Source organism: Lactuca saligna, chromosome 5, assembly GCF_052625555.1.
Source record: "Lactuca saligna cultivar CGN05327 chromosome 5, ASM5262555v1, whole genome shotgun sequence".
NCBI classification, from domain to species: Eukaryota; Viridiplantae; Streptophyta; class Magnoliopsida; order Asterales; family Asteraceae; genus Lactuca; species Lactuca saligna.
The window spans coordinates 314,186,747-314,258,835 of NC_136421.1; the positions used below are offsets into that span (position 1 = coordinate 314,186,747).

A 72,089-nucleotide genomic window follows, 5' to 3' on the forward strand; every position below is an offset into this window, starting at 1 on the left:
TGAAACCATGTCACAATTGATCCTCTGAGGACACCTTAGTTCATTTTGTTTGACTAAGGAGAGGAATCGTGAATTGTTGAAATGGTTAGATGAAAAGATAAATTATACTTCGTTCCAAAATTAAATCTTAGAGTCATACTCCAAGATTAAGCCTTGAGTGACATAATCTTAAGAAAGGTTTATAACACTTGTTAAATGTAGAGTAAAATGTGTTCTTACTCTTGTACATTTGAAATTGGTAAGTTGTGATGTTTTGGATAAAACAAAGACCAACTAAGACCAATTGTGAGAAGTGTTTAACTTGATAAGAATCTGCACTAACTATTGAATATTCGTTTTTTGTCAAGGAATGGTTCTTGACAAAGAGAATCTTATATGTCAACAGGTTAGTAGGAGCCTTAAAAGGATCTTAAGATAGATTCAAGAACTAATCAAGAGTTTTGTTAATCACTAGACCACGACTTGAGGTTTGTAACTTATCATGTTGACATATTCTGTGCCCATTCCAGTTAAAGTTGGTTTTGCATTGGAGTTCTAAGAGTTCTCAACTGGTTGCATAACAACTTGGAAGCAATGGCAGGCCCTTGAGCTGCCACGTGGCAAGAAATTAGATTGAGTTTAGTCCATATGAGTTTGGATTTGTCATTATCCTTGTCTTGTGACTATGGTTTTGACAATTCACATGGATAAGAACACATACACCATTAAATCTAAGTGTCATAAGGTTTCTCTCCGATTCATGAAAATGATAGTGAGGAAACTCTTTCACTAAGTAGATTTAAGTGGATAGCAAGTGTGAAGTTTACATTCTCATGTCGTTAGTGGAGTGTGCGTGGTTAACCGGCACACTAACTAATGAGAATGGTAAAGGTTTAGACTCACATGGTAAAGGTTCTGACTGATTTCTAGGTACATGTCAAAGCTAGTGGGAGCATAAAAGTGTTATGCTAGTTAGATAATAATCATTATGCTAGTGGGAGCATGATGATTATGTTGAAAGTTAGCAATGTTAATTATAGAAAACAAAAAGTTTCAACTCGCTTTGAAAAAGTTGTTTTACTATAATTAAGGGAGAGAAATTTATACTTCATTTCAATTCTACAAGCTTAGATTGAGATTTTAATCAACTTTAGTCAAGAATATATATGAATGTTATGTTAAAATGGTTCAACATAAGGAATTTCTATATATGTTGCTTTTTCAAAATTTGATTATGATTACGGCATCCCTCTTCATAGTTTGAATTATGAGAACATGGAAAATAAAAATACTATAGCATGAATCGTATCCCATATGCTTTGGATATAGGATCGATTGCATGTGTTATAATATTCATCCATTCTAAATTTACCTAATGCTTAGGGCGTTAAGAAGGGAAAAAGGATTAGAACTGGATATGACTAAGATGATTAAGCAATTGTCGAGAACAATTTGGGGTTTTCCAAAGTTTGGTTACTCATGGACAATTGGAAGTATAGAGTAAGGATCTTATTGACATATTTTGGAAAGAGGCAACTCTTGTTCAAAAGTGATGGTCAAGAAGGGAATATGGAATTGTTTCCATAGGTGGAAGTTATTCTTTGAATCTATGCAAAGAAGGATGTTCAAAGGAATGTACTTTGAATTTGAGACTTCATCTCCATGGAATTGCTTTCCATTGGAATACTTTGTAATGTTTGTTGCCAAGTCTTTGTGACTTGTGTGAATATCATTACAAGAGGATCATTGCATACATTACGGTAAATGACAAGAACCTGGTATTCTTACATTTACAATAAGGATTGGGATTGTGAAATCAGAATCATAGAAGTCATGTTCAATTGATATACATTTCACAAAGAGATGACCATATGTAAACATAGTGTGCATACTTGGAGTATGGCATAGCTATTGTTTAGAGAAACATAGTATGCATGCTTGGAGCATGGCATCAGTACTGTTTCAATTCAAGTATTAAGTTGATTAATCAAAACATGAATAATGAGTGATCAATATGGTGCTTGGATAAAAGGTGTTTTATTTACGCTCAAAGTGTTAAGGCCATATAGGACTAGTATTATTTTGTGTTTCACTTTGCATGTTTTGACTTCCAGAATAACTAGGTCATTCTCCCGAATGACCAAGTTATTCAAACCATCCACAGTCGGTCATATGTTGGAAGTAGATATGAATAGAGACTGTCGTGAATTTGGCTTGTATGATTTGTCTAAAGTGCTTTAGACAATGCAATAGTTGCTACAACATTCATGAGTACTCATAAGGGCTGAGTATTGGATTCAACCCACGCTCATTTGGATTCACTTCATGGATTTTATCACGAGTGAATCATGAGACGATAATATCTTATATTCTTCAAACCTAGAGATATGAGTTGTTGACTATGAGTTGGTTATACATTGATTGCACGTAAACGCATTGGTAACTCGATGTTATAAAACATGCCTTTGTGTATGATTCAACAAATAGTTAGTACAAGCATATGAGTCGAAGTTTATCCATTCCTTTTACCTTCGGGATAAAAGCGATATCTGTGGGCCCCTCGATGATTTGATGATGACAAATGGAAGTGCTCGGCTGGGCCAGGACTGATTTGATTTGTTCAATTAGTCAGTCGTCATAAATCAGAAATCGGGAAACAACAAATGGACAGAGAGAATGATTATAATCCATGTCTCAGTCCATATGATATCTAGAATGGAGGAATATATGATCCCTTATCTAATGGACAAGTCATTGACAAAGGTCAGAGTTCATCTGCAAGGTCAGAGTTCGACAGAAGCTTTTGAGAGCTACGATTGCTAGTCGGGTTTTGAAGTCATACTTGCAATAATACTTTTAGACTTATCCAAGTGGGAGACTGTTGGATTAATGTCTAAGTCCATAACTATAATTGGTAAAACTTGACCCGACCCGGCATGGTCCATTTGGGTTGCATGGCATCATGCACTTGGATAGACTAAAATGAGAGAAATAAAACTTAAGGTTTATTAATATATTATAAGTTCTAATATATTAATAAGGTTCTTTAATTAGAATTGATCAAGAATTAATTTGGAATTAATTAAGTGATCAAAAGGAGACTAATTAAATATATGGGTTCATTGTGTAAATCATTCATTCTTATATATGTGGGCTTGTGATCCAAGATTCCTTATGTTGGACTAAGTCCATGGGGTGACCCATGGATGCTCCATGGAGGTTAAAATCCATGGAGCATAAGGAATGGGTAAAGTCATGAGTTACATGGTGTAACCCTAATAGCCACCATATAAAAGAAACCCATGGCTCAAGAAATCGACTATGTGTGTGTGTGAGGGCTAAACGATTTCATGGAGTGTTCAAGTTTCTCTCAAGTTATTCCAATTGTACTTGATGTTGTGTGAACCATTTGAGGTGTCACACTTGGGGCATTAGGCACTCAAGCTTCATGAAGACAAGCAGCAATAAAAGGTATGTTATGCTAACTTGTGTTATTCAAAGTTTTGTTTGCTAGAATAGAACAATACCTTGGAAAGTTGATATTTGCATGTATAATAGAGAAAACATAGATCCAAGGTATTTAGGGTTGTATGTACACTTAGGAGTGTTAGATTGCTCAAAACCCAACAATTACTACAGATGGTAATATGTTTATTAGTGATAGTACACTTGAAATTTTGGATGAGCCTTCTAACTACATGGAAGCTATGGCGAGACCTGAGTCTGCCAAGTGGAAAGAGGAAATGGACAACGAGATAAAGTCCATGTATGACAAGCAAATTTGGAATTTGTTTGACAATGTACCAAGTCGTAAGACAGTTAGGTGCAAATGGATCTTCAAGAAGAAGACTGATGTGGATGGAAAGTTACTTACTTTCAAGGCTCAACTGGTTGCTAAGGGCTTTATTCAAACCCCAAGGGGTTGACTATGATGAGACCTTCTCACCAGTGGCTAAGATTAAATCAATTAGGGTTGTGCCAGCCATAGCTGTGTTTCATGATTATGAAATCTGGTAGATGGATGTCAAAAACCTCTTTCCTTAATGGAAAGTTGGCTGAGGATGTTTACATGAGTCAGTAAGAGGTTTTTGTAGATGCTAAGTACCCCAATAGAGTGTGTAAGCTTGAGAAATCAATTTATGGATTGCAACATGCTTTTTGCAGATGGAATCTTTTCTTTGAAGAGAAAGTCAAAGAGTTTGGCTACTCTATAAGTGAAGATGAATCTTACGTATATGTCATAATTAGTGGGAGTATAGTGACACTCCTGGTATTGTATGTTGATGACATACTACTCATAGGAAACGATGTTTCGACCTTGCAAGAGGTTAAATCTTGGCTTGGGAAGTGTTTCGCTATGAAGGATCTGGGAGAGTCTGTCTGTATTCTAGGGATAAGGATTTTGAGAAACAGGAGTAGAAGACTAATTAGACTGAGTTAAAGTATGCATTTGGATAAGGTGCTAAAACATCTTACCATGGAGAATTTCAAGAAAGGACGGTTGGCTATCTAGAGTAATACCAAACTGAGTAAGACTCAGAGTGTGAGTACCGATGCATAGATAGCAGAAATGAGTCGAGTTCCATATGCTTCCTCTGTTCGATCAATCATGTATGATATGACATGTACTCACCCTGACGTGGCTTTTGCTTGGAGGATGGTTAGTCTATATCAGGGAAATCCGGGTATAGCTCATTGGATATCGGTCAAAAATATTCTTAAGTATCTGCAAAGAACAAAGGACTGGGTCCTTATGCATGGTTGCAGTAATGACTTAAGAGTAATTGGGTATGGTGACGCCAACTTTCAGACAGATAGAGATAACTTCCTCTCTCAGTCTGGCTGGGTGTTTACCCTTAATGGTGGAGTAGTAACCTAGAAAAGTTCCAAACAGGAGATAGTCATTGATTCTACTTGCGAATCCAAATACATAGCTACAAGTGAAGCATCGAAGAAGGCTATATGGTTGAAGAACTTCATCAAAGACCTTGGAGTTGTGCCAGCCATAAAGGAGTCGATGGAGATTTTCTGTGATAATGGAGGAGTGGTTGCCTTGACAAAGGAACCGAGAGATCATGGCAGATCAATGCATATTGATAGAAAATAACATTTTATCAAACATAGAGTAGAAGAAGGACACCTCATCATGAATATGGTATCATCAGAAGAGAATCCTGCAGATCCCCTCACAAAAGATCTGAGTAGGATTAACTACATTCAGCATGCAAGGAGCATTCGTCTGAAAGATGAGATTTGTTTTAGTAGTTACAAAGATATTTAGAAACTTGTAACGAAGTAAATGAAATTGACATTTGATGATTAAGTAATGTAGAATTATTTTTGAGTATTGTTTACAATCTTTTGTCAATTGTTTATTATTGTGTTTCATTTTGCATTTTTTTTACTTCCTGAATAATTGGATTATTCAAATATCCATATTCGGTCATACTTTTGGGAGTAAGTAGTGAATTAAGACTGTCATGAATCAAACTATACATTGTCTACGGGTTTAGGCATAACAATTGTTTGTTGCAGTATTCATGAGTACTTTTGAAATGGACAATTTAAGTATTGGACTAACCCACACTTAGAGAATAACCTTTAAATGGAGATATATGAGTTATTGTTTATGACTTGGTTGTGCATTGATGATACTAAACACATCAGTAACTTGATGTTATAAAACGTATTGTTGTGCATGATTTGATGAGTAAATAGTGCAAGAATATAAGTCAAAGTTTATCTGTTCCTTTTTCCCTAATGGGAAAAGCAATATCTTGGGCCCATCGATGATTTGGTGTTGACTTATAGTGTGTCAGGCCCGACAAGGACTACGTTGATGTGTTCGATTAGTAGTTCTTTGTCATTACAAATCGGAAATCGGGAAAAAAAGTATTTGACAATGAGAATGATTATGTTCCATTTCATTTGTCCACATGATATCTTGCAGAATGGAGGATTGTATGATCATTTATCATAGGCCACATAACTGACTAGGTGAGTGTTCGATAGTGGTTTTTAGAACTACAACTTGCTAATCAAAATTTTAAGTTATACTGGCAACTATAGTTATTAGACTTACTCAAGTGGGAGACTATTGGATTAGGTGTCTAAGCCCATAACTATAATTGGTATACATTTGAATTAATAGTAGCATTGTCCTTTTGGGTGGCCCTCATAACTAGCAACTAGATAATATGACTTTTGGAAAGAGGTTGAATTTATTATTTGAATAATAAATAGAAATAAATTATTTAGTAATGTATTATGAAAATAACATTTTAATTAAAAATCATATTATATAATTAATAGTTAATCAGAAATTAATTGGAATTAATTCTAGGATTAATTGTATTAATTAAAGGTGCATGGGTTGTTTGACAATTTATTGATAGTTGAGGAATTGGGCTCTAGAACCTCCCTAGAAGGGTTAGACGAAAACTTCGAGGAAGGCCCTAGAATTTTCGTCCAAGGCCTATTAGATGGGAGTTCTTGGGATGCATGTCCTTAAGCTAAGGCTATTAGGGTTTCCTCCTAAAACCCTAGCTTTGGGTCTAAGCTACCTCACTATATGTAGAGCCTTTACCCTTCTCAGTTTTAGCCACTAGAACCCTAGAAGAGCAGCCGAAATTCTTAAGCTCCCTCCTCCTCTCTTCTTCTCCATCCTCTTGCTTAGTTTGAGTGTGATTCATTAAAGGTATGACACTTGTGACACTTGTTCTCAAGCTTCAACAAGTGAAGGTTTTGGATTGTTATTGCTACATAACAATCAAATGTACGTTTACTATATTATATGTGATTTTCTAAGTAACATAGGGTTCCTAGGGTTTCCTAATAGTTGATCAAATATTGTGTGTTCAATTAGAGAAAACGTAGATTGGGAAAGTTAGGGTTGCATGCACACATAAGATTTGTATGTTATGCTCAAAACCCATTAGCAACATCTTTTGGAACATTCTTCCATGTCATACAACCCATGATCAGCAACAACACACATGATGGATGACCTTCACCATAGTGGAGCATCATGATACACAGGAGGCGCATCATGATCACTAATGGTCCAACATCCATCATGATAGCACAACATGATGTAATCCTCGATCAATACCAACTTCTTAACATCCTTGAATGATCTTAAGCATCATAGAGGATTTTATAACATACTTAGCTTATCAGGGATATCATGGCTTATCAAGGATCCAAAATGGCCCATCTTGCACCATGATGGTGCAACTTGTGCAAGGATGGCGCAATAGGCATCAACTATGGTGCAAGAACTTATAGGTTGGAGCAACATCACCATCTTCAAACAACAAAAACATGAATGGAGCAACAAGGCCATGCTTGGCGCAACAAGAAAGGTATCCCATAGTGCAAGAGGAGTACCTCATGGCACAAGAAAGGTACCCCATAGTGCAAGAGGGTGTAGGTTTGCAGAAGTAGTATTATTGGCATAACAACATCATTTTTGGCCCAACCCTTCAACAGATGTCACAACAAGGTTCCCTTGTTTCTACATATCACTCCCAAGTGCTGCAAACCTCTTCCAAGTACTCCAAACCCCCTTCTATATGATCCGTTCCTTTGGCATTGATTCGTTCCTTTGTCAGACGATCCATTCCCTTCTCAAATGATTTGTTCCTTTGTCACATGCTCCATGAACCCCAAGTGCTCCATTGTATTCTAAGTGCTCCATGTTAGACAATACTTCATACCCCAACAAGAGAGAGGGGGAGACATTTCCTCCCCGTCAATGCTCGTGATACCAACCAGAGTCGATCATAACGACTCTGACCATACCATTTTGGGGGGTAATGTTCACGCCCATTATACACACAACAAGCCTGGATGATGCCCCACTCCTGATAGCCTAATAAAAAAAACTTAAAGGACCTTTAATACTTAATCAATTGGTTAACTATGTGTTTCATTAAAACTTACATCAATAGTCTCCGTATATGGCTATATGTATGAAATAATCTATGAGTAAGGTCTCTAGTTGTGATGGTGGTGAGGATGTGATAATTTATAAACAAGCTCTCTAATTTAAATTAAGCATTATCTTGTTTTTTTTTATACTTATGACTTACCTTAGGTGAGATTCATTTTTTTCTAAAATCTCTTCCATACCACTTTTTTTGCGGACTTACAGATCTTTTCATTGCATATTGTTTGTTTTTAGAAGACTACAGACCTAAAAAGATTTGTGCCTCATCTTCGCCCCAAATACATGGCACATGTTCTTTCAAAACTTGCATAATGTCGTCGCATCCTATTTTAGTGGCATTTGATATGTTGAATAGTATTACATAATATGTTATGAAAATGTATTGGCAATGGGATAGATATTATGTTTTAGGTTGAAATTTGGATAGGTGATGAGATACTTTCACATCATTTCCCTCGTCTATATGTGTTGGAGAATGAGAAAGATTGTTTGGTTGTTGATAAATATCAAGATTAGGAATGGATGTGGTTTTGGATTTAAAAATTTACAGAGGATAGCAATGTATCTGCTCAACTTTCGGTCTTGAGAGAGTTTCTTAATCATATTAATCTTGTTGATCGAAGGGACAAATGGGAGTTAGAAATAGGTTTGGATGGTACTTTTGATGTTAGTAATACTAGATGACATATTGATAATACTATGTTGTAAGAATGTAACATTCCAATTTTCGAAACAAATTTTTCATTCAAAAATATAAACATTTTTCCTAATTTCATTCTCAAAGATCAAATAAAAACCATTTGTTTCAAATCCATAATTAGAATATCAAGATAACAAATAAAAAGTGTGGAAGTATAAAATCATAACCATGGATGCTATGCAATCATGTCGTACTCTTCCCCTTGCTACCAGACAACCTAAAACATTCAGACTTGAAACCATAAGCAAAAAATATAATGAGTTACTCAAAATACCACAAACACCACACTATATCCATACACTATGCTAACGGGTCTGTTTCAACCCAACAAGCTTGTCCAACATGTATGTTTCAACCCAACAGGTATGTTTCAACCCAACGAGCCTCGCATAACAAATCACGTAAGCATCCAATCAATCGACAAGTTCCAACTAGTCTAGTATACGATGACACCTGGGGTCCTACATAGTATAGTCAATAGTTAGATGACTCACCTGAATCAAAGAGTTGAATTAAACTACTCGAAGTGCTTGTTGTATCTAAACATGTACAACACCTTCTTGCACTAAAGAACACGTTCACCACCTTCAAGTTTCACCAAAAAGGATGAAATCAACTCAAAAGCACAAAGGAATGCTAGGATTTGCAAGGATAAAAGTTTTTGAGAGTGGAGGTTTCCCAAATGAGGCAACCCTAGGGATTAGAGCCTTTAAATATGACCCAAAGTTTCTGAGATTCAAGATGTCATGCCATGACATTCATTAAAGGGTAGTGTCGTGACTAGTCCAAGGTCGCATCGCGCATCTACAAAACCCTTAAAACTTAAGTATTTCTGAAAATCAGATGTTACAAAGAGATTTCTCTATCTTCTTGCTAATTGGTTTCTAATAAAATTCTTGTTGTTAAAAAAATATAATTTAACATTTCATCTGACAAAGTTTTTAGATATTACAATATAATAATTTTCTTGTTTACCCTTTAAAAAAATAATAATATAAGAAAAGTAAAACATTGTGATTAACAAACATCACTAATACTAATAATAATAATTTGGAGCTGCCATTCAAAATGTAGTAGTAATAATAACAAATATCTAATTATTGCAAATAATAGAGTATTGTATTATTATTAAAATTAATTGCATAAATACATAAACATAATAATATTTTTAATATTATTAGTAGTATAGACGATGTAACAAAATTTATTATTAATATCGATAATCGTAAAATTATACTTTATAATACCAGTATCATTGTTAATAAATAACAGTAATTAAAATAATAACGATAAACTCGCCTTTCAAAATAGCCATATCCTTGTTGATAATTATGAAAATGAGGTTAAAGCACATGGTAGTGTAATAGTTAGGAAATATTTGGTTCATGTAATGCAAAATATGAAAATAAGGATTTTAAAAAACTGTCTTATAATGGATGTTCGAATTCAATTTAAGTATTTTAAAATTAGAAGTATTGAGAAAATCTTTTAAGTTAAAAAAAGAAGGTTATTTAAACTTCAGTTTTTTAGCAACCTATAAATTTTAAAAAACAAACAATTTTTTTTTGCTGATTTGCAAGAAACAACTTGCTGAATTAACTGCTGAGCTTGACACATTAAAATGCAAATTTGAAACTACATATTTTGATTTTAGAAAATTTGATGTGTCAAGCGAAGTAGTTGCGAACATGATAGACCATTGTTTGCGATTTAAAAATAACCAACAAAAAGGTCAAGGGTATGATTGTGTTCCTCCACCTTTCAATCATAACTACGCATCCATCCCTGTGACACAGGAAGAAATTGACAGGGAGGCACATCTTCAATATGGCAAACCAGCTGGATTTGTGTTAGGAGGTATCCAGGTTGAAAATACTAATGCTTCTACTTCATGCAGGTAAAGTAGTAGAGGATGAGAAGAAGGAGAACACCATTGAACAAACCAACATCTCCTTGAACTTTGAATCTGTTGCTTCGAACATAGCTGCTTCTGATCAACCTGTTGTTGGTAAATACATGCCACCAATTCCAGTGAAACAGAGTGCCTGTTGTAATTATGCTTGTGGGAACAATAAGAGACAAGGCAAGGATACGCCACCAGGGGCAGGAATAAACAACTTCACAGTCAAGAAAAAGACATGTTTTCACAGTGGAACACCTGGACACATTGCCATAAATTGTCCTATTCGCGCATACGTTCCCTACTATGCACAAGGATAGAAAAAAGCGCCAAGAGGGAGATACTCCATAAGAAACCCTCAAGGTCACGTTCAGACAATGGTGACTGGAATGCGCAGAAGGCCAAGAATCAAACCCACAAGGCCAAGAATCTTAATCTCAAGGGCAAGAAGGGAATGCAGGCCAAGAAGCCCATACCAAGAGATACTCCAGTGAAACAAAGACCAGTTAGGTCAAAGTCATCTCAACGGCCGACATCAAGATCAAAAGCATGTACTAAGGCACCCAACAGATCGAAAAACAAATGGGTCAAACCCAATTACAAATGGGTTCCAAAGGTTCAATCTCCCAAATTACCTAATGACTCTAACATTTCTACATCTTCTGTTTGTGATAAGCAGGATATGTCATGGGAGAGAGTATCGTGCAAGGATGAAAAAGGTCGACCCAGTTTCAAAATGGACTGGGTTCCAATGACCAACTGATCCAGTTCTATGTCGGAGCAACTATGGAGGCATATCATCAGACTTCAGTTTGTTGGTAGTGGCTGTTCTAGGCACATGATAGGGGACATCTCTTCACTGTACAACATTCAGACCTTTGTTTGAGAGTATGTTTCCTTTTGCGGGAAAGGAGGAAAGGAAGATATCACAAATGGGATTAGTGCTTATTGACATGAAGAATTTTCGGATCTGTTCTGAGATTATGTGTGCTGTTCTCAGACCTACTAGATGCAAATTCAATCGGTGAATTACAGTTTGCATTTTCTTCTCTATACTCCTGAGTTTATGTTACTCTGATTCGTTTTAAAGACATTTTTCATTTTCTTAAAATTTTTTCGTTAGTAGTTATTATTGGGAAGTGATATGAAGTCTAGTGTTAAAGGGCAATTTATAATGCGTGTAATGCACTAAAACATAATGGTCTAGACTCTGTGTTCAATGTGCTGGTAGGCACAAAGGATTCAAAAAGGACTATACATTGATTGACCATGAAAGGACTATACAGTATAGACTTAGATAGTTTCATTTGGACTAGCCATATGACGCTTGGGTAGATTGAGTAGTGAGATAAAACGGGAACCCACAAGATACACTAAATTAATATGCATCTAGAACTGTGGCTTAACTCTTCCTTGATGTACGAACTTATGCCCTTAATTATGGTTCTGATAGGGCAACTGGGGGGTTATGATAAAGTAGGTCTGTAGGAAATTATTTTCTTGCTTTCTATCTGTCAGTTATATGTTGCTTCCTCTACGTGATCGGAAGATCCGACCTGGGACACATCATATGCAACATTCTTCCTCTCAATCCCTTTATCCTAGTTAGGCATATGTTGTTCCCTCTATGTGATTGAAATATATCCGACCTGGGACACAACATATGCACCTATTTCTAAATCTGACTTCCTCCTTAATAATTCTCTATTCACCTAAAGTAAGGAGTTCTTTGGAAGTTCTTGATAACCAGGGTATATTGGGAAGTGGGGAAGAAGTTTTAGTGCAACTCAAATTGAACCATTTAAAGGTTGCCTGTAGATCTCGTTGTCTAATTTAAGTGGACAACAATACACATGGTCATCGTCAGCTAAATGGTGTATTTAGAAAAGTTTGTCAATATTCTTTGTGTTTAAGTGGATCACAATACCGGTGATTAACCAGATCTAAACATGTAGGTTTGTGCAGATAAACGGTATTGGATTGCCTGACAACTTTGATTCCAAATATTTTTCTTTTTGTTAAATTTGTTCGTAGTTTTCCTCTATGCACAAATTTAGGGGGAGAATTAAAAAAAATCAAACAAAAATATTTTATTTCTGATTTATTTCTTGTTCAGAAAAATCAAAAATCCAAAAATATTTTTGTTTTTGTTTTAATTTGTGTGCTAAGTTTTCTTTTAGTTTTGTTTTGTCTTGAAAAGTGAATTCAGGTGTAGATGAGAGTCATGGAGACTGTATCAAGATTTCTGAGCCAAAGTTTCATCCGTGATCATCGAAGAATTCTCATTCGAAGTAGCAAGAAATGAAGATTATTCTTTCAACATTCAATCTTTCAACCCCAGAAGCAAGGTGAAGCTGAAATTGAAGATTATGTGATAGATTGCATTGAAGCCTCCTCAATCAGTCTGCTGTTATCTTAAACCTGCTGAAGTGATCCAGTAGATTAGTTCTCTCTGATATTTTCTCTGAAGATTCTGAATCTGAACGCGCTATCTTTCAAGAATCAGTACAAGAATCATCCTCACCCAATGTGTTTTCAATGCCAAAATTTGAAGAAAAGCTCAAGTGCTCAAGATGAAGTCATTCATTGAAGATTCATCAAGTTCATCTTGAAGTTGTGAAGAATTTGAAGATTAATGCTGAAGCCAATCTCCAACTAAAGATTAACAAAAAAAGCCAGCTACTTTTTAGGGGGAGCTTGTTGGGTCAATTAAGAAAAGAAAGATATAAACCAAGGGGGAGATTGTTGGGTCAAAAATATGGTTTAGACTTTAATTTTCTAGGAAAATGTATTTTTTTGTCTTGGATCGTAAACAACTTGGTGTTTACTGTCGTATACATGTTTATGGTTATGTTTACGATCGTGAACAGGTTTACGGTCGTAAACTCATTCACGGCCCATGTTCACCAAGCCCATGTTCCCTATAAATATAGGTGTAAGGGGTGAGTAGTAGAGTGATGAGTGAACGAAAAGGAGGAGCTTAAGTGTGTGCATTTGAAGGTGTTCTAGAGAGAGAGAAAAGAGAGTGTGTGTGAATCTTGTATCCGGATCTTCATTCATATCAATACATACAAGATTCATCATCATCATCTTCTTCTTCTCTTCTATTTGATCTGACATCATCCGTTTGATTAGGATTCCGCACCATCAAACAGATCTGATTGATACATAAGCAGATTGGTGACTTACAGTGTCTAAGCCCATAACTATAATTGGTATGTACTTGACCCAAGAGTAGCATGGTCCATTTGGGTTGCATGGCACCAGAACAATCTGAAGGATGGATAATTGAGAAGAGGTTATTTATGGGTTATTAATATATTATAAGTTCTAATATATTAATATGAAATCATATTATTTAATTAGTATTGATCAAGAACTAATTTGGAATTATTTTTGTGATCAAAAGAGACTAATTAAATATAAGGAGTTGATTTGTTAAATCATTCATTCTTATAAAGTGGGCTTATGATCCATAGTTCTTCGTTTTGGGCTAAACCCATGTGGTAACCCATGGATACTCCATGGGGGTTTTAACCCATGGATCATGAGGGCTATGGAAAGTTATTAGGGTTTACATGGTGTAACCCTAGTTTGCCACATTATATAAGAACCCCTCTAGCTCATGAAATTGGCACTAGTGGAAACACAAGAGGCTAGCCGATTTTATGAGTGAAAGTGACCTCTCAAGTTCCTCCATTATTGGTGGTGTTGTGTGATTCTATTTGAGGTGCAACACTTGGGACACTAAGTTCTTAAAGCTCCAAGGCTTCCAACTACAAAAAAAGGTATGTCATCTAACTTGGTTTATTACCCAAGTATCAAAGTTTAGTATGCTAGTTAGGGTAATACCTTGGAAAGTTCAAGTTTGCATGTATAATAGAGAAAACATAGATCCAAGGTATTTAGGGTTGCATGCACACCTTAGGAGTGTTAGCATGCTCAAAACCCAACACCTTCATAGTGAAACACTTCCCAAGCCAGGACTAAACCTCCTGCAAGGTTGGAATGTCATTTCCTATGAGTAGTATGTCATCCACATACAACACCAGAAAGCTAACTATACCCTACTAGCTTTGACATACATACATGACTCATCCTTGCTTCTTGAGAAACCAACTTTTTGACTTTCTCATTGAAAAAAAGATTCCATCTGTGAGATGCTTGTTTCAATCCATAAATGGATTTCTCAAGCTTACACACTCTATAAGGGTACTTCGCATCGACAAAACCCTCTAGTTGATTCATGTAAACATCTTCAGCCAATTTCCCATTTAGGAAAGCGGTTTTGACATCCATTTGCCATATTTCATAACCATGAAATGTTGCTATGGCTAGCATAACCCTTATACATTTAATTTTGGAAACTGATGAGAATGTCTCGTCATAGTCAACTCCAGGAGTTTGAGTAAAGCCCTTAGCAACCAATCATGCCTTATATGTGTGGACTTTCCCATCTATGTAGGTATTCTTCTTGAGGATCCATTTGCACCCGATTGTCTTACGACCTGATACATTATCAACCAAGTTCCAAACTTGATTGTCATACATGGACTGAATCTCGCTGTCCATTGCCTCTTTCCATTTAGCAAACTCGGGGCCTGTCATGGCTTCCTTGTAGTTGTTAGGTTCATCCAAATTTACCAGTGTGTTATCACTGATAAATGTATCACCTTTAGTAGTAATATGGAAACCATAAAAATCAAGTGCCATTCTAACTATACTAGAATGTCTTAGAGGTAAGGACTCGTCAATTAGATCAACTGGAGTTTCCTCCTCAGGTTGAGTGCTAGTGTTTGATGTTCCTTCATCACTTAACTCCTGAAGATCTCCAAGGTCAATTTGCCTCCCATTTTCCTCTTGGAATTTAAGTTCTCTCTCACGGAAAACCTCTCTCCTCGCAACGAATACAATATTGTCACTCGTATCCAAAGGATTTCTATGGGTAGCCAATGAAAATACATCGCTCACTACGAGGTTCGAGTTTGTCGTGAGTCTCTCGTCTTACGAAAGCCTATCAACCACAAACCTTGATATGTGCTAACGAGGTAACCTTCCCTGTCCACATCTCGTGAGGTGTTTTGGAAGCCTTTATAATTGGGACTGGATTCAGGATATGGGAGGCAGTCTCTAAGGCATACCCCCAGAATGAGATAAGTAACAAAGCTCGACTCATTATGGAACGAACCATGTCTAACAAGATCCGATTGCGCCTCTCAGCCACACCAGTTAGCTGTGGTATTCTAGGTGGCATCAATTGTGAAAAAATTCCACATTCCTTAAGATAGTCTTGGAACTCGATACTAAGATACTCACCACCTCGATCAGATCAGATCATCTTTATCTTCATACCCAATTGATTCTCCACTTCTTGCTTAAACTCTTTGAAATTTTCAAAGGTTTTTGACTTATGCTTGATTAAGTAGATATAGCCATATCTGCTATAACCATCAATAAAAGTCACATAGAAGCGGTTAGCAACCCTTGTGGCGATTCTGAAGGGTCCACACACATTTGTCTGTATAAGATCCAACAAACCTTCACCCCTTGCACAAGAACCAGTGAAGGGTGACTTGGTTACCTTTCCAAGCAAATAAGATTCACATGTGTCATTTGACTTTAAGTCAAATGACTCCGACACTCCATCCTTTTGCAGTTGGGTTGTACGCTTCTTGTTAACATGTCCAAGACGACAATGCCATAAGCATGCTTTATCCAAACCATTGGACGAATCAATATGCAACACATTATTTCCTAAGTTATATATAACCATCACAGTTTCATATATACCGTTACAAGGCAGTGCTTCAAAATAGAATACACCATTATAATAAGCATTAATACTACCAATTTCATTACTAAACGAAAAAGTAAAACCTTGTTCATACAAACCATGAAAGGAAATAATATTTCTCGCCATATCAGAAGAGTAGCAACAATTATTCAAATCCAAATTTAACCCACTACTAAGAAATAAAGAATACACTCTAATCTTGGTGACAAGCGACTTTTTCCTATTCCCCATGATCAAGTTCATCTTCCCGTGCTCCACATCCCTACTTCTTTTTAGACCCTGCAAATCAGAACAAATGTGAAAACCACATCCTGTATCAAGGACCCAAGAATTAACATGTGATGATTTATTAGACAGAATAGTGTAAATACCTGCAAAGGAGGGTTTGATCTTCCCATCCTTCATGTCCTGCAAATATTTGGGGCAGCTTCGTCTCCAATTCCCTTTTTCATGACAATGGAAACACTCGACTTACTTTGGATTGGAAGAGGGTTTAGCAGAACCAACTTTGGTCCCACTAGAAGAGGATCCATCATGGGACTTTCCATTGTGGCTCTTGGAAGGAGTCTTACTCTTCTTTCCCTTCCCATATCCAATTGCCAAGACAAGGGCAATAGTAGTAGAAGTAGGTACGACAGATTTTCCTTTCAAACTACTACCATCAGTTCTTAAAAGACCTTGAAGCTTGCTTAGAGTGACCTCCTCCTTGTTCATATGATAGGTCATACGAAACTGATCATAATAGGGAGACAAAGAGTGTAGGATAATGTCAGCCAACTCTTCATCGAAGTTGACATTCAACTTCAGCAAGTGGTCCACAAATCTTTGCATCTTTTGCAAGTGGGCCGTGATGGACTCTCCATCCTTCATTTTGGTAGTGATCATGGAGGCAATGATCTCATACCTCTCCTGCCGATCAATTTGATGGTACCTTTCCATCAAATCTTGGTGCATTTCATCAGGACAAAAGTCCTCATATGACTTCTGAAGCTCAGCAGTCATGGTAGTGATCATTATACACGACACTTTGGTCGCGTCCCTCTCATGAGTCTTATACTCAACAATCTGTTCGGGAGTAGCAGTGTTTTCGTCAATCTCCTTTAGATCTTTGTCAAGGACATATTCTTTGTCCTTGTAGCGAATGGCCATGTAGATGTTTCGAATCCAATCATCAAAATTCGATCCACTGAAAATGACCCTCCCACATAAGTTCATGAGGGAGAAAGAGCCAGAGGGGAATGAGTTAGAAGCATTGTTTGAAGTAGACATTTGAAAAGAAAGACAAAGTCTAGATTAGATAAGGATCCTTAATATATCTCCTAAATGATCCATTATTAACATTAAGCTACCATTTTCTACTCTTTCCAGTCCCAAATTAGTGTGTCGGTTAACCACACACGCTCCACTAACAACTTAGCAAGGTGCGAAGTGCATTCTCCATGGAATAGCACCACTTTCACATTTTTCCTAAAGTAAATAAGATTAGGAATTTATAAAAGTTTAGTTACTTTAATAATTATTATTATACTTATTAATTAGAATTAATGTCCTATCCTACCCGTTCTGCTAACGACTCTCCACCAGTCGAAGCGGTGGGTGAGAGTGGACACCCATTCAATCGTCATTTTACCGGAAATTTCCTTATACCTCCTTATAGACCGCTTCGTAAATGAGACCTACTAACGGTAAGACTGACTTGTCTTATACATATATAAGTATTAAACTTTAATATTATAATAGTATAAGGTTGAATTTTAAGCTTTCAAAATTCTAGGGATTGGAATTAAAGTTTCATAAATGAGACTTCTCAAATTCTAAAACTTGAGGGTAAGTTTTGAAACTTTTCAAAACCTCTTGAGTTATAGAATTTATTTTATTTAAATGTGACTTTCCAAGATCCATAACTTGAGGACAAGTTATGTAACTCTTCAAGCCTTTTGGAATTCTATAACTTAAAGTTTTAATGTTTCATGAATGAGACTTTTCACATTTCATAACTTGAGGAAAAGTTATGAAACTCTTCATGAATCATTTAAATCAAATTTAACTAACACAATTAATTTATCATCTAACAATTTGACCTAATACTAATCATATAGCAATATAGCTTCAAATTTTACAAATAATTAGTTTTTCATAAAATCAAGTAATTATCTTAAAATTTGACAATCATCATGTTATTGGATGTGGATAATCATTACCATATCATTAAAATCGAATTTATGAACCAAAACAGTTTATGGTAATGATCCTAATCCAAAACATGCCAAAAACTCGAAAATTCTACTCACTGACGATCCAACTCGTCGAGTGCACTTATGAACTCGACAAGTTCATCTTCATAAGGCACCTACTCATCGAGTTCAATGATGGACTCGTCGAGTAGGCCCTGGAAGAATCCAGAATTGTAATTTTTTAGCTTTTAAAAATTACAAAATTGCATCAATATAATAGAAAACACCCATGGCTTTGATACCACTGATGGGTTTTATGTACTCTAACATTCCTATGGTGCACATAAAACCCAAATAATTTGGATCTAAGTTTTCTCTAATTATACATGAAATAAACATTTCCAATTCATGTTGCCAAAACTAGCATGCAAGGGATATTTGAATCATAAAAACTAGTTAGAATATTACCTTGTGTAGTAGCTTGTAGAACTTGGACTTAAGAAAGCTTAGCACCTTAAGTGTAATGCCTCAAATGGTTCACAAAACACCAAGAGCAATTGGATGAATATAAAAGAGGTTAAAGAGACTCAAAATCGGTTATGCTTTCTTCTTATGCATGCGGGTCACGATTTTGGACATTAGGGCACATATTTATAGTGTAGAATTCTAAGAGTCACATGTAATCCTAATTAACACAGTTAGGTTTATGATCCAATTGATTTGGACTACCACTTCATGGATTAACTCATAAGCTTAGCCCATCAACAAATCAATCATGGATCATTAGCCTAATCCATATGTATGACTGATTTACATAATCAGTTTCCGTTAATTTAATTAGTATCTTTTGATCACTAAATTAATTCCAAATTAATTCTTGATCAATACTAATTAAATAATATGATTTCTCAATTAATATATTATACTTATAATATAATCATAAACCACAAATAACCTCTTTCTTAAATATCCATCCTATCAAACTGCTTTGATGAATGCAACCCAAATGGATCATGCTACTATCAGGCCAAGTACATACCAATTATAGTTATGGACTTAGACACCTAATCCAACAAGTCTTCACACTGTATCCATGGGTCGAAGGCACCAATGTCAGCCCGTTGTTGTGCTATTTAGGATGATACCTATTATGTAGCTTGTATGTGTTTGTATGATGGGTTGAAATAGACCACAGGGCGGGGCCCATTATTGTATGTTTGTACTGAAATAGACCCCTAGGGTGGGGCCCGTTATCGTATGTTCGGGTTGAAAGATACCCCAGGGTAGGGCCCATATGTGTTGATCGGGTTGAAATACACCCCATGGCGAGGCCCAAAAGCGGGCCCATATATGTATATCGGGTTGGATTGTATTCTAAGGTTAAGCCCAATTATATTTTTTGGTATCTGGTACTTTGAGGAACTCACTAAGCTTTGTGCTTACAATTTATGTTTATGGTTTTAGGTACTCCTAATTCGAAAGAGAAGGGTCTGGCGTGATGGCACAACATCCTTCCCTCATTATTTTCATATTTTGTATAATTTTACTCTGATGCTTTGGATATTATATTTTTTGTTGGATTTTAAACAATTAATGAATGAATTGGTAGTCTTTCAATGAAAAATTTTATCATTTTTTTGGGTTGTTACACCTTTACTTCATTTAATCAATGTTATTGCTAACTTGTATAGTTCACATTCTTCAGCTCTACCCTTGAATTATCCGGTAATAGGTCTTTCACAACAAGCTCTACCTATATGGTAACGATATTTAATTATGAAGGTTTATTGGGTAGCTAACGTTGTTAGTCTGTTCTTGCAAGAGGGGTCTATATTAACTAAGATTTCCTCCGCTTAATGGATAACCATTTGCTACCAATGGAGAATTGCTTCTCATCTTGAATTGAGGTGAGTGGATTTAAACCAATAGAAACTACAAATTTCATACATAATAAAAGGGATATGCTCCATTTTCTTATTTTTAGGTGGGAAATGTAGTCCGTTTTCTGTTCTATCCTATTTGATCATTGATATTCGAACATGGCTCTCCTTCCTTTGTTCTAGTTCATGATATCTTTCATTTGTTCTAGTTCATGATCTGAACGAATCGTACATACACCCTAGTACATGTTCCTCGACATCGAGGGTATCCTCAAAGCATGGTGGATTTTGTGTACTTTCTAATTGGTTGTCTTGTGTTTCTAATAAGTTGTTTAGTCGTTGGCATGTTGAATCATGTACATAATGGACTGGCTTAGATCGATCCTAACCATATGATTATGAATTCCTTCTATTGAATAGAATAGTAAATAAAGGTTATAATATATTAATATGAACTCGACAGGGGTAATTTCAAATCACAAATTAATGGGAAATCCAGGTTATGCTATTGTCATTCAACCGCTACAAGATCAACGATTCCAGAAGCTTGGGCCTCTATTGCTGACATAAAAACATCTATTTCCATGTCTTCGGAGACAACCCATAGGGGTTTACCCTTTCTTTATACATAAAACCTTGTTAGGGTTTCATGTAGTTTCAATTTTTCTCCCACTTCTAGGATGAATTTTTCTCATTCCTACTTCAGCAATGTTGATATTTGTTTGGCGTCAAGGATATTCGGAATTATTTCGCTGAAGATACTTTTTTTTAGTGAAAGATAGTAATGAGGACAGTTATTCTATATATTTTGATATTAAAAATCATATTTTTGAGATTGCCAATGATCATCCGTTTTGTAGTGAACTGGAAAGTTTTTTTTTTTTTATCATAATTCTAGTTATCTGAATAATGGATCTAAGAGTAAGAATCCCGACCACGATTTTTTGATGGATGACACTCGGTATACTTGGAATAATCACATTAATAGTTGCATTGATAGTTATATTCAGTCCCAAATATGTATTGATAGTTACATTGTAAGTGGTAATGACAATTCCAGTAACAATTACATTTCTAGTTCCATTTGGAATAAAAAGTGGAAATAATAGTCAAAACAAGGATATCAGAAAGAGTGATCAAACTATACAAGAAATTTCTACTTATATGGGTGTAACTAAAAAATACTAACATTTGTGGGTTGAATGCGAAAATTGTTATGGATTAAATTATATGAAAATTTTTAAATAAAAGATGCATATCTGTGAACAATGTGGATATCATTTGAAAATGAGTAGTTCAGATAGAATCAAACTTTTGATAGATTCGAGTACTTGGGAGCGTATGGATAAAGACATGGTCTCTCTAGATCCCATTGAATTTCATTCGGAGGAGGGGCCTTATAAAAATCGTATCGATTCTTGTCAAAGATAGAGGGAAACTAAACGGTATTATCGTGCAATTGGGGTTATGGATTTTTAGTTTATGGGAGGTAGTATGGGATCCGTAGTCGGGGATAAAATAACTCGTTTGATTGAATACACTACTAAAGAATTTCTACCTCTTATTATAATGTGTGCTTCTGGAGGGGCATGCATGCAAGAAGGAAGTTTGAGCTTGACTGAAATAGCGAAAATATCTTCTGCTTTATATGATTATCAATCAAATAAAAAGTTATTCTATGTATCAATTCTTACATCTCCTACTACCGGTGGGGTGACATGTAACATTCAGTTTTAAGGTGCATGATTTCGAGGTTTCTTTAGCGTTTGGATGACGTCATGACATGAGCAATGCTTCCCACGTCGTGAGCCAAGGTTGACCTGTTGACCCGTATTCCTTGAATCTCACGACGTGAGCCTTTTTTGCTCACGATGTGAGAGAGGTCTGATGACCAAAACCCTAATTTTTCGGTATTTAATGGAATGAGAGGCCTAGGCCACGATGTGAAACCCGATATTAGGGTTTTGTCCGCTGGATTTTACTCGGTTGACTTATGACTTTGACCTGGTTTTTGACCAAGTTTAACTTAGGGGTATTTTGAGTATTTTGAGTTATAGCCTGAGTTTTGGGTCACTGTTATTTGTAAAGGTGACCGGTAGAGTTGGTTTCAGAGCAGCGTGTTGTTTCAGCTTATTATCCGTCTGTGAGGTGAGCTTTCTCATTGTATCCATGGGTCGAAGACACCAACGTTGGCCCGTTACTGTGTTATGTAGGATGACAGTTATTATGTGGCTTATATGTGTTTGCATGTTCAGGTTGAAATAAATCCCAGGGTGGGGCCCACTATCGTATGTTCGGGTTGAAATAGACCCTAGGGTGGGGCCCACTATTGTATGATTGGGTTGAAAGATACCCCACCCATATGTGTTGATCGGGGTGAAATACACCCAGGGCGAGGCCCATATGTGCGTATCGAGTTGGAACATACCCCATGGTTAAGCCCACTTATATGATTAATATGTGGTACTTTGGAGAACTAACTAAGTTTTGTGCTTACAGTTTATGTTTATGATTTCACTACTTCCGGTTCGAAACAGAGAGGCCCGACGTGATGACACAACATCCTCCCATCATGATTTTTGCATTTTCAGTAACTGTACTATGATATTTTGGATATTATATTTGGTGATGGTTCTTGGAACAATTAATGAATAAAATTGATAGTCTTTCAAGGAAAATTTTTATTACAAGTTTTGGAGTGTTGCATGTGTTGCTGATTTGCTTGTTGGATGCAATCACATAAGAGGCATCATTGTGTGCGTTCTATTCCATCCAAGAAATCAAAAACTTAACAAAATTTTCATTATTGATTAGAAAGATTCATAATTTTAATTTTAAAAAGATATATTTTCCATCCATAGGGGACGTCTTTGTCGAGAATTGTTTGGGAGTCTCAAAACCTATTATACAATAGTAGTGGTGGATAACTTTCAATTTAACATTGATGAATTTTTTACAATCCTATAAAAATCAAATAAATAATTCGATAGTCTAAACTTGTTTAAATTTTACCATAATTAGACGAATCGAATTAATTCCATTCGATTTCCCTACATTCAGTTTTAAATTTTTTTTACCCAATTCGAATTTTATTTAGAAAAACCGGTTACCTGCTCTATCCCAATTTCATATAGAACTTTACTTATAATTTCCCACCACTCTCACTTTCATAATCTCCTGGATATATCAATATTTAATTCATCTAGATATACCTAGTCTCTACGTATTGCTGACGAATACTTACACAATCAGTTACCAGTTATCATCCTGTTTTGAGATCTGTAACGCAAATTCAGTGTTCATACGTAGGGTTTCTTGTTTTTCCCTGATTCGAAGAGCTATGAAGGTTCATCCGGCGCCAAATAGGCGAAACATCACTGTCCGGTACGATTTTGGTTCGCAGTCTGGTGACACCGCTGCTATCTGCCGTCAAAAGAAGCTCCGGCGACTCCCTCACATCTTTGCTAAAGTACTCGAGCTTCCTTTTTACTCCGACGCCGAGGTTTCGATCCAGGAAACGTCAGATTCCTTGAAGTTTGTTGTCGATACGGACGACGATATCGCCACCGACGTCGCGGCTCATACTATCGAGATCTATCCTGGCGTGACGAAAGTTGTTGTAAGAGGGACACGTGGTGTCGATGATTCTGGTGGTGGTGTTAATCAGCTGGAGGTTGATTTGTGGCGGTTTAGACTTCCAGAGTCTACGCAGCCGGAGCATGCTACGGCAGCTTTTAGCGATGGAGAGCTTGTGGTTACTGTACCCAAAGATGTTAATTTGGTGAGGAATCAGGAAGTTTGGGGTGAAGGTAACGGAACTGGACGGTTTGTTATGGTACAGTAATATCAATATGAATACATTTTGCTGTTTAAATTTGCCATTTTTGTTAAGTTTGATCGAATGTTGTTTTAGGTTGATGTCTTGATGATCATCGTCCTCAATGAATATGTATGTTGATGTTGATGATGATTCCTGCTTTCGAGCCTTCAATTCCATTTGAATTATGTGACCTAACTATGAGCTTCTATAATGTTAAAGATTTATTGAGTTACAAATGCTTCTAATCATCATTGATCGAATCATAATCCATTGTCAATGTATCTAACAACGAGCTTTATCATGCTAACTGTCTTAATGAAGTCACTAGAAGTATTTATCCTTAAAGAAACTACCATTTTGGTGAGGATTTGAAACCTGTTGACTACAGAGCAAGTATTTATGAATTATGATTATTCTATCAACACAAATCCAGTAAGACCACTCAAATTAGTGTTTCTTTCCCTTTGGGGATCCTGTCATCATAAAGTAGCTAGAGTATATATTCCTTCAATATCTATCTCATGCTCACCTTAGAGATTCTGATTCTCTGTATAAAGTTGGCCTCAATAATTTCATCACAAAATATGTTGTTTCTACTTTATGTCATAAACATAATTGTATAGATTATGAAACTTAATGTTTATATCGTACATTTGATAAAATAGATATGGTGTCTAAAAGGGTATATGTTTCTTGTTGGAACTTTTGTGATCATTGAATGTAGGACAGTTTTTCAGCCCTCATTCATCACTTTCCAAGATGCCCCTAATCAATTAACTTCCCGGCTTTTATGCTCTTGGCAAGTTTGCACATGAAGATATGTATATGGGTTCCTTTTCATTGGTTTCTTTCTACTCTTACTTTCGTAAAAGCTTCAACCTTTTAACTACTTTTAGAACCAAAAATGGGATTCCTTATGAATTCTATGAAAATCATATATGCAGGAATTCACTCATTAACATGAATTCGTTTTTTTTTTTTTTTTTTTTTTTTTTTTTTTTTTTTTTTTTTTTGTCTTCATTTGCTTGCATTGTTATTTGGAAGTATCTAGCTTTGTAAGGTCATATTATTGTTGTGGCAGTTTGGATGTGGGGTAAATTTGCAAAAAATGGTAACCAAGCTTGTTAATGAGTAAATTACAATTTTGGTCCTTGGGCTTTACACAAAATCACAAGTTTAGTGCATGTGCTTTAACTCAAAATCCCAAGCTCTATCCAAATATTGAAGTCGTTTTATATGGGTCAGAGATTGTATACGCAACAAAATATAAAGTTAAGGATGACTTCAAAATTTGGACTGAACTTGCAATTTTAGGTAAAGCATAGGGATCATTCGTGTAATTTTGGGTAATATGACACAAGTTGGTTGTTATGATGCAAAAAATGACAACCATCTTGGCTGATGTTGCCCTGAATTATTTTATTTTTAAATTTAAAGTGTGGGACCGAAGGATGCTCTTTGGTCAATGCTTCCTTTTGTTTGTTTAGTGGATGAATGTTATCAACTTTTCGCATGATTTGGTTGAATCATATATTTTTTTGTTATTATTAAATTATATGACTTTTTTCTTTTCTTTTTATCTTCCTATTTATTGAAAGTTGAGCTTTTTACAAGAGCAGTTACTCTAACTTTATATGTCCATAGTCACGGGTTTGTTATGTGAATGTTTAGTACATTTGCAAGATGATGCATTGAGCAGTTTGTTGGTTTGAAATTATTGTTGTTTTTGGTAATGTGGTCCATGGTACTTTTTTTTCGTCTAGTTCTCATCATGTATAAAGTTGAGCACAATGAAAATGATGGTTATATATTTTTTAATTTATGTAATTGTGTATGATATTTCATTCTTTTGTTTTCTTTTAGAAAAATCAAATATCCTCCTACCTTTTTAATCCTACCAATCTTCCTACTCATTAGATTAAGGCAAATGTCAAAATAAATAGATTCAATTAAGAGAGAGAATTAGTGGATTCCAAATGTTATTATTTGATATGAGAAGGAAGATAAGTGAAATAAAAAGTAGGGGGATTTTTAATTTCTCGGTTAATTTTTCCATCCGAAAATTGTCATTGATTTGTAATTGTATGTTTTTGGAGTATACTTTTGAAGGAAATGTTGTTTTATTACTTTCACAAATCCTACGGACGTTGTGAAGAAATGATCCGGCAAAAGTTTTATGGAATGATATACAAAGTAGTTTTATAATTTTAAAGTGGTATTATGGTCAATCGATGTTTTTTTAATAATGAAATTATTTTAAATAATAAAAATTGATTAAAAATAAATAAAAGAAAGATTTGAGCAATATAATATTATAAAATTTTATTTACAGTATATAGAAAATATTTCAAATTATCCCTAAATGTTATACATAAAGTTATAAATTTCCCTGTGTTCCTGTGATTGGACTGTATCATTTAAGCTCTTAAATGAGAATGGTCAAAATAATGGAGCGGATCTTTAGGCTTTACAACGAACTGGCTTATCTGGGCTTTTGTTATACATGGATAATTATGTTTTTAGGGCTGGGTTATTTGGGGATTTTTTTTTTTTTTTTTTCTAGGGATGTATTATATATATACGAGCTTACAATCCATGGAATCCACATGTGACAAAGTAACAAAATATTGAAATTTCAAAAGTATAATTATTAATTATATAGATTTTGAAACAAAGATTTATTTGTAAAGTTATATGTTTTGTTAGTAACAGGTATGAGTATTCGTTTGGATGGATCAGTTTGATCCGATGTAATCAAGTGAGTCCAAATGAATTTTGGGTTTTAAAACATGGATCCGACCAGTCTAAACTAAACTCAAATCTGATTTGAACCAACCAAATTACAATTCGGTTGGATCGATTTTTACAATTCGGTTTTCAAGAGATGGAGCATTTAAGCTTAGTAACAGGTATATATATATATATGTGTGTGTGTGGAAAAGGGAATATATACATTACAGCCCCACCTAAGCTTAGGTACTAAACCTCTTGAAAATACATTGTTTTACTATATAAAGATTACGGTTAATGGATTCACGATTAATACTTCAAGATGTAAATTCAAGATCGACACAATAGCGTTTAGGGTTTAAGGTTTAGGGTTTAGATTTAGGGTTTAGGGTTTAGGGTTTAGGTTTAGGTTTAGGGTTTATGTTTAGGTTTAGGGTTTAGGGTTTCGGGTTTAGATTTAGGGTTTAGTGTTTAGGTTTAGGGTTTTGTAATGTTCACTTGGGTGAAGTAATAAACGATAATTGAGGAAAGAAAACAGGGATGGTAAAACGATAATGAAAGAAAGAAATGTTATGGAGGATGATATATTTACCAAGTGAAAATAAACCGGGTATATCTAGAATGTTAAAACGACATATTTTAGAAGTTTAGTATCAAAGCTTAGGTGGGGCTGCAATGTATATTCCCTATCCCCATATATATATATATATATATATATATATATATATATATATATATATATATATATATATATATATATATATATATATATATATATATATATAATATGAAAAATTGTTGTTCGGTTTTTATGGACTATTCGGTTTTTCTTTTATAAACCAAGACCAACCGATATCCAAAATAATAATTGAGTTTTGCTAAAAACCAATCCAAAAATCTGATTATCCAAACCAAATAGTCTAATTCGAATTGTCCAATTGGATAATTCGGTTTTATCGGAATAATGAACAACCCTAGTAACAGAAAAGTGAATAGTTTCTTTTCGGCAAATGAATTCTTTTATCGATTAGTTTTTTTCAGCATACATCAAATAGTTTGCTTTCGTTGATTACTTTTTTTGAAACATTTTATATTCCAAAGAACATCAAAACATAATATATATGATATTTCTGATTCAAAATTTCAAGTTAGTTAATCCCTTGTGCAATCTACATGTACAAAAAGAATCAAAATTCCAAAACAATTAATAAAAAATGGTAAACGGGATTTACTTGAAATTATAATTCATCGAGTTTGCCACTCTTCTTGAAGGAAAACAAAGAACAAAATTAAGAAAACCACAGTCTGAGTATTATATCTCACATTATATGACAATTCTATTGAGAATTAACAATTTCGATGACCTGTAAGCCAATATATGGGACCATAGATTGCATGGAATTCATATGCATGTTGTTGTAAATCATATGAGTGAGAAGAATAAAATCCCTACAAAAAATTAAACATAATAAAATCATTAAAATGAAATAAGATTATAATAATAAAATTATAGCTATATTCTATAAAATAAAATCACAACATTAGTGGACATTGCTAAATTAAGTAGATTTTTTTACAAAGTATAATGTTGTAACAGTGAAAATTTAAATAAAATGCTATTATAAAAAATAAGTTAAAAGTAGATTGTTGTTTTTTTAATTGAACTTAGAGGTGTCTTGATAAATGGTGTTTAAAATAGATTAAAGAAGATGTACTCACACTTTGAGATATGAAAAAAAAGGCTAAATATAAAATATAAAATAATTAGTCAAAAGTGGTTTAACACTCTGATGTTGCAATGAGATACCAATTATGATAAATTATGAACTAAAAATGTTAGGAATGTTGAAGTTAAAAAGGTAGAAATGATTTCCGTTTGTAAACTGTGATTGGTGACATAAATGAAAATACTAACTCAATTTAGACTTGCAATTTATGGAATAAAAATGAAAACTGTGAAGTAAAATGGGGGTTGAAATGTGAAATACTAATGAAACTGTAACTTGTTGCTTTCTCTGAAGCTAGATATCGGAATGAAATTTATACATAATGCATTTGGTGGTGAGAAATGAGTTAATCCCAAATTTCTCAATTTTTGTGCCTTCTCGTCACGTTTCTCAATGGAATTCTCCTTTCCAACAAACTATTACCGCTGTGGAAAAATATGATAGAAATTAAAACTCCTAGAATCGATCGTAACACTTTTTGAGAAACAAATCCTAAACAGTATTGATAATCAAAATACAAAACTCAATGAAGCTATCTAAGTACCACTCTTCCTTGTGTCATATTCCCCATACAACCTATGCTTGGATAGTACAATATTAATTTGATCCATAACCAGATCATGTAGCATAATGTTGATTCGATCCCAAAATGTTAAGAATATAATCTTGTGATGGTATCTTATGGAAAACATACCAGTATCCAAAATCATAAAAAGAAAATGGACCGGGACCTAGATATTGTTTCTATTCATATAGATAATTGTTTGGAAGTTGCAGAATAAGATACAAAAGGCTTTGCTATTGTTCTTGAACTCAAAAAATTCTAGTTGGATCCCAAATTGAACAAAAAAAATCTCTCCCCTCTCTAATGAACATCAAACACACACATTAGAGACACACACACCCAAAATACATTTTTTAAAGTTATTTCATGATGTCAAAACAAAATAAGTGAAGAACTGGAATACAAATAAAAGAAATACAATGCTCACTTCACTTATTCGAAATTACTAAATGAGTGTAAGAGTGTTTGATAAGAAAAAAATGTTTACAATGACATTTTATCAAACACATATAGCGCAACATCAAATTCAAGTTTCCTATCACCACATCATGTAAAAATAGTTTATGAATATCATTATTTATGCTAGCTTAAGAAGGCAGAATTAAATGATTGATCAAACTAATACTTACTTTTAGAATCAAGAAAATATCGAAAACATATGAATGAACGTTCTAGTTATATACGAAGTCGACAGAAGAACGATTCAATTTTGGAGATTGAATCCTAATTTCTCTATTAGCGTAATATGATTGTTGATTTCTTGCAATCAGTGTTTGAAATTTCAATTGCCGGAAATCAGGAACAAAATCAAGATACGAATTTTGAAAATACTAGATTTCATGCATCGAATAAAAGGAAGATATTATCTTCTTGAAGGGAAATTTTGGAATCTCAGTTAGACAATTTGAACGGGAAAAGACGCATTGGGGAAGGCTGAGCAATTGTCACGTGGCAATTTTGTACTATTTTATTAGGATAGAAGATATATATATATATATATATATATATATATATATATATATATATAGGGTTGAGACTTGAGATCGATTGAGAACTCATAGTTTCCCGAGAACCCGAGAACTAAAATGTGAAGCGTTGGATCAAAAGTAATTCATTAAGGACATAATCGTTATCTAACCAATCTCATTTAATATTTTTTTTTTGTGTTATTTAACATATTAATATAAATGTCCAAAAATTTACACATAAATCAAATTTTCTTATTTTTTTAAAAATAGTATTTTTCATTTTTTTTTAAATGCAGATTTTTTAATTTATTATAGAAAACATGAATTTTTGAAAAAAAAAATTGAAAAAAATATATTTTTTTAAAAAAAACTGCAATTCTTTTAACAAAAAAACTACAATTTTTAAAAGAAAACTGCATTTTTTGAAAAAAAAAAAACTATATTTTTAAATAAAAAAAACTGTAAGTTTTATTAAAGAAAGTTACATTTTGTTCAAAAAAAAAAAACAATATTTAAAAAAACTACAGTTTAAAAAAAAGTAATTTTTTAGGTGCATATGTGCATATTTTTTCAAATGCACATATGTATATTTCTTATACTATAATATTCGTAAGTAATTCACAACAAATCCCATATTTGTTAATTAATCTATAAACATAATAGTACAAGTATTTTATTTGATACAAAAATAAATATAAAAATAAAAAATGCTACAAATTTCAAAGTGTTTTCATGTCTTCGTGTTAATATTTCCTTATTGTCTTCAATTTATCATTTTCCTTAAAAAAAATTATTGATGTGAAAACACTCACAAAAATACATATGTGATTTTCATGTGATTTACATATAAATCACATGCAATTCACATATGAATCACATTTACATATGACATCATATGTAAATCACATGTGATTTATATGTGAATCACATGTGAATTACATGTGAATCACATGCGAATTACACGTGAATTATATGTGATTCACATGTGAATCACACATGTGATTTACATGTGAATCACATATAATTCACATGTAAATATATAATCTTTCTCGTACCTTGTAAAGTAAATAAATAAAAGTATGGGGCTAGTGCCATTAAAGATAATAAAGCTCATTAACTCAAATAATTTTCACTGGTGATTTGCATGTGAATCACACGTAATTCGTATGTGATTTACATGTAATTCATATGTGTTTCACTTGTGATTTACATGTGATTCATATGTGAATTGCATGTGATTTACATGTGATTCATATGTGAATTACCTGTGATTTACATGTGAATCACTACATATTTATAGTCTTGCTACCAGTTAATTATTAAAATATTATATCAAATCACATATGGAGATATCCACCTAAATTATTAAATTCTTATAGGTCGGGTTCATAAGTTTCCAAAAAACTGCAGTAAAAGGTTTCTTTTACCTAGATTTGGTTTAATATATTGAGCTTGGCATGCTTCATCCTTGCACTTCTTGTTGCAGCTAGATCTAGTCAAACAGGTTGTGTGCACGGATCAATGAATCAAACAATCGATTCATTGTTTTAACTTAATAAATCAAATAATCTATTAAACATCTCGGTTTCTAAATTTTACAAAATAAATCTAGTGAAAATATTTATTCGAGGATGAAATAGGATTTTTTTTTTCAATTATCAGACTTGAGTATCATGTTATTTTTATTTTCCATTTGTACATAACAAACATAAACTCATAAAAACCATAACCGAGTTGCAAAAATTAACATGATATGTGAATGATGAAGGGTGCAACATGAATAATGGCATTATGGCAATATTAGTATACTGATCCCCGAGATCCTCTTCACTGTGGGTCCCAGTTTCTATACAACCAAACAAAAAAACAAAGTATATTTAAAAAAACAATGGATTACAAACGAATAACATGTCACATATGATAAACATGTCACATATGATAAACAAACAAAATCTCTTTTCTTGTTCATCTGAAATGATTGTACAAAAAGCTATCTCCCCAAATTTTTGGCTAACATGTCACATATGATAAACAAACAAAATCTCTTTTCAAAAAGTAATACTTCCAAATACTAAATGAAAGTAAACCATGTGAGATATGTAAAATATCTACCTGACATACGGTCTGTATGTAATGCCACCAACAACTGTATTGAGAGTGAAGGAAGAAAGGAGTGGAGAAAGCCTGTTTGCAAGAAAAGAGGGAGAGGGCATCATCACCCACTGTTGGAGGATCTCTTATAGGTTGTAACATAATATCTTAAGGGTTACACCTACCAAAACAATGGATTACATCATACATCTCTTCTAGGGACAACAACTTAAATGAAGTAAAACTGTGACACTTTATCAAACAGGTTGTGTGCACGCATCAATGAAACAACGAGAAGGATGAATAACAGAATTGATTAGAACCAAAATCTAACAAAATTCGAAGATTTCCATTGGTACTCATCTGATACTTCATTTTTGAATAATTTATGATTACAATAATAGTAACGACGCACTTTCTACAAAAACAGGGAAGCAATAAGGATTTTAATGATTCATATTTCACGTGATGTTCATATGATGGAAGAAAATGAAAGTATAGCATCTGATTCCTTTTCTCCGATGGAGGTAGAGGTGGAGTTTGATTTAGTAATCTTGTTTTCCAATGTTCCTCATTCGATTCTGTGACAGGTCATTATATAATTTTTCGTATGAGGAAAGGTTAAACACATCATGTCGCTATACTATGGAAAACAGAAAAGGATAAGATGCATTGTTCAATGGATTACTTGATTCATGAAAGACCGAAAAGATTGAAGGAAGATCTATGTAAGCATCGTGTAGGGCACATTCACATTCACTTTCATCTTCATTTTCTTTTGGCAGTTTACAAGATATCAAAAAAATCTTTGTTGATTCCACGATATAAGAAAATGTTGAGAATCAAGATAAATAACTTCATAATTGATAATGGAAGAGGCAAAATTGGATTTCTAGGTCGAAACGTTGATCCATGGATTTAGCTGCTTGCAATCAAGAGACTACAGAGCGCTGATAGGCGAAGGCGACCATGGATTTCATACGACGGTGCTAGAATCTGGATTTTGAGTGAAAAATCAATAGGTATGGCGTGGGAAAAGAGGGTCGGTGAGAAGTGAAAACAACAAAGGGTTTGGTATGATGAATAGAGCCAGAGAAATGTTAATTTGGGGAGAGCATCAAAGAAGAACGTCGTTGGGGGAGGAGGAAGATCGTGGGTTTGAGAGAAAGGTATCATGAGGAAATGAATTATCTTATCCCAAAAATGCCCAGTGATTTATTTCAATCATATACCCCCGCGACATTTTTTTAATTATTTACAAAACCGCCATAAAACATCCCAGCCTTTTATTATTTTGAACTGATGGTCCTTATTTAGTTCTCGGGTTCTTGGGAATATATAAGTTCTCAAAAGATTTAAGATCCCGATCCCGATCCCGATCATGCAAACCAAAAAATGATCTTACGTTGGATCCCGATCTTGACAACCTTGAGGTGATACGCATAATACACACCAATGAGCTGGAAATTATGCAATTGTATTTGGACATATAAGATTCCGACACAAAAAAAACACACGGATGGATGACACAAATATAAAGGGCACACAGAAAATAAGCACCTTTGGCTTATGTCAGTTTTCATGGGGATAAAATAGTTTTGGGTAGGGGTGTGCAAAAAAACCGCAAAACCGTAAAACCGAGCCGAACCGGCCGATCCGAAACCGAAAAAAAAATGAAACATAAAAAAACCGAAACCGAAAAAACCGGATATCAACGGGTCGGTTTTGGTTTTGATACTTAGGTATCCGCGGATAATCGAACCGAACCGCTTGATATATATATATATATATATATATATATATATATATATATATATATATATATATATATATATATATATATATATAATATTATTCATTTTCATTGAACTTTTAGCCATATCCCAAACAAATATCAAGATCGGCTATTCTAATTTTACACTTCTACGTTATGTTTTCTTCTATTTTTATTTTTATATTTATTATACCAATTATATTGTATGTTATTTGACCTTTATTATGTTTTTATAATTCTTTGGACTTAGTAATTTTTAGAAAGAAATCGTTGGAATGAAGTTTGTAATTTTAATTGTATTTAAATTTTTATATTTAGCGGGTACCCGTGAACCGAACCGTGGTTACCTGCCTTCATACAGTTCGGTTCGGTTTTTTTGCTAATTCGCTTCGGTTTCGGTTAGTGCACATGAAGTACCCGCCCCGTGATGACGGTTCACAATTTTATTACTATCCGAACCGAACCGCCCCGTTAATACCCCTAGTTTTGGGGAAAAAAACATATTTGCACACAATACTCTTAAAAGAAATTCAACCTACAAAATGTAATTGACTCTTAAGTTCTAAAAGGTGGTTTTCTTGAATTTAGAGTTCTAGATAAGCTTCTTATGCTAACTTCTTCTAAAAGTTGCATTGTCATATACTTTAAAAGTTATCCAAGTCCTGAAATGTTAGAAAACTGATAAAATCTAACTTCTTTCAATGCGATTACCAATCTCAACAGCTTGCTTTGCTGCGCAAACGAGTTTTGTAGCCATGAAAATGGAATAGTTGAGTTATAGTGAGAACTAAAAAACATATGCATATATACATCCACATATACAGATCACATGCACCAAAAAAACAAAATCAAACAAACATATAAGTTATGTCTAAGACATCTATTAAAAAAACCAAACTTTTTCTTATAAAAATATGTATATGAACATCCATAACAAAAAAAAAAAAAAAAAAAAAAAAACTTTTCACCGTTTCTTTAGACGCGCCCGTGATCTGTTGTAAAAATACTTTAAGGAATTCAATATGTGTTAATTAATTAATGTTTTTCTTAATTTTCGTTAGTTTATTTTGGATTTGAGTGAGTAATTTTTAGTTTGTGTTTACCTGGTAAAAGGGAATAGCTGATGATTCATTTCCTTGACTTTCAATGCTGCTTAATGACTCCTTCTCTAGATTTTGAATGAATAGCCAATACCCTTATTAGCCATACGAACATTGGAAAAACTTGTTTAAAACTAGAAGGAGCTGGTGGTTGAGATGTAGCAGCTTCATCAACTCTCATTGTCAAAGGCACGCGAGTTAAAAAATCCAGATCGTAAGGCTTTTCTGCTTGGATGCATCCATTAATTTGATTTAAATGATGGAAACGGTTGATGAAAATAAAACAATCAGACATGGGTGAATCGAGTGAGGGTCAAACATCCAATTGACGATGAATCGATACCGACAAAGGTCGGTAATAGCCGCTACGGAGCCGCTAAATTGGCAAAAGCGCCATAGCACAGCTCTGGTAAGGAATTAGACATTCGTATGAAAAAGCAGGAATGACATGCTAATTTTGAATGTAAGTGTTTGTGTGTAATCAATTTATAAGTTGCAACTTGATGATCGAATTTGGACTTACAGGGAGCAGCGGTGGTGTTGTGACGAAAGCAACGGAGAGATAGTATCTGGTAAGAGTATCGGAAGGCGATGGGGGTGGCTACTTGACCGAGGTTAAGAGGACTTAGCGTTAGGGTTAATTCCGGTACACCGATAATCATGTTGATTGATGATCGAATTTACAAAGGCGGAGGTGTCGCGGAGTGCCGGAGTGGTGTGACACGTTCCACCTTCCTGCTCCAGCCCAATTCACAGAAAGGCCCAAATGAGAAAGACGCCCACCTGCACGTTTGTTGGACTAATCATTCCTCAAGCCCTACGCTTTGGAACAAGTCAACAATTACTCCTTATCAAAAAGTCTTGTGGCACTTGTTTTTTATATGGGGTATTCATTTAAAAAAAATATATATATATATAAAAATTGTCTATGTATTTGTCAAAATTATATGATTTTGGTTTAAAAAATGCTTGATGATATACTAGTAGTCCAAATTTTAGCATTTCTTGTGTTTTTTGGTCCTTATAGTTTGAAAAGTCTGTTATAACCATTATATTTGTTTTTTCTATTTTGTATATTTAAATTAATATTTTTAGTTAATTAAAAGCAGAATAAGGTCTCTCTCTCTCTCTCTCTCTCCATAATCTAATCACGAAACCAGAACTTGATTGGTTAAGTTCTTGAACAAAGGTATGAAGACATACTTAAACTACAAAAACTGATATCCAGTGTCACTATTATTCTCAGGTTTGGTGGATATCTTTGTTGTATTCTCTTGATTCCTTCCACTAATTGAGAAAGAAAGAGAGCAAATAAAAAACAATAACAAAAGTTATGGGTTTTGTTTTTCATCTCTTCCCCTATAACAGTTGTAATACTTCTGAATCGATTGATGCAAACACCATCAAAATTGGATAAAGAAACCTATGGTGATCTAGAAAAGTGAAATGATTCTCCGACGATCCCACCCGTGTTTCTTAGACCCGTCTACAACAACCATTCTTCATTTACTCTTACTTCGACACTAAACCAGATCCATATATCACCACCTTTTTATCGCATTAAAAAACCCTCGATAACAAGCTCCTTATGGTGTCTTCAATTCCGAAACTGAATCAGATCCACCCCTTAAAAACATATTGAACAAATCCAAACACACACACACACAATAGATTTCTGCGAAACACACATACACATCAGATTTCTACCAAAAATCATAACACACACACACACACCACCACCACCTCCTCTGTTGAAGTTTTTGTTGGGGCTAGAGTTTAAAATTCAAAGGCGAGGAGGGGGTGGGCAGTCCCATCCCGAAACCCCCATGGCCCCCATTAACACACACACACACATACACACATGTGTGTATATATATATATATATATATATATATATATATATATATATATATATTATACTATATTATAAAACATATTAGCCATATCTTGGATTTAAGAGGTGTAAGTTACAAAGTTTTTTGTACAAATTAATTATGTGTAAATAAATCATTAATAGTTGCCAATTTTTTTGAAGACTTAAATTAAGGAAGATTATTAAGAAATTCAATTTTGAGCAAAATAAAAATTTTAAAATATTAATTTCATATATATAAATTAATTTACATTTCTTAAAGACAAAACTGTAAATTTTGTCATTGTGGTATGCAAAAAAAAAAACTTTGGATAGGATCTAAAAAGTTTCTGATTTGTATGGAAGGTACAAAATCAAAACTTTTATATGGTTTTGGTCTTTAAATTAAGAAATTCTAGTGTTTTGGTCCATGAAGCACTTGAATTGACCTTTTTGCCCTATTAATTTTTTTTTGAGTTTTTTTATAACCATTTTCACTTTTTATTATTTAAAAATAAAAAATGATAGGCTCACTAATGACCCATCCTCTTCGGATCACAAGAAAATAGCTAACCATTCATTCTTCTCTCCACTGTTTCTCTCTCAACCTCCTTTACTCTCTCCAGCAAGATAAAGCTTCCACCGTTGTCCTTGTCTCCACCGACGACAGTAGTCGAGTTTTTCTTCTCTTTACCATATGTTCTACCTTTATGTTTGTACTACTTATACCTAAAGAAACACTTCAAACGGTTATACATGAGAGAAATAGTGAAGAAGGTTAACAGAATGAAATCCTTGAAAGGAAAGAAACGACGACGATTCAAGGAGAGGATTATCACCAAAAATCACAAGTACACAGAGGCTTCTAGAAACGCTAGCTACGCATAAAATTAGGTACGAATTGACAGTGGAGCTTAAAAGGCCAGATTGGGCATTGACGAGGCAAAGACGCCATTACACGAGTAGAGAAATTGACTGGCTAGTGTTGGTTTCTGATGATTCTGATTTCTTGGATATGTTGAGAAGGGCTAGAGCTTCAAATTTAGGGACGATGGTTGTTGGTGATTAGGACGGAGCATTGGGGAGACAAACTGATTTGTGGGTTCAGTTGAATAGGGTCAAGAATAGGGAGATTACAGAAGAGTATTTGGTACTTAGAACTAGAAATGATTTCATATGAATTTGTATGTTCATACCTAGAAATCTAGACGTATTAAATACCTACTTATTTTTTATTTTTTATTTTTGTGAAAACTTTTAACTTGATTTTATTAAAACGATTTATTTAGGTTTGGAAGTAAATATTGTATGGATTTGTTTGTTCTTCTGTTTCTATTCTATCTACTTCAAATGTGCATAAATTTGTTTTTAAATCTGTGAGGAAACGTAGAAGGTATTTGCTGTTAAGAAAAATGGGGATGCTAATTTGGTATTCTCTTTAGATTTTAGGTTTCACACACATCATAACTACATGAACAACCATTCAAATTAGGTTTTGACAATTTTTATTTACTCCAATTTAATGGTACAAAATTATCCTTCCTTTTGTTTTCTATTGTCATTCTTGAATGTGATTATTACTTTAAAGGATTCACTATACTTGGTTTCCTTTTTGTGGTTTTTTTTTATATCGTAGTTCCTGTTGATTTGTTTAGTTTGGTGTATTGGTTTTGGTTGTTTACTCTTTTCCATTGTATTCATGTTTGTTTTTCCAATTATCTGCTGGCATTTATATTAATGTTATGTTTTATCCTTTTTGGTTAGGTGGCTTGTGTTGGGTCATTTTTTTCTACTTGAGATAGGGGAAAGAAACTCTTGAACCGAAGAACTTCAAGCTTTACATTCATTTAGTTTTGTAAATTGATATCGTTTGGATTATAAAGGTCACAATAGAGGTTATGACATTATACTTTGATAAATAGATATGTTTCAGAAATTGTTTTTCCATAAAGTGCTTTTAGTTTTTTCATTTATAGTATCATACTTTTCTGTTGTAATAGTTTTGAGTTATGAAACATGAAATATAAATTCAAGGTATCAGTTATGTCACACCCCCAAACCTGAACGGCGGAAACATTCGGGGGTGGATGACTTCATGTGGTAGCGTAACAAATGAATACATAGTAAAGAAAGCAATACAACCATCATATATATATATATATATATATATATATATATATATATATATATATATATATATATATATATATATATAATTGTAAGTTTACATTTGTCAAAAGTTACATGTTCAAAACCAATTACAATATGATGTCAAAATACAAGATTAAACTGGCGCCGCAACATCCCTTCATCAAAAGCGTAATGAATACCTGAATTTACTGATTTCCTGGGACATACAAGTAATTTTGAAAGAGTAGATCAGCATTTAAGCTGGTGAGTTCCATATGTATTTAAGTGACAATGTTTGTATGAAATGAAATGTTTTGTCTTTGTTTGTTTGTGTTTAGAAAATCCTATATTTTCTACTAGTATAAAAGTAGCCTTCACTCAAGACCAATGTTTGTTTCTAAAAATGTATGTAAGTGTAAAACAACCAATGTGTTTGAAAACCTTGTAAATCAATGCATTTTTAATACCCCATGTGAGTTTTATAACCATACTATTGACTCGGAATGCCTATACTCAACGTTCTTTAGGCGTTGGAATGTTATGACGTTTGTCACCCCAAACGGTGGACTGCAGCTAACAGTCAGGGCGCAGGTTGTCAAGCCCGTATAGATCTATACACAAACACCATGCTCCCCCTCTAAGGGATTCTGATATATAATACAGGACTTGAAATGTGTACTCGAACGTACATGAAGTTAGTGTCTCACAAAACCGTGGTATAAAAACAGATCTACTTGTTAAAATGTTAAGTTTATTCTTGTATACGAAAGTGACTTCTTCAAATTCATGTTTCTAGTACATAAGAGTTAGAAATTTGTTCGTAAAACTATACCTATTATAGTTTTCTAAAAGTGTGTCTCGTTTGTTTAGAAATACCAAGAAAAGGAATCATTTGTTATGAAAGCATAGATTTTCGGTGTAGAGTCTAAGAATGATAAGTATAATCTAAGAAGGTTTAGTTTATACATGCATTACAACAAATTTATATTTCAAAAGATAGAATGCTATTTTAACATATGTTTTATATATATATATATATATATATATATATATATATATATATATATATATATATATATATATATATATATATATATATATATATATGAAAGTTCCTTAAAAGTTTGTAAATCGCATGTGATTTGGATATATATAAAAGCATATAAAAGAGTTCTTTATGTAACACACGATAATACTCGTGTGTTTTACTTGTAATCCCCCCCTTGAAAGCATATAAAAGAATTTATAGAACCTTTAAAAGGTAAATTAAGGGGTATGAACTCACTTGAAAGTTTGGAGATAGCGAGATGGAAAACCGGGCAGAGTTTCGTCTCGGGAAACGGATTTTTCTCGGGATTCTCGGGAATCTCGGGAGTATAATCGACCCTCGGGACTTGAGCAAAAAGAACAGAGCTTCGGGTTTGAACGGGCACGGAAAACGAGGCAATATCGTGAAAGAAAGGAGAGAAATGAGCATTTTTCTCGGAAGCCTTCGCATGCTATTTATAGGGGGTCTGAGAAGCCTCGTACGCGGGGCGTACGCTCGTATGCAGCGCGTACGCGTACGTCATGCCTGACCGAAGCCTCGACTGCCTCGGCTTCGGATGGGACGGATCAGTCAGCCGGGTCGGATGGGACGGCGGGTCGGACGGGTCGGTAGCCTCGCATAGGGCGACGTGGACGATTCGAGGCCAAGTCCCTTGGGTACGCAGGGCGTACAGGAGTACGCAGCGCGTACCTCGGATGAGGACGCTGACTCCTCTTCGGATTATGCTTGAATTGTGAATTAAATAAATATATAATTTATTTAATAAACTTCAAAAATTCATATCTTCTTCATACTCTACTCCGTTTTCGATGGTCTTTATATCCACGCGTAGGTGAGACTACGCTCTACAACTTTCGTTTAGATTCCGTTGGCAAATTCCGAAATTATTTTTATTATTTATTTATTAAAATGACGTGATTAATGAATTTCTTTTAAAAATTCATAACTTCTTTATCTGACGTCGGTTTTTGCCAGACTTTTTACCGTTGAAATACCATTGTCGAGACCTTCGATTCTCGTTTAGGTCATTCCGGCCAAATATCGCTCGATCTCCGATTCGAGTTTTTAGCTGTCTGTTGCTAAGCTGAACTTGGAAAAATCATAACTTCAATATACGAAGTCGGATTTGGGCGTTCTTTTTACATACGGTAATGGTTTAATGATATTTAAACATAGAAGAATTTAAATAGAAACTTTTTGGATATTTTATTATCAAAGTTAATTTTATTAACTCAAAAATGTTTACAATACTTGACCTATTAGGCCATTACAAAGAGTTGAAATATCAGGTTGTCACAAGTTAGGTATGATTTTTTTATTTTAACAAAACCACCAGCTAGCCATTAATATGCAAATCAATAAAGAAAAAAAAAAGATTAGTAAACTATTAGGTTTTACTATCAAATATAAATTCAAAGTTTATGATTTTTTTATTTTACTATGTAATATAAATTCATCATATTGTGACATAAGAATGATTAAAAACTATTTACTTGTCATCATATTTATATAATTTCATATATTTGTAGATAAATGGTTGCATCAGATAACTATATATAAAATTAGATTGGTGTAGGGATGCTTCAATTTAATACGATTTTAGCATTTTTTTAAATTAAATAAATACCATATTACCCCTACTGTTAACTTACTTATATTTTTCGTGTTTTGGTATTTCTATTTATTTCTTATTAACGTCATATATACATTTTTAATATTTGTTTAAAGAATTCCAGTATCAGTTTTTCCTATTAGAGGCATATTTTTTTATAGAATTATTTCCTATTATAACCCTATACTTTATATAATGATTTCTTAACTGTAACAATGCCTTAAAATAAAAATAAAAATACATCTTTGTACTACAGACATATGAAACTATGATGTTATAAAATGCAAATAGATGTATGTAAGTTGTTGTATACTACAATTGTATTACTTCAACTTGTAATTTCACAAAATAAAATTTATAACACATTTAACATAAAATTGACTTCGAACTTTCTTTGTTTGACACCAATTTACAAATTTTATTTTAATTGCATATTATTTTTTCATTTATGTTATAAGGATACATTTGTCTTTTTCAATTTAATGTATAAAATAAAATATCACGCAACACCATCCGTGTTACTACTATAATACTAACACATGTTATTATATTAATAATTAAATTATAATTTAATTAAAATTATTTTTAAATTTCTTACCGTGGAGTCCACGGGTTATAACCCAATATACTTATAAAATTATCATAAGTTATGTATGAATATATAGTAGCAGATATGGTGTTACACAGAACGAAAATATTCATGAACGAGTTGTTGGTTATCCGACTTAAAAATGTTAATAATTGTTGTTTTTGTCAAAAATTACACATGTATTGATGAACCAAATTGAATGAGAGGCTGTGATGTTCGAATTGTGCAGTAGAGAAAGATAAAGAGAATGACACAATTGTTTACAAGGAAAGCTCTTGATCCTTGCTAGGATCTTCGGCACAAAACCTTGGGAGGTGATACGATCACCTGCCTTGATGATTTTATTAATGTAAAATGATTATTATAGAGAGTATTTCAGTAAGAACAAGTGAAAGAGTTCGTGGTGTAAGCTAAGAGTAAAATTAGTTTCGTGTGTGAGATATACATGTGTCAAATTATAGTCTAAACTAGCTAACAAGATGTCTGATATTTCAGGGATCCTCTATGACCAGCTTTGTGAACGTTATTTGACTTGGTATTCCGGGTCTTTAGCATAGTTGAGATGATTCTCTGTTGAGAATCAGTCTTCTCTTGACTATTTCTGCACATGTGTTAGTTATGAATGAAATATAACCATTATAAATGTTAATAAATAAATAGTCGAGATCCTGAGATAGTTGAGGATCCTGAATGCTTTGAGGATCCTGATCCTAACAGTCAAAGTGAGGCCCCTTAGAAATTTGTGGGCACACAAATGAAGAATCGACAATCCTTTAATTGAGATTGGGTTAAGTGGGGCCCCTTAGAATTGGGTGCCTAAGCCCTTGCTTGTTTTTTCTTAATGTAAGGCCGACCCTAGCTGTGGATATCACCGGCAGGATTGTAGTTTTGGTTATGGATTCAAAGACGACATTGAAAGTCATAGCGAATTCTGTGTTCAGTGGGGACAAAAAATTTAGGTTGGAATCCATGGGAGAATTGTTTATGGTCGATAAGTTTTTGAGTGTTGGACCTGATAATGATTTCGATTATGATGATGAGAACTACGGGTTTTATGAAGATTTTGATTGTTTCATGAGTGAAAGAACTATGATACTTGAGGTATACAAGTTGGATCATGAAGAACAAAATTGGATTGAGGTGAACAGTTTAGGTGATCGAATGTTGTTTTTAGACATGTTGGGGCTAGCTCATTTGACTAACTTGGAGGTTCTAAACTAACATTTAACTAGGAGATCTTGAGTTCAATCCCAGGAAGAGGAGAATAGATAATTATGTACCGCTTAAAAAATGCTGTTTTTAGGGGATAATTGTGGGTTTTCAGCTTCTGCTTCAAATTTCTCTTGATGCAAAGGTAACCGTGTGTTCTTCACAAGGCAAAGTAGGGAAGATGATGGTTTGATGAAGAATCGTGGTGTGGGTGTCTTTGATTTGGTGAGTGGTAGCATTGGGCTGATTGCTAATAATTCTGCTAACTCTCAACTCTTTTGGCCTCCCTCTTTATGGCTTCATTTGAATCCGATGGCTTTGGAATTAAGTCTTCCCTTTATACCATATTTAGTTCACTATTAATCTTTATTCTATTCATTTTCATGGAAGTAGATGTTCAAATCAAAAGTCTTAGCTGTTGATCACTTTCCCCCATGTTGGCAATCTTAATGACATAATTGTTCTCGAATAAAGATTAATGTTTAGGTGCCAAGTTTTTTATATGATGAATGTGTGAAATTGCAGGATGGATTGAATCATCTATACATCTAATTGGACTCGTGCAAAAACAAGACATGATGACACAAATCGAAACATTAAAGTGTATGCTCTTCATGGTTTTGCGAGCATTTAAATTTAGACTAATGTAAAGTAATTTTCATGTTTTACTTTTTCTGTACGATAATTTCGTTGTTTTTGGTTTATGTAATTATGTTGCTGCTTGTACGTTATGGTATTACATTGCTTTTGGGCCATGTTTTGAAAACCGGACCGAACCGGCCGGTTCGACCGGTTCAACCGGAAACCGGTCCTGGATCCGGTTCTTAAAGGCTAAAAAACCGGTATTCGTGTGAACCGGTGAAAACCAGTGAAAACCGGTCGAACCGGTAAAAACCGGTCCGGTTGAACCGGTCAAAACCGGAAATTTTAAAAAATATTTATTTTTTTCATTTTTTGTAATTTTTGTATAATTAAATATAATTATGACATCATCCGGTTTTTCCGGTTTTTGAGACCGGTCCAACCAGTTGGACCACTTGAACCATCGAACCAGTAAGACGGCCGGTTCAGTCTCCGATCCGGTTTTCAAAACCTTGCTTTTGGGTGTATGTTTTTGGTTCAAGAAAATCAATCATTTGTTGTGGTTATTTTATGTAGGAGTTCGGACTTAATTGATTGTCAAACTTTCATGAATATGTCACCATTTAACCATCTAAGTACTAATTGTACTAATATAGCTCTTGGTTTTTAGTAAGGAGATGCACATAGCATACCGATGAAAGATAGTGACGTGTGGCCTTAAAACTTATATTATGTGCAGGATGGTAGTCATGAAATACATGATGTTGGTAGTTTTGTGGATGTTGATGTGAAGGAAGAGTCAAATCATAGTGTAACTGTAAAACATGTCATTGATATCGAGCATGTCATTAAAGGTGCTGATGTTAATGTAGTACCCGACACTCAACATTTGAAGAAGGGAACTAAAAGTCAACCTCTTAAGAAAACTACTGATAATCTACCCATGAAGCAAATGACTGAAAGCAAACCCAAGCAGAAAACGAGGCCAAAGTCTGAGAGAATAACAAAGTCCAAGCTAAAGAAAAGGAGAGGTGGACTTGGTTCAACATCAACAAAACTAATATCTTTGGAGTTAGTTCTGGCAGGGTTTGGGTATGGGTCCAGTTAATATTTATATTTTGTTTGACAAAAGTGTAAATAAGGGCTCTATTTTTGCAATTTTTGGCCATTTAACAACTGTATTTTTGGACCATGTTTACCCATAAACACTTATATGTAGTGTTTAATCTTAAACATTGCCTTTTGAATGAAGCAAGAATGAAACCAACTACTTGGAATGAAATCAAAGTTTTCATAGTGGATTTGTTTGTTATGAGATCCCCATAGACAATCGTATTGAACCATCATGCACGGAAACTAAAAGATCATAAAAAACATCCAAAAAGCAAACGTTCGTCTTCATCGTATATGGAGTACAAAAGTGAAGGGTCTACTTGCTCATAATGAATGATAACAACAATTCTGTAGCACAAAGACCAGAAACCCTTCTACATAGCTTAACACACCGCTTTCCTGGCCTTCCACGAACTTCCTTACAGCCTGTTAGAAAAAAATTATAGTAACTTTAATGTCTTGACGCTAAATTTTTCATTAAAGCAACCAAAATTTAACAATTTTTTTTATCATGTTATAGCACGTGATTGAGATAGAAAAAAAAAAATTGTTAATTTGTTTTTATTGACGAAAAAATATAATCGTTATATTATAATAACAGTTAAAATGTAACGACCTTTATGTATTTAATTATTAAAATATTGTTAGATCATTTTTTATTGAAAATCGAGCGGAAGAGGAAAGACATAACACGTGCTGAAGTCCAGTTCCAACTTCCAATCTAGCTGGTAAGATACCGTAATCCCTAAAGTGAGTCATCCACAACACAAGCCCACACAGCAAACCTTCCCTTATCAATCGCACGTGCTGCATCATTCACTTTTACAAAAGTGTTATTGATTATTTGATAAAAGTTAGATAAAAAACAATCAGACCGGACGGAATGGGTAGCGGGAGGGGTGCAGGATGCATTCCGCATGCAGGAACACCACCATGTCGCTGCGGGAAGAGAAGCACTGGAAAGGGGTGGGGGTGGGGATGCCGCATTCTAACTCTTCATCCTATTCATCCGTTTATTTATTATTATTATTATTTTTTTTTGCTTCAAACGGCTATATAGCCGTTAACACACACACACACACACATATATATATATGAAAAAATGAATATACCCTTAAGGGTATATAGATTTAGGTACCCAAACTTACCATACAAAACGATGTTGTATGGTAAGTTTGGGTACCTAAGCTTATATACCATTAAAGGTATATTTACTTTTCCAATATATATATATATATATATATATATATATATATATATATATATATATATATATATATATATATATATATATATAACCCGTGAGAACCACGGTTATAAAATTAATTAAATTTTCATATCAAAAAATCAAAATTATTAATTAATTATTTTAAATAAATTACTATTTAAGAGATATTTTTTTAATTATATAAATTTATAATCGTTGATTTAAATAAATACGTGAAGTTATATCATCTTATAATATATGTTAATTTTATTTTATTTTTCAATCTAATGTTATTAATTTAATATAATTAAAGTAAGAAAATTTAAAATGAAGAATCACTTATTAATTTAATATAATTAGAATGAAAGATTTTAAAATTTGAATTTTGAAATGGATAATCAATTATTAACTTAATGTAATTAGAGTAGAAATTTAAAATTTAAAATGGATAATTAATAGGTTGATAAGTGGCATGATAAGTGATATATAATATTAATGGGCAGTTCCAATTGTATTACACTTGTCAATAGGAGATTAAACTTATTCTTTTATTAGAATAGGAAGATATATATATATATATATATATATATATATATATATATATATATATATATATATATATATATATATATATATATATATATTCCTTTTATTAAACTATAAATACCACAACATCCAACCATTTTTCTAATCCATATCTTATAATTATCTCTAAAAAATATTAATCAAAACGTCATCATCTTCATCATACGATTCAACGACTCTAGAGGAGGCTAAGTTTATCGGTTCGTAATTGCGAAAACGGTTGCATATTATCAAAACCGACTAGGCGAAACATCATGTGCATGATCTAAACCAAGAAAATCGCGGTTACGTAGAAATCACAAAGCCGGACACAATCGTCTTATAGAAGATTACTTTGCAGATGACACCATCTACGCTGTAAAGTTTCGACGTCGGTTCCGGATGAGGAATGAACTATTCTTACGTATTGTTGGCGATTTGGAAGGCCGCTTTCCATATTTCCAATGGAAAATGGATTCGTGACGGATAAAAGGTTTCTTTCCCATTCAAAAATGCATGACTGAAATTTGTCAGTTAGCATATGGCATGGGCGCAGACAAATGGGACGAGTATTTTAGGATGTCAGAGTGTACCATGCGGGAGTGTGTGTACAAGTTCTACAAAGTGATCTATTTGGTTTACAGGCAACGATATTTGCGCAAACCAACTATCAACGATATCCACCAATTGTACACGGTGTATGAAGGCAAACATGGATTCCCTGAAATGCTTGGTAGTATCGATTGCATGCATTGGAGTTGGTCATTATGCCCCAACACATGGTGTGGTCAGTACATGAGAGGCGACCACAAAGAGCCGACGATCGTTCTAGAGGCTATCCCTTGTCTGATTTTGTGAAATCATTTACATGTCCTATCAACCAAAAAATGAAAAGTTTAAAAAGGCGCAAGAGTCAGCTAGGAAGGATGTGGAGCGAACATCTGGTGTACTTAAGAGACGTTGACAAGTGCTAGCAATCGGGGCGAGGTCATATGAAAAGGTTACAACATGTAATGTATGCATGTATCATATTGCATAATATGATTTTTGAAGACGAAGGAAGAGCGATACGTCGGTACAACGAAAATGAAGTTTTGCCAAATGTCGAAGGAGTAGCCGTTGGTACACAATAGTATAGGACAAATAGAAGAGAAGTACACAGTCGCGCTATTCATCACGCCCATCGTGCTGATTTGGTGGAGCATGTTTATAGGGTTCATATTCAGCTCCCGATAGAGTTTTCTCGCGATGGTTTGTTTGACGAATCAGACGTGGATTCTGATATGTTCTTCGAGAGCAAAGATTATAATGACGAGAATGACGAGAGTGACATTCGGGAAAATGAGAAAGAAGATGAGGTCGATGACGAGGACGATGATTTCGACTGACGTACTTTGTTTTTTTTTTTTTTTAAATTATAATATTAATTATGTTTTCTATGTTGTGGGTTGTTTATTTTTTATTTTTATTTTTTGTGTTTTTTTTAATTTCTACTTATTTAAATATTAGTTATAATGTAATTTTTATTTTAATTAATGAAATGTTTTTTATTTTTAATTAAATTTAATGTTTAGTATTTACCATGACCGGAAGTGCTCGGTCGGCTGAACCTCTGTCCCTGATGTTGTAGAAGTCTCGACACATACCGTAGGGAGAGCGTATCCCTTGTTGTTGGCTCCAGTGGATGAGGTGACTTCCCCAAACGGGAGTCGGTCCTTGGAAGTTCCTCCTAATGGCTGAAGGGTTGACTACTTCTGGTTCCGAGTCTGTACCAGAGTCGTCCCCTTCATCCAACTCGATAGGTTCTTCATCATCTTCCGAATCCTCCTCTACCCATCCTCCGTTGCCTTGGTTCGGGTAGTAGGGGTCCCCTTGTGGGTGAAATTCAACCATTTGACTATACGAGAATAGGATTATAAGATTTGAACAAAACTTGAGAACATGTAATACTAATTAATCTATTGTATGCACCAAATACTCCTATAGTATTTAAATTGTACGTTTGATACTAGTGTCCATTTTTGGTAAGTTTTGACTTGTTGCTCACTACGATCATTCCTCGATATACGTTAGTCCAATTTCGGATAAACATAGTTGATCATGCTATATTCGTAATTTGATTACATATCTCAAGAACTAATCGTAGTGTCCAACTTGTCTTAATACTTTTGTATAGTTCTCATCATGAAAATATGTTGTTGTATGCATGTATTTTGGATTTTCATGACCTAAAATAATCTATTTAAATGAAATAAGGATTTTAGGTATGAAAACTTTTGTCAGAGACTTTGAGTCCCTAAGCATTTATATTTTGTATATCTTATGAGGTTCGATATACTTAGTTCACTATAAACATTGCTCTGATACCAGTCTGTCACACCCCCAAACCGGAACGGCGGAAACGTTCGGGGGCGGATGACTTCATGTGGTAACATAACAAATAAATACATAGTAAAGAAAGCAATACAACCATCATATATATAATTGAAAGTTTACATTGTTTAAAAGAGTACATGTTCAAAACCAATTACAATATGATGTCAAAATATGAATTTGAACTAGTGTCGCAACGTTCCTTCTTCAAAAGCTGTTTAGTACCTGTAATTACTGAGTCACTGGGACATACAAGTAGTTTTGAAAGAGTAGATCAACATTTAAGCTGGTGAGTTTCATAAGCATTTAATGATAGTATTTGTATGGAAATGAAATGGTTCGTTTTTGTTCGTTAGTCTCTAGAAAATCCTATATTTCCTACTGGTATAAATGTAGCCTTAAATCAAGACCAATATATGTTAAAAAGTTGATGTTTTCCCATCTATGAGTAGTGGTTAGAAGTTCCAAACTTATATCACAATTGGGTTTTTCATGCATAAAATAAATGAACTTATGTAAGTATAAAACCTCCATTATATCTGAAAACCTCCGTAAATCAATGTGTTTTTAATACTCTATGTGAGTTTTATAACCATGTTATTGACAAGGAATGCCTATACACAACGTTCTTCAGGCGTTGGAATGTTCTGACGTTTGTCACCCCAAATGGTGTACTGTAGCTAACAGTCAGGCCACGGGGTTGTCAAGCCCGTATAGATCTATACACAAACACCATGCTCCCCCTCCAAGGGATCCTGGTATATAATATAGGACTTGAAATGTGTACTCGTGCGTGCGTGAAGTTTAATGTCTCACAAAACTTAGTATAAAACAGATTTACGTGTGAAAATGTTCGTTTGTTATTGTATATGAAAGTAGCTTCTTGAAATAGTATTTCCATGTATGTAAAAGTCCGTAGTATTCTCGTAAAACTATACCTATTATAGTTTCCCAAAAGTGTGTTTCATTTGTATAATAAACCCTTAGTGAAAATGCTCACTTGTTATGAAAAGTGTACTTTTTGTAGTGCCAAAACCGACACACATAAATATAGTATAAGGAAAGTGTCTGATTTGTATAAATACATAAATCAATTTCTTATTTCAAAAGATAAAATGTTGTCGTGGTATAATTTACATATGAGAGTTTCCCTATAATAGTTATAAATCACATATGATTCCGTTGATAAAACACGTATATTGAAAGTTTATATAACACACAATAGTAATCGAGTGTTTTACTTGTATTCCCCCCCCCCCCCTAAAAGCATATAAAAGTACTCATAAAACATTTAAAAGTGTGAATTATAGGGGTATGAACTCACTTGAAAGATTGGAGGAGGCGGCATGAAAACCGGACAGAATTTCGACTCGAGAAAGCGGATTTTCTCGGGAATCTCGGGAGCACAAACGACCTTCGGGACTTGAGCAAAGTGATCGGGGCTTCGGGGTAGCACGGGCACGGAAAACGAGGCAAGAACGCAAGAGAAATGAGAGAAATGGTTCCCTTTCTTCGGAACACTCGCATCCCTTTTATAGGGGCTGGGAACCGCCTCGGTACGCTCGGCGTACGCGTGTACACTGGGCGTACGCGTGCGTCACGCATGACCGAATCCTCGACTGCCTCGGAGCTCGGATGGGACGAGGCATAGCCTCGCATAGGGCGCGACGTGGACGATCCGAGGCCAATGCCTCGAGTACGCTGGGCGTACTCGCGTGACTCAGCCTTCGGATAATACCGAAGATTTCAATAAAAAAGTATATATTTATTATTTAATAAACTTCAAAAATTCATATCTTCTTCATACGAACTCCGTTTTCGACGTTCTTTATATCCACGCGTAGGTGAGACCATAATCTACAACTTTCGTTTAGATCCCGTTGGCAAATTTTGAAATTATTTTTATTATTTATTTTTAAAAGGTCGCGGTAAGAAAATTTCTTTAGAAATTCATAACTTCTTTATCTGACGTCAGTTTTTGCCAGACTTTTTACCGCTAAAATACCATTGTCGAGACCTTCGATTCTCGTTTAGGTCATTCCGGCCAAAAGTCGCTCGATCTCCGATTCGAGTTTTTAGCCGTCTGTCGTTAAGCCAAACTTGGAAAAATCATAACTTCAATATACGAAGTTGGATTTGGGCGTTCTTTTTACGTACGATCATGGTTTAATGACATCTAACATAATAGGTAATTTAATTAGTGATTTTGGTTATTTTATTTTCGAAGTTAATTTTATTATAACGAACGTGGTTACAATACTTGACTTTTTAGGTCGTTTACATATAGTTGAAATATCGGGTTGTCACAGTGTGCATGCAAAAGAGCATGGGACAAGTGTAATAATTCAAATAAGAAGTTGATTAACCGAAACGACAAATAATGAGTAATCGATATGGTGATAAATAAAAGGTGTTTTATTTATACTCAAAGGATTGAGGCCATATAGGATTAGTATTATTCTTGTGTTTCACTTTGCATGTGTTGACTTCCTGAATAATTTAATTGGTTAAGAACAGTCAAATTATTCGAACGGACCACAGTCGTTCATATGTTGGAAGTAGATATGAATGAAGACTATCGTGAATTGGTGTGTGGATTGTCTAAAGAGCATTAGACATAAGCAAATGTTTGCTGCAACGTTCATGAGTGCTTATGAATATGAATTTGAGCATTGGATCAAACCCACGCTCACTTGGATCACTCCATGGATTGTATCACGAGTGATTGGTGAGAAGATAACATCTTATATTCTTGAAACCGAGATGTGTGAGTTGTATCTTGCTAATCGGTTGCACATTGATAATATGTAAACGCACTAGTAACTTGGTGTCATAAAACATATTGTTGTGTGTGATTCGGTGAGTGAGTACAAGCGAGCATTGAATCAAAGTTTATCCGTTCCTTTTATCCGAAGTAGGATAAAAGCGATATCTTTGGGCCCCTCGATGATTTAGTGGTGACAAACGTAAATGCTCGGTCAGTCGTCATAAATCGGAAGTCGAGAAATAGTACATAAAGAATGATTAGAAATCATATCTCATACGATATCTAGAATGGAGGAATATATGATCCCTTATCTAAAGGACACGCATATCTAATAGGATCAAAGTTGACAATGGCTTTAGAAAGCTACGATTGCAGATCAGGATCTGAAGTCATACGCGGAATAGTTATTAGACTTATCCAAGTGGGAGACTGTTGGATTAGTGTCTAAGTCCATAACTATTTTGGTATGTACTTGACCCGATGGTGTATGGTCCTTTTGGGTTGCCTTCACCAAAGCAACTTGATAGGATGAATTATGGAGAGAAAGGATTAAATATGATTTATTAATATATTATGAGAATAATATATTAAAGGAAAAATCATATTGTTTAAATTAATATTAGTCAAGAATTAATTGGTAATTAGTTTTGTGACTAAAAGAGATTAATTAAACTTAAGGGACTGGAATTGTAATTATAAGATAATTGCAATTTGGGCTATGGATTGCCTTATATTAAGGAGTGGATGAATTCTATGGGAAAGCCCATGAGGAAATCGTCTAAGGCCTTAAGGAAAGGAATCTATGGGTTGCTTAGGGCTTAAGCATCAAATTTAGGGTTTCCTTGTTAGATAACCCTAATAGCCTAACTATATATACATCCCTTATGACCTAAAAACGTGGCTAAGCATCCTTCTAGGGTTTCACACGTTTTAGGGCAGCCTCCATCCTCTCTCCTCTTCATCCTCTTACTCTTGGTGTTTGTGAACCATTAGAGGAGTGACATTTGTGACTCTAAGCTTTCTAAAGTCAATACAAGGAGGAATTGGAATTGTTATTGCTACATAACAATGAAGGTAATATCTAAAACCCATTCTTATGTTAGTATGATTACTTGTATGCTAGAATCAGGGTTTATAGTCTTGGATAACTTGCATGTACAATAGAGAAACCTAGATCCAAGCATTAGGGTTTGTATGAGCACATAGGATGTTCTTATGACCAAAACCCATCAATTACAATGTGGGCTGTAGCAGGAATCGAGTAGAAAGGAATATGTTCCAAAAAGGTAACGTTTCGGGAAACATATAACTTCTGACTCACAGGATCATAGCAACAGTATCCTTTCTGACCAATATCATACCCCAAAAATACACAAATAGCAGATTTCGGCCCCAGCTTGTTCCTTTCAACATGAGGACGAAGAACAAAACAAGTACATTCAAAAACTCGTAAGGAAGAGTAGTCTGGTAGATGACCATATAACTTCTCAAAAGGAGATATTTCCGAATTCAATGAAGTAGGGATACGATTAATCACACACACAGTAGTTAGGACTGCTTCTTTCCAAAAGGCACTAGGGACCTACACAGACAGGTGCAATGAGCGGGCAGTCTCAACAATATGACGATGTTTTCGTTCTACCACACCGTTTTGTTGAGGTGTGTCAGTACACAAAGACTGGTGTATGGTACCATTAGAAGTAAGTAACCGAGTGAAATCATTAGAGGTATATTCACGCCCTAAGTCACACCTGAAACACTTAATCACAACCGAATGTTGAGTTTTAACAAGAGCTCTAAAATTTCTATAAATATCAAAGAAATCATAACTGTGTTTCATAAGATAAACCTATGTATATCGAGTATAATCATCTATAAAAGATACATAATAGGTTGACCCACCCTTTGTGGATACTAGTGCAGGACCCCACACATCAGAATGAATAATATCAAAACGAGCAGTATAACAAGACATACTTTTATTGAAGGGTGAAACAGAAATTTTTGCTAGTTTGCAACCACTACAATTAGAAATATCACAAGAGTTTAAATGACCCAAAACACCACTAGATGCTAAGAAATTCAAACGTGATACAGACACATGTCCCAAAAAAGAATGCTAAAGATAAAACTCAGACGACAAAGGACTCAAACGAAAAGAAGATAAATCAATGTTGGAAGCAGCAACAGCAGATACTTTGAGGACCTCCAAGACATATAGTTCCCCCACCCTACAGACGATCCCAAACACCTTCTGGGTGTGTTGATATTGTATAATACAGACAAAATCAGAAAAGAACACCCAATTACCATACTTGCATAACTGACTGACTGAGGCAAGGTTCAAAGTAAGTTTGGGAATGTAATAAACAGCAGGAAGAGTGATATGAGAAACAGAGACAGACCCAACACCCACAACTAGCATAGATGTATCACTAGCAAACTTAATAGAAATAAATGACACTTGCAACAAAGAAGTAAATGATGACAAATGAGGAGTAATATGATGGGTTGCACCAAAATCTAAAATCCACAAAGATGAGGGAATACCTGAAGTACCAGATGAAGAAGGACCAGAATGAGACATAAATGAAGACATGGTAGTGGGATTAGAAGCCAAATACTCTCTAAAGCTCTCAAACACCTTGGGATCCAATGCAGATGGTGGCATATGTCCAACAGATTCTGTGTCAACTGGTGGAACAGTAGCAGTAGCAAACTGTGGAGGACGAGAGGTTCATGGAGGAGTACCAGAGGAACGCGACTGAAACTTCTGTTGACCAGACCTATTTTGTTGCCCTGACTGAGATTAACCAGATTTACCCTTGTTGACTAACAATGGACACTGAGCTTTCCAATGATTCTTCTGTTTGCAAAATGCACACACATCGTAAGCGACTCTTGAAGTTTGTCGAGACTGATTGGATGAGACAGCAAGCACAGTAGGAGTGGGAGTAGGAATAGAGGTTGCTTTAAACCCTTTATTTGCATGAGACTTGATATGAGTCTCTTCTGCAATTAACTCATGGACAACTGAATCAACTGAAGGAAGAGGAGAGCGATGAAGAATTGTTCCACGAAGACCTTCAAAATCAGAACGTAAGGCCATCAAGAACTGAACCAAGCCTTGTTCTTTCCTCCTAGCAATGTAAGGCTCAAAATCTTTTAACTCTTTAGATTCAGTAAGAGCCAATTGATCCCAAAGATCAGACATAGTAGCATAGAAATCTAGAATGCTATGGTCATTCTGTTGAAGGGCACAAATATCATATTCCAACTGGTATTGTTTAGCAAAATTAGACTGAGTATACAGTCTCTCAAAGTGATTCCAAACTTCCTTTGTTGTGTCATACTTAGCCAACTGCATACTAATGGACTGAGTAACATAGTTAATGATCCAAGTAATAACCTTGGAGTTATCAGTCTCCCAAGCATCAAGCAACATATCAAAATTCTCAGTTTCAGGCACTGAGGGTTTGGCTTTACTCCCAGTGACATAGCCCCACATATTCTTCCCACGAAGGAAGTTCTTCATAACGTAACTCCAATATGTATAATTCTTTCCATCCAAACGAGTAATGATTGACTGAAGGGAATCATCCTTTCCAGTCATGTTGATAGTGAATGAATAACCACAGTGACAATATAACAATCTGAGAATGAAAAGAGTAACAAACCAGCGGAAGTAATCACTTGAATAACGAATCAACAACAATTACGAACCAACAGCAACAACGAATCAACACATAAAAAAAAATGAATACTAGTGGGCTAATAATATATAAACTAACAAAGGCTTTTGTGAAGAAGAAGTGTGCACACACACACAGGTGGGGGATTCTACCCTCTTTTATATTTTAGTTGTTTAAAATTCTAAATAATAAAAAGAACTAAATTCAAGGGTATAAGGTCAGATGGAGTGGCCCGGGGAACACTGGGCCAACACCTCGACATGCCGAACTCGGTTCGGCAATTCAATAGAAATGTGTCGAGTCTCTTTCTTCTTCCTGCCTTCTTCCTCCTTCCTTTTCCCTCACCCGGCATACCACCCCTCCTCTTCTTCCTCTCTTCTTCTTTCGAGATTCTTCCCATTATTTTTCTAATGTAGCATTCGGCATATGCGGTCATGACCCCGTCTAACCTAATAGTCTTTTCAAATATGTTAGGGATCAGTTACATAAAAAAAGTATATGATTTTAAACCATTGAGTTCAAGTTTTGTAGATTGAAATTACACCAAATTGACTACAACTGAGACCTTTTTTGCGGCATTCTCTAATCTAAGTTAAGATTTATTGTCTTTTAATATGCCTATAAATTTATAATAAAAGTAATTTTTAATTTTAATATAGTAACCGTATGTATTGATCTAGATGGCTAAAACTAAATATAATAATCTTAAATGATAATTTTTCTATTAAAATTGCTTTGAGTTTTTTAAAGATGATGAACTTAATTTTTGAAATATATAATCACAACTTTTATAGGAAAAAAAATTTGTTTATTTGGTAAGATTCTAAGAACTTTAAGAAAAAAGTTCTATGAACAATTATATATTGTAAGAAAAAACAAGAACAAATGATAAGAATCGTTCTGACAGTGTAAATTATTGGAAATAGTTTTCATGAGAACGCACTTTTTCTCTTACATGAAAATGGCTGCTCATGTTATAACCAAAAAAAACATGAAATTCAGTAGGACCCAAAATGACACAATAGTCCTTCTCAAAGGATCTCTTCTGCAATTTGCAAATAAAAATAAAAGTAAGTGGACAATTCAGTCTTACCCTCTTATTTCATGCTTCATTTTCCCTAAAACTTTTATCAAGTCATGCGCTTTTTTGACCATTGGTAGATTCCCGTGACATATTTGTTTTCTCCGATCTAAAACCTAAATAAATAGAAGCATTGTTGTATTTTCTTAATTTATTAAAAATATGTATTTGAATATATAGATTAAGAATTTTTATTTACTTCAATTCGTTTACATTTCTTACGTGATAACAACATAGCTATTATATTCGTTTACATTTCTTACGTGATAACAACATAGCACTATACAATCATTTTACATAGGGAAGTGACATACATAACAATTTATGATTTATAAAAGTTGTACAATACAATATTTTAAAACACATATTGTTTTATATTAAACTATATGTAGAAAAATTGTTTTGTACACTTTTACATATATTAAATAAATAACATATTTACAAGTAATAATTTTAGTATCTACCAATCTGAATATATAAATGGTTATGTGTTATATATTAAGTAACACAATAAATAAATAAAGTTCATTTAAATAAATAAAATAGTGTGTTTAGGTTAACTATTTTACTAAGTAATTAGTTAATGATTTTTGGCTTACTAATTTAACAACTTGAAGGATTTTAAAGAGTCCATCCATTAGTGATTGATATTTAAGAGAAAACGGTTATGGGTTTATTGTAAAATTAGTATAAACCTTAAATTGTTTTCGATTGTTTTGTTCATTGGAGTCTACCAATTATTCAGTTGCTCGTGTGGATGCTAACTCAGAAGATAATCAAGATATGTTTTGATCCCATCCACTAGCTCAAGGTAAATTTGGAATCCCATGACCCCTATGGTTTTTGATGATTGGTTGATCAAGTTTGATCCGGTTAGATATTATTTTAAAAGTTTTTCTGATGTGGTTTGATCGCATTAACCGTTTTTAATTGTAATAATGTACCCTTGTTTTGTAAATAAAAAAAAATATATTATCAGGCAAATAAAAAGTTTGCATTAATATTTAGAAATAAACAAATAGATGAAACCTATCAATTTGACTGATACTTAAGAGGTAACATATGTATGTCATTATAGTTTAACAAAACCTTTCTTTCCCATTTAAATCTTAAAGAGACAAAGTTTAGGGGTGTTTGTGGTGTGATTTATAGTCACAACAACAAATCGTAATTCTTGTGGTTTAAGATTTTTGAAAACCATAGACCATACATCAAAAACTCTACGTTGTGTATGTATTTTTATGCGATTTGATAAAGGAAGCATATCTCAACTCACTATATTGTTAAAACTCAGCCTTAATAGAATAAAAATAATAGCATTTTTAACAATGTATTTCTTTGAAATTAATATTTGGATATCCAAGGATAAAAAATGATTATAAGTTATATAATTATTTTAACTTTGAAGAGGGGGGGTTATTAATAGGTGAAAAAGTTTTGTAAGTTTGTCTGACAACGTCAGATCAAACTTGTATTTATAAGACTATGTGGTATGGGCAACTTGAAGTGGTGTTATAGCAAGAAGCAACAAGATGAGGGGGTGGTGTTCATGGTGTTATAACACCATGTTAAGAGGAGAGAGATAGAGAGAGATAATTTGGCAGCCAATAGATGATCACGTTTCTTCTTGTCATGGAGGCAACAAGAACCACCACAACAAGATGCAACAAGAATGAGGGGTGGTGTTTTTGATGTTGTAACGGCGTTATGGGCTGCCAACTCAGCCACAACAAGAACCAACATGACCCACACTGTATGCTCTAATGTACTCCTTTTGCTTCATGCAATACAATAATTATTTCATGCACACCTTTAGTTGTAGTAGTAGAGAATCACATTTTACATACCTGGATAATGTATACTCAAAATAGGGTCACTACATTTTTAAACATTAACCTTATTAGAATGATGATATGGGATTAAACTTGCCATTACTATATGCCCTTTTTGTATCATTTTCCTTATCGCATATTGCGTAAGAAGCACAACCAATGTGAAAGCAAAAAAACTATAAGTTAAGAGGTTAGCATATTTTTTAAGCCATGTTGCTTAAGAAACAAAATGAAGGAAAGTGACCATCTGTCTGATACATTTGTTCTCTTATGTTCTTTATTTGAATGGTTTAGGGGCCACTAGCAAAACAAACACATATAGACTTATATGTATCGTGTGTATTGTTTTGTCATGTTTCTTACCCCATATCGCTTAAAAAATCAAATTGAATTAAATGCATATCGCTTAAAAAATCAAATTGAATTAAATGCAAACAACTATAAATAAAAAGGCTAAACACATTTCTTAATAAAAAACTCAAAGAAAAATAAAATCTATAAGTGATGATTGTATCTTTATTCTATTGTGTCTTTTTATTATGATTGATCTAGGCATCAATTGCAACAATGAACTATCGTTCCCACTTATGGGATCAATTTTGAAAATTTTGGATGGTTACCCTTAGGTACCCATTTCTATTATTAAAAAAATAAGATTAATGTGTAAAAGATTTTATATATATATATATATATATATATATATATATATATATATATATATATATATATATATATATATATATATATATATATATATATATATATATATATATATATATATATATATATATGTTCATGTGAGACGGTTTAATTTTGCGAGACCGTGAGACGCATTTTTTTTATTTTTTATTTTTTTTTTATTTTTAATTTTTTTTAGTTAATTCAAGTTCCGAAAATAATATTTAAAAAAAGAATTTTTTTATTTTTCCATTTATTTTGTATTTTAAAATTATTTTTAGAATATGTACAGTGTAATATTCTATTTAGAATATTTCACGTATTTTTCAAAAAAATAGGATTTTTTTTTATTTTTTTAGTTAATTCAAGTTCCGAAAATAATATTTAAAAAAAGAATTTTTAGATTTTTCCATTTATTTTGCATTTTAAAATTATTTTTTAGAATATGTCAGTATAATATTCTATTTAGAATATTTCACGTATTTTTCCAAAAAAAAAAAACGGGAATTTTTTTATTTTTTTTATTCTTTTTTTATTTTTTTTAGTTAATTCAAGTTCCGAAAATAATATTTAAAAAAAGAATTTTTGGATTTTTTCATTTATTTTGCATTTTAAAATTATTTTTAGATTTGGTCTCACGGTCTCACAAAATTAGCATGGTTTCAAATGAACCTGAACCTATATATATATATATATATATATATATATATATATATATATATATATAAAAGCTCAATAGATTTTTTTGCTTATTCATGGTTTTGAGAGATGTCAAAGAGGAAGTCAAACATACCATTCAAGATGTGACTATGCTAGATGTAATCATCATTTTCCTACTTGCATTGTTTTTTGGTGTGTTCCAGCGTTTCATTATGTTGGGCTTATGGTGCAGGGGTACTCAAAACATGCACAACCTTTAAAGTGGTAAGAAGAAAGTGCATCTTCTTCTGCCTATGACGAAATTCATTACTTTCAAACTTATCAAGTTTTCAAAACTTGGAACTCCTTGCACTACTAAATCTAATGGTAACACCAAATGTGTATCTCAATTATCTACTCTTGATCCTTCTTGCCATCCTCCTTATCGTGATTATGATCTGTCATCCACTAAGATTTTGCTTAAATTTCATATATCTAATGGTGAAGTTCTTTCAGTAAACGAAATCCTTAGCATTTTTTCTCAGTGCTTTGTCAACAACTCTAAACCTGGAGATCAATCAAAATCTTCTATTCTAGATTACTCCTCAATATCTCTTGAGCCTCATGACAAAGTGTCATCTAAGCAAACTATCGATAACATTCCTTGTTCCAGAACTAAAGCAGAATATTTTAAATTAAATGATCAAAGTTCTTCGTATTCAACAGTTAAAAAAGAACAAAAAGCGAATGTTAAAAAAATCCTAGAACCAAATTTTGTTATCGATGTGGCGATGCCTCTCACGAAGTCAGTGAGTGGACTTTTGAGAAGGGCTCCATTCGTGCTAACAACATTATAACTCGAAATGAGAAGTGGATCAAAAAGGGAAACTTTTTAAGTTGTCTCCTTAATGCTTGTTATCATAATTTTTTATTAAGAGACCCATTGCAAGATGGGTTAATGTATACTAATTGTATATTTTAGCTTCATGGTAAAGAACATATTTGGTATTTAAATAGCGGTTTCTCAAGACATCTTACTAGATTCAAGTCTCTTCTAGAAGATTGCATAAAAAGGATGGTCCTACTGTTACATATGGAGATAATCGAAAGGGACACTACTAGAAACCACACCCTTAATGACACACACGAATTTATGAAACGTAAAAGTGGGTGGCGTAAAGAAAATTTCAGCCCTTATAAAATTTGAGAGATACATGACACACATTTTTGCATGCCCTAAACTTCAGCGTCGTTATATAATTTTTAAGATGACATGCGTCTTCTTTCCATAATAGCTAGCCTAGAGGGAGAAGGAAATCCCAAATAAATTAGAAAATTCCACCTTTCTTTATTTTCTTTTGTCGTATCCTTCTTCCATCGTTTTCATCTTTCATCTTTGTGATGCCTCGGCAAATCTTCACACCCCAAATTGAAAAAACCCTAAATATGGTTTTACACTTATCTTTTCTTCTCTTCTGGTTTTCTGATGCCTAACAACCCTTTCCCCAAAACTCACCGCATCAATTTTCTTATTGTCCCCCCTCTCTCCTACTCCTCCTACAAACAGAAACCGTTTCCAAAAGTGATTTGTATCTCTTGCGGGTTGATTGAACCAGATGGCATCGAGCTTATTAAGATCTGCGTTTCGAAATCCCAAAGATATGTTAAGAAGAGAGAAGTATGTCTTTTTCCAATGAGAAAAGGCTGATCTGCTTTCTTGTTTCATGAGATATTCTGAGTTCCTCCAAACTCTTCATTTTAACTCGCTCTGTTTAAGAGACAAGTCAATCGTTAATATGTTTTTGCCAATCATCTTGTACATTGACGATTCTCAAAACAATCATATTTTTGATTCCACATTTATTGCCCTTTTTGATTCTTGTGATAAACGGGTTGCTACATTGAAAAGGTAAGATGCTTTTCTACATTCAGTATTGATTTTTTCATTTTTGTTATTAATCGAGGGACCTTTCGAACTTTATAGTCTCTTTATATGTGGTGATGTTCTGATGATTGTTTGTAACTGCTCGTATAGTCACATTATTTCTCTACTAGTTTTGATTATGAACATTCATTGAGTCAGTTTGCTGCTAGGGATCTTCAATCATATATTTTTGAATATTTAAATCTTAATTCTTAATCGACATGCCCTAATGAACGATTTGAATATTTATTGATTTCTCGTGTTTTTAGATTCCATTTAGGCTCAGTTGCACATCCTTGTTTCCAAAAAAATGTGGTTTTAATGCACATTAAGTGTTTGGTGAAATGCCAAAATGAAGTTTTTTTTTGAACATAATAGTCCCAAGTATCATGTATTGCTTAGTACATGACAGCTAAAAAGGTAATTTGTTTTTTACTAGGTCACATTTTATCCATTCTATAATCCATATCAATTGACTTCTTTTTCCTTCTGGAAATCATAGAACTCAAGATAAGCTAGATAACTCATCTCAATAAGATTGTCTTACAAGAGGCTACAACTTCTTTTTCTACGTGGCTTGTCCTTCATAGGTATACCATATCCATCACCATTAAATAATATTTGATGAATTATGTTTTTATATGTATTTTTGTGCTTTCTTGCTACAACATAGTATAATGTTTTACCTATCTAAAATAGTTTCATGATATGACTACGCCATCTCTCTTCATATTATGAATCATATTTATGGATCATGGACTTAATTTAAAACTGGGTTAATAATTAAGGATTAGATCTACCTCTTTAAACTTTCTCCTTTATGTTAGATGGGATCCTCTTCCACCTCCTCACTTACTTTCTAAATTCTAACTTCTCTTTGTTCTCCCTCGAGAATGGATAATTTGTTATGGGATCTTCCTCGATTTTAATATTGGGAGAAATGTCCATAATGAGCATATTTCTTAAATCAATAATGCGTCAACTTTGAAGAAGTTGTTATTCCCATTAAAATTAACATTTGTCAAATATACTTCTTGCATCATTGTGTCTATGTCCTCGAGGTTCGAAAATGACATTTTGTAAACATGTAAACATATGAAATGAATTTGCATTTGAGTGAAAATCACCAAAAGACCAGACAGGAGTGACTTAAAAATCATCAAAAGTTCCTAATTGCATTAGAATTGAACAAGAGAGCTTTGGATGTAATCAATGAAAGCTACATAAACAAACTCAAGAATCTTAATGTTACCCTTGACAAGAGTCTTGCTATTAGGTCTTTTGCTTGGATATTTCATTAGTTATTATGATAGTTTCGACTTGAATGGTCATATTAATAGTATGAAGAAAACATTTATTGAATTGTCAAAACTTCTTAAAACCGAGACAAGTGGAAACGAATTATATATATATATATATTTTTATCTAATTCCAGTTATAGCCTTTCTGAATGTTCGTGGAATGAACAGGAAACATTCAAATCCTAAATGGAAAGGAACGTTTCGACCGAAACTTCTCATTACGAAATAATGGAATTCATGTGTTCTCTATTCCATGCAACCGTGATTCAAAAGAGACAAGTTGCAATTAATGTAGTGACGATGATCATAGGAAATGAAGTTTCCCTAAATACTTTGAGATGGTAAATTCAAATGTTTAAGTCCATATCAAGTACTTAATTATTTAAACTCCATATACATCTAATTCATGTAACCTTAATGCATGATGTGTTAATCACACTTAGATGGCATCATAGGATCTAAAAGCAAAAAAGGAAGCTAAGCATGAAGAGCTAAAACTAATCATTGGGATGGAAAAATGTCACATGGCTAGATGATTCAGGATTTAAATCTTGTGCTTAGTAATGGAGTTAGTTTTAAACTAGTTATCTGCTATTACTCTTCGGGGATGTCTAGAAACCAAATTTCATCTTATGCGTTGTATAAACATGAATTTCAATTTTCATTTCATAATGGAAATGGGACAATTCTAGTTTATAAATATGGTTGTTTTATGTTTTAAAAATTTTCTTGCAATTGGCATTTATGAATTTGGAGTTGATGTTTCTAACAATAAAAATGATTACTTGAGTATTGGTTAATCTAATAGTTTATATATGATCACACTTGTGACATGATCACATTGCCCATATTAGTAAGAATTGCATCACCAAGCTCAAATTTGACCGGACTTGAAATCATATGACCTTGATTTGGATGATGTATGTTAATATTGTATGTTGGCAAGATGACTTGGTTACCATTCACATGAACATTTAATGGAGACAAGTGATTGTTGGATCTTGTACACACTAATATGTATGGGCCCATCAGATCTACCACAAGGGATGACATATACTATTGTATCATATTTATTGATAGATGTATTTATGTTTATATGATTAAGTATAATTTGACACTTTGAAAAGTATCAAATAGTATCAGAACAAAGTAAGGAATCAATTGGGCATAAAGATAAAGGATCTCCAACATGAAAGGAAAGGAGAATGCCTTAGTATCGAGATCTAAGATCATCATAGATATAATGGAATGCTTTCCATAATAGGATTCTCCAAGGACACCATAGTGGAATGATGTTGCTAAAAGAAGAATCAATTTTTATATGGCTCGATCTATGATGAGCCCTGGTACACTACCATTCACAAGTTTTTGGGAACATAAACTTGGAAAAATAGAGCATGTTTTTAACGTTGTATCCAACTAAATAGGTTTGAAAACACCTCATGAAATGTGAAGTTAGAAAGATCCCTCGCATTTGGATATGGTGTTGTGAGGTCTTTCGTTAGAAGAGAAACCAATGACCAACTTGAATTGAGATTCAAAGAGTGTTAAATTGCCAGGTATTCACTGATAACTTTTGATAAATGTGATGCTTATATCTTGAAAGGAATTTTCCTTGAGAGAAAGAACATATACATATAAAAAATTCAATGTAAATCATATTGATTTTGGAGAAATTGAATATATAAGTCAAATAACATCCCCTTACCTCTTCGTAAGATATATTAGAGTTAGAGCACCTCACAGGTTTTATGAGCATCATATAACTGTAGAAGGAGGTACATTGATTAGTGATAAAACATTGATCATTTTAGATAAGCCTAATAGCAACTATGAAGCAATGGTGGGTCGTATTGTTACCATTAGAAGAGTCTAAGGATAGCAAAATTCATTCCATGAAGGATAACTAATTTTGATATTGGTTGATCCTAAACCTAGTCTTCTAATAATGGGTTGCGATTAGATCTGGCGTGGATAGGAATATACAAACATTCAAAGCTAGAATGGTGGAAAGGAGTTTTTCTCAGACTCAGGAAATTGATTATGAGTAAACATTATCACTAGTACCTGAGAAAGGTAAGTTTGGTTATTTGTTAACATTGTTTCCTTCTTTGATATAAGATATGGTAAAGTAGATGTTTAAATGACTTTCCTCAATAGGAAACTTTCAAAGGGTGTATGAAAAATTCCGAAAGGATTTAAACATACAAGGTATCTAAATAAGTTTTATATGCTTAAGAAATCTATTCATAGATTTAGACAAGCATCACATAGCAGGGATCTATTCTTCCATGGGAGAGTCAAGAGTGTTGTCTTTCTAGAAGTCCATATACATGTGGAGTACATGTCAAAGCTAATGGGAGTGTCATTGTCTTCCTAGCTGTAAGGTCACACTTTATGATCTGATGAGTCAAACACTTTACACTGATCACCAGCCCCAACACCAACACCAACACCAGTGTCAGCACCAACGCTAGCCCAAGTTTATCAGTGTCGGCATGAACTTTGTAATTTAATTTTTCTTTGTATTGTAGGTAGTTATATGTTGTATATATAGAATAGATATATGATCTGTAATCTTAGTGATTAGGCTTAGACTTTTACTTAGATAGCTATAAATCCCCAAAATAATAGGATATTATTTATTGTAATCGTGTATAATCAACCTTATGGTGAAACCCTAAGGTAAGTCTTGATGACCATCTTTGTGACCTTGTTCTCTTTATGAGAATCGTTCTTTCTTACTGATAGCATCTTTATGATTATATTCTTTAGTTTTCTATTTAATATTTGCTTTGTTTATTTGTTCTTTGTTATTCATACTTGAGTGTATTCGATCTTTACAAACCTTCAATTGGTATAAAAGCGGGTTTACAATGCGCTCGAGTTCTCATGTCTTCTTCTTCTTTTTCTCACCCTAAGTCGTCCGCCTTAAACAAGATCCCTACTTTCGATTAACAAAAATTTTCTAAGTGGAAAGAAAAGGCTATGGTTGTTCTTGAAATGATGCACTTTGATATGCGTAATATCCTAGAAAAGGCCCACACATTCCCATGTTCCAGCCTATGGCTAATAATTCTCTTGTTGGTCCCTTAAAACAAAAGCCAACGACTAACAATGACAAGGAGGACAAAAGACTTATTAGTTTTGATGTCAAAGAAAGGGTAGCTATAGGAATTTCTCTTCCCTATCATGTATATCATCTAATTCATAACTGTGAATCTGCTCAAAAGATTATGGAAATGTTGATTGTGGCTTATGAGCATACTGTTGAAGTTCAAGCTACAACCATCAACAATCTCAACCAGAGATATGAGTATTTCTTTGCTTAGCAAGGTGAGACCCTAACTCAAACATTTAACATGTTTAAATGTTTGGTGACTGATATGTATAGGTTGGGAGTTGTCAAGCACTTTTCTCCGTTGGTTTTAAAATTCCTAGATTCTCCTGGGAAATGCTGGGAACATCATGTTGATGTTCTTAATAACAGTGAAAAGAATCAACCTCATGGATCTTAATTCTTTGTTTGGGAATCTAAGAAAATATGAAGAAAATAAATCTCTTCGTAAGGAAATTATGAAGGACTCCAACAAAGAAAAGTTTGTGGCCCTGGTCTCCAGAAAAGAAGCAACAAATCTTGTCAGCGACTCTGATGATTCTAACCAGGGTGAAGGGAGTAATGATGAAATCACTGATTAACTAGCTGCCAGTGTTGCACTTATAGTTAAATGTTATGAAGAAAGGAGGTTGAATAGAGTCATAAGAGTTATGTCCAAGGGAGGCAGTTCAGCAAGAAAGCACAACTCAGATAAAAGAAGTTCAGGTAACTGTTTTAGCTGTGGGAGTCCTGAATATTTTGCTTAGGATTGTAAAAAGAAGAAAGAATCACAATGTCTGGAGAATTATGAAGTCTTTTACAAGAAGCTGCTAGCTCACATGAAGAAGGAGAACATTTCTAAGCCAAAATCTTTTAATGCAAAGCAAGAGGAATCAGAAGAATGGGTTGAAGAGAGGAGACATCGGAAGATGAAGGGTTAAATGTTAAAGGACTTATGGCTCTTATCAGTGATGTCCCTGATAGTCGTTCCAGCAGGTGTGATGTTGATACATTTTAAGTTGTCAAAGAATCAAAGATGAAGAGTTGGAATGTCTCCTCTACTCGTCAAGATCTGGAGCATACTTGGTTCCTAGATAGTAATATTCTAGACACATGACTAGTCTCAAGTTCCTTTTAACAGATTTTGTGGAGAAAGATGGTTCCATCGTTACTTTTGGATATAGCAGTGGAAGTGCAGTCAAGGGAGTAGGAACAAGTAAGTGTAGATCTATCATGTTGAAGGATGTGTTCTATGTTAAGGGCCTTCAAAACAATCTCATCTCAATAAGTCAACTAGGTGATCTTGGTTACAAAGTTAGTTTTGACTGTAATGAAGGAAAGGTCATCGAGTCAAAGAACACAGTTGTGCTCACTACATTTAGGGAAAATAACATTTACATGCTTTAATTATATTTGTGTTGGACAACGTTGCTTTACGACTTTTCACTAATTTTTTCTATTAAAATCTCTGAACATACGTTGCCGACTTTTGTATTATTATAAAACCTTTCTGTGTGCTTCAAAAACTCTTTCTAAATTTACCAAAGGAATGTACATTGTATATTATACCACTAACGTTGCTTATGTATGTTCTTCCCTCTCGCTTTATACGTTTCAAGATCCTCTGCCTTCATCTCGGCAGTGACCTTAACTGATTTTTTCCTTTAGAAAGGATCAACATGCCATTCCCTCAGAGTAGCACCTTCTGAGCAGAACGAGTTAAAGTTGGATTTGCATAGTTTCTTCAACGCCAACTGCTCTCTCCCTGACATTGATGATCACGGTGATTGACATGAAGCATCTTGCCGATGAGTCCAGGTAGGAGAGAACTATGTTTGAACTAGTACTTTTGGATGTATATCTCTTCCTTCTCTGAGAGCCTATCCAAGATGGAATAGGGTGAAATGAAGCTAGGAGATGTGTCATGTTTGATTTCCATAGACACTCTCATTATTAGACCAATTCCCATCAGAGATTTAAAGACCTTTTCAACAAGATAGAACTCCTCATCACTTCTATTATGGATCACAATGAATGGAACCTTCGTGATTCTTCTTGGTGACTCTCATAACTCGAAGGTTACAAATACTGGATCCTAATCAAAAAGACTGGTTCTTGATCTTCTCTTGTTCTTAGTAAACATGAAGCTTGGAATCTATCTACAATACTTCAATGATTAAAGGCATCTTCTCTCCTTATTTTTATGAATTATGTTTTATGTTGATGCATATGTTCTTGTCTATTTATTCTTTGATAAACAAAATTAAAGGGTATACATTGGAAAAAAGAAACACATTTGTGGCCTTTGAATTCAAAAGATCGACTAAATCGGGTCTTTACTTCAATTCTAAAAATGTTGTACAAATTTCTCTTTTTGAAAACTGCCTTGGTTGACTAACCTTATTTTGTCTTATTCTCTTATTACTAGTATATTTTTCATTATTTTATTTTGTGCAATCTTAAATTCATTTAAGGTGAATTTTAAAATTCTAGACTGAAACTTAACTTCACGATACGGAAGTTGAACCACTTGTTGATAAATTTACATTGTTTATGATTCATGTTAATTACACCTCGGCATGATTAAAACATTCCATTCTATCATTACTCTTCTTTATAATACTTAACGATTCACTGTGATATAGCACACACTAATAAAAGTTTGAAACTCTGTGTCGATGGTTAGTCTATGTACCGTAGGCTATCATACGCACCAATCCTTTCTTGCCCTTGAATTATTATTAAAAGCTTCATGATTCAGTGTAACATACCATACCCTAATGAGAGCTTGAAAATTTTGTGTTAATGGTTAGGCTATGTACCATAGCTTATCACACGCACCAATCCGTTTTCACCTTTCTTTCTTCTTTATAACTTTGTGATTCAACATATGACACCATACGGTGATGAGAATTCAAGGAATCTGTATGATGGGTACATCACGTCCTGTGATGTATTACACATACTACCCATTCTCTCCCAACAAATCTTCTATTAAAGAATTTGATGATTCATTGTATTAGCCATACCCTGACAAAACTTCGACACTCCATGTCAATGGGTACATTTCGTTCCGAAATGTATTACATGCCTCATCCCACTCTCTATTCTTCTAATAAAAGAAGTTGATGATTCAGCATATGAAACCATATGTTGAGGCTTCGCAATACTAAGTCAGTGAATGATAGTTCAAACCCCCGTTATCAGGAGACATAACTATCTCAATATATTGTTAGCTACAAATATGACACGCTGCCAATATTATTCTAATACTCTGACTGCTTGTTGACGCTTTGTCTTACTCATTCACTTATCTCAACGGTAACTTTTGGATGACTATTAAATATTTGCAATAGTTCCTTGAAATATGAGATTTTTATGGTGCCACTTTCTCCAATCACGATTATGTAAAAGGGAAGAAAATTCAAGTATAATTTAGGAGAACTCTCTCTCCTCGGTCACTTTTACAACGTATTCAAGCAGTCAAATTTCTCTTTCAATAAATTCTCTCGATCATCTTTTTCCTCAAGTTTTCATCATGTCTAAGGTTCTCCATGTGGTTGCTCATGGTGCTAATACGGTCAAAGGCCCTCATGCTCATGATACTCAGATTGTCATTCAATCAAACAACGTTGCATTCTCCGATGTTATCCCAATTTAGTACAAGAACTCAGGGATTGAAGACTTCATCAACTATGTCAAAATCTGACCTCTTCACTATGCTTTTTGTGATTTCCCACAGCCCTTCTACCCTAATCAAATATGTGAGTTCTACTATTCTTGATCTGTTGATTCAAATAATCAAATTATTACCGAAACCATTGGAGATGGTCATTCTAGGGTTACTACCAATGCTGCATCTTTTTGAACTGCTTTTTGTCTTTCCCGATCAGAAAACTATTCGGAAACCCCATCTGAAGAAACATGCAAGTATTTTCATTCAAGATTAGGATAAAACTTCTCTCTTCAAGGTACTTCTCGTGACCCAACCAAACACACCCTTCGTCAATGCTATTGTGCAGGATAGAACTACTTATCAGGAGTAATTGGAAAATGGCTTGGACATAAGACAGGAATCCTAGATTAGTTAAGCCTATTTAAGTAATAAATTGTGTATGTCATGGCTTGTAACAAAAGACTAGATTTTGCTCAATTATTTTTTGATCAATTGGTTGAGTGTATGACTGGGAACAAGAAGTCAACATATGCTCCTTATATTCGTTCGCTTACACTAATTATGGATAGTGTTGAAGAAGGTTACAATGTCAATCATGGAGTCTCCATACTAGTTCCAACCCTTTCATCAAAGATTATCAATGTTGGTCCCTCTGATGGTGATATGCATCTTACACGGAGTATGGAGAATTAGATTGAAAATCCATATGTTGTTGAAACTTCTGAATTTGAAGAAGATGATGATGAGGAAATGCATGAAGATGATGCTAATTATGTTGATGATGAAGAAGATGAATTAGACGCTAATATGCGATAAGCCTATGTTTAGGGAATGTCTAATTCTCCTTAAATAATGAACCAACACATTTATTTTTCCTCAACTTCTACTTTGCCAACATCCTTCCTTGTGGAAGATTTAGTCCATCACGGATCATCTCTACCTCAAGTGGAATCTATTTATCCACTAATTCAAGATGTGAAATCTCTTAGATCAGTGTCTCTTTCTCCTAAACCTGCAACTATTCCTCCAACACCAATTCAGACCTTTGCTACCTTTCAAGGAGAATCTAGTTCCAACTTTCAAAAGAATGTGCTCTCCCAACTCCCTCTCTTAGTCAATATGACTTAGTCTCTTGGATAAATACAAACTAAGATTGAAAGTGATGAAACTGATATCAAACAATCTATGGCTTTTGTCAACAATGATGATGATGTATTGATCAAAGACACTCCTCCTAACTCTCCAGGTGATGATCAACCTCCTCCACCACCACCCAGAAATAATTCACACCCATCATCATCTAAAAATAATCAATTTCCTTCACCATCAACAAAGCCTCCTCCTCACACTCCCTCTCCACCTCATGAGACTCCTCCATGAACTAATGATGCAAAAAAGGGGGAGAATAATTTGTTACATGCTAATTAGTTTGAATCATAATAAATAAGGGAGGATAATCAAGGACTAACAGTTGTTGTCAGTCTGTGGCAATGAATGATGAAAAACCCATTCCAAATGTTGAAGATCATTCTGAGAGTATGAAGGGTTTCTTGACTTGGATTTTATGGCACAAACTATTGTTCCTCTAGTATTATTTACCTTGATGCATTTTTTGAGAGTGGGGGGGGGGGGGGGGGGGTTCCTCAAGGAACTAATAGTGACATTGAGTATGATAATGATCAAATCAATCCTAGAAAAGAAAGGCTTATCTCTTATAGGGGTAAACAATGCTAAAGCTGGAAGTTCCTCAGCCGCTTGTGATTCTTCATCCCCTCCCCCTACGAAATGCAAGTTAACAGTTGATTTGGAAGATTTAGCTGCAGATTTGTAAATGACCATTGAGGAGGTCAGAGAAATTATATTGGAACATAATACTACAATTAGAACAAGAAGAGATGAACATTGAATTATCAAGCTTGTTCAGACCCTTGCATCTGTTGATGCTTATGAGACCAATATTCAGCGTTTCA

General features: G+C 34.0%; 2 protein-coding genes across 2 annotated transcripts; one reads left to right on the top strand and one right to left on the bottom strand.

The window, feature by feature from the left end:
- The first annotated feature begins 23,718 nt into the window (after positions 1-23,718).
- Positions 23,719-24,304, top strand: LOC145047077 (uncharacterized). The gene is made up of 2 exons (XM_078995322.1): positions 23,719-24,203; positions 24,292-24,304. The coding sequence occupies exons 1-2, from the start codon at positions 23,719-23,721 to the stop codon at positions 24,302-24,304; spliced, it is 498 nt and encodes a 165-aa protein (XP_078851448.1).
- Positions 24,305-55,008: 30,704 nt separating this feature from the next.
- On the bottom strand, positions 55,009-55,812 carry LOC145047078 (uncharacterized). The gene has a single exon (XM_078995324.1). It carries the CDS (start codon positions 55,810-55,812, stop codon positions 55,009-55,011), a length of 804 nt encoding a protein of 267 aa, XP_078851450.1.
- Between the last annotated feature and the right edge of the window lie 16,277 nt (positions 55,813-72,089).

Bases quoted from the DNA above. Each gene is read 5' to 3' on its own strand.
- LOC145047078 (XM_078995324.1), bottom strand. From the start codon at position 55,812: ATGACTGGAAAGGATGATTCCCTTCAGTCAATCATTACTCGTTTGGAT.
- LOC145047077 (XM_078995322.1), top strand. From the start codon at position 23,719: ATGAAGGTTCATCCGGCGCCAAATAGGCGAAACATCACTGTCCGGTAC.